Below are 70,592 nucleotides of genomic sequence, written 5' to 3'. Positions count from 1 at the left end.
ACAGTGAGAGCATGACCTAAGCGGAATTTGCTCAAAAGGCTAGCCACCCAGGTGCCCCTCAGTTCTGCTTTGATGCATGCATATATTCCTGAAAACCACTAAGATATACAGAATCTAAAATAAAATCAGAGAGCTTATTGGGACATTCAAAAATGTCATCGGTGTAAAAAAGAACATAGAAGCCTAGTAAATATAGCAACACTTGTACACATTTTAAATATTTAAGAAATACCACAAATACTGTAATAAATACGACACTGTACTTTAAAAAGCTGAAGTTTGCATGTGGAAGTCAGGTCAGAAGGATTACGGCTTTTGAGTTATTGTGAAGTGGTGGGTGTGATATGGGCAAAATGGGTGAAGGCACCTTAGTGGCTCAGGAGGTTAAGGGCCTGACTTCCACTCGGGTCATGATCTCACGGTTCGTGAGTTCAAGCCCCATATTGGGCTCTGCACTGACGGTGCTGAGCCTTCTTGGGATTCTCTCTCTCCTCACCTCTCTCTATGCCCCTCCCCTGCTCTCTCTCTCTCAAAAATAAAGTTAAAAAAAAAAAAAGATGGGTGGGGTGCCTGGCTGGCTCAGTCGGTTGAGCTTCGAACCTCTGCTCAGGTCATGATCTCACGGTTTGTGGATTTGAGCCCCGAGTCGGGCTCCATGTTGATATCTTAGAGCCTGGAGCCTGCTTGGGCATCTGTCTCCCTCTCTCTCTGCCCCTCTCCTGCTTGCACTCTCCCTCTCTCTCTCTTTCTCTCTCTCTCTCAAAAATAAATATTTTAAAAAAGTTAACAAAAAAATAAAAATAAAATGGGTGAAGAGAAATCAAAGGAACAAACTTCCAGTTACAAAATAAGTCATGGGGAACTAATGTACAGCATGGTGACTACAGTTAATAATATTATATTGTACATTTGGAAGTTGCTACGAAAGCAGATCTCATGAGTTCTCATCACAGAAAAAATAATTCATAACTATGTATGGTGAGGGATGGTAGCTACACTCATTGTGATTATTTTGCAATATGTACAAATATAAAATCATTTTACTGTACACCCAAAAGCAATATAATGTTGGGTAACAATTACACCTCATTTTAAAAAACACGTAAATAAAATCAGGCAGAAAGTTGGAGCACTGGACGTGGATGTACGAGGCTCTACTCCACAGTGAACTGAGGTGCCTGCTAGACGTTTGCATTGTGTCTTGGTGTCCATTTCTGCATTCCTACGTGGCTTGCTCCAACAGAGGGCAGTTTTCTGCATTCATCCTGTCTTTCTTGCAGGTGAAAAACACCTGTAAACAGACATAAAATTTGCCTTATGCTCAAAAATTTCCCAATTTCTCAATCATGTTGGAATAAAGATTGAAACAATGCCGACTGGCTCACAATGCAAAGATCTCCTGGCCTCATCCCCATAGCTGTTGAGAACTGAGTGTCCTTGCCCTCATTCATGAACCCAGAAACTTATAGATGGACGCTGAGGCTATTTCTTTCATTTATTTGTTCATTTGTGCTCACTCGGCAGAGTTTTCTTTCTCTTTCTATTTAAAAAAAATTTTTTTTAACATTTATTTATTTTTGAGACAGAGAGAGACAGAGAATGAACAGGGGAGGGGCAGAGAGAGAGGGAGACACAGAATCTGAAACAGGCTCCAGGCTCTGAGCTGTCAGCACAGAGCCCGACGCGGGGCTCGAACTCACGGACTGTGAGATCATGACCTGAGCTGAAGTCGGACGCCCAACCAACCAAGCCACCCAGGCGCCCCTCTCTTTCTATTTTAATGGATTTTGTTTTTTCATTGAAATGTGTCTGACATACGACATTGTGCAAGTTAATGTGTGCGACATGTTAATTTGATACATTTGTATATTGTAATATGATTGCCACTGTAGTGGTAATGGGCACCTCTATCGTGTTGCACCATTATTCTTTCATTTTAGTCATTAGAATAATTAAGTTAGAATCTCTTAGCAAGTTTGATGATTACAAGAGGCTATTTCTAATCTAGTTCATCAGTTAATTGCATGCTGATGCACGCACACACACATACACACAAAGCATAAAATGTTAATACCCACTTAAAGTGAGAAATAAGTTTTAGGATAAGTGATGAAAAGCACTCTGCATAGTGTTGGCAAGGCATTTATTGCTACTGTTTTTGCTTTCATTCTTCTGACTTCAATTAAGATCCATCCCTAGGGGCGCCTGGGTGGCGCAGTCGGTTAAGCGTCCGACTTCAGCTCAGGTCACGATCTCGCGGTCCGTGAGTTCGAGCCCCGCGTCTGGCTCTGGGCTGATGGCTCAGAGCCTGGAGCCTGTTTCCGATTCTGTGTCTCCCTCTCTCTCTGCCCCTCCCCCGTTCATGCTCTGTCTCTCTCTGTCCCAAAAATAAATAAACGTTGAAAAAAAAAAATTAAAAAAAAAAAGATCCATCCCTAGATATTGATGCAGTAGGTGTTGGCACATTGGAATTGGGGATTATCTTCCTCACTCAGACTGCAGATGGGATCCTAGGAAATTCATCCCTCCTTGGTCTTTATACCTTCTCTTTGCTCACTGGACACAAATTGAGACCTACAGACCTGATTTTCAACCAACTGGTCCTAGCCAACTCCATCATCCTTTTCTCCAAAGGGATCCCTCAAACAATGGCGGCTTTTGGATCCCAAAATTTCCTGGATGCTGCTGCATGTAAACTTGTCTTTTATTATTACAGAGTGAGCACAGGGGTTTCCTCCAGCACTATATGTCTCCTCAATGACTTCCAAGCTATTAAGCTGAACCCTAGTATGTGTAGGTGGATGGAGCTCAAGATTAGATCCCCAAAGTTCCTTGGCTTCTGCTGTTTCCTCTGCTGGACCCTACATCTCTGGATAAATTCATTTATTCCTCTAACAGTAAATGGTCCATCCAATAACAAAAACCTTAGCGTGACAAGAAATGGATAAAGTTCCTGGAATGGGGTAGGGAGATTTAACGTATTATTTGCAGTCATATATATATATTTTTAATTTTTTTTAATGTTTATTTATTTTTGAGACAGAGAGAGACACAGCATGAACGGGGGAGGGTCAGAGAGAGAGGGAGACACAGAATCGGAATCAGGCTCCAGGCTCCCAGCCATCAGCCGAGAGCCTGACGCGGGGCTCGAACTCGCAGACTGCGAGATCGCGACCTGAGCTGAAGTCGGACGCCCAACCGACTGAGCCACCCAGGCGCCCCGCAGTCATATATTTTTATATGGGTTTGAGCTTCATGGTCTGGGTCAGTGGCTCCATGGTCTTTGTCCTGCTCAAGCACAAGCAGCAAGTCCAACACATTCACAGCAACAGCCTTTCCCCCAGATCTTCCCACGAGGCCAGAGCCACACACACCATCTTGGTCCTGGTGAGTTTCTTGGTTACCTTTTATTCAATCTATGCTATTTTAACTGTTTGGATGACTCTGGTTGCAAATCCAGGCCAGTGGATGGTGAACAGCACTGGGTTTGTTTCTTCGTGTTTTGCAGCGTTCAGCCCCTTTGTGCTCATGGTCAGTGACACTCAAGTCTCTCAATTCTGCTTTGTCTATAGGGCAAGGTGAATTGTTGTCCCAATCTGGCTTCAGTGCTATGAGATTTCTAATGGGATTTAATCATTTATTTGCACATTCGTTAACCTTGGGGTGCCTGGGTGGCTCAGTCGGTTAAACATGCAACTTTGGCTCAAGTCATGATCTCACGGTCCGTGAGTTCGAGCCCCGCATTGGGCTCTGTGCTGACGCTCTGAGCCTGGAGCCTGTTTCAGATTCTGTGTCTCCCTCTCTCTCTGCCCCTCCCCTGCTTGAGCTCTGTCTCTCACTCTCTCTCTCTCAAAAAAAAAAAAACACATTAAAAAATATATAAACATTTGTTAGCATTTTATTAACTATTGTGTGATAGACAATGTCATGGCAAACAAGGCCAGTAATAGCCCGTGGTCTTATAATAGAGGTAAAAATGAACATCACATACTTAAGTATACAAATATTACTCTCTCTGTTTTAGGATCTTCAGAGAAGTGCAGAGAATTTTGAAATAGTGTAAATGAAGGACATTTCTAAGTTTAAGGAATTTGGGGAAATCTCTCACCTTGGGTCTTATGAAAATACTTGGAAGTATTTAAACATTCTTTAAAGTATTCTTTAAACATATTTTGGAAACATAATTGGGTCCAGTCCAGTTCTTTCTTACAGAAAGAAAATCACCTGAAAAGATCCCGTGGAGCCTCAAAGGACTGGGAGAAATCCTGTGTGTTTAGATTGTCAAGTGGTGAGGAGAGAAGCAGACTATGAAGTAAGAAAGGATGGTGACGGAGGGTTCAGAGTGAGCATGTAGGACAGGCCAAGGAAGCCAAACATTTGTTTTTTAAAAAATGCCAGGTCAGGGGCGCCTGGGTGGCTCAGTCGGTTAAGCGTCCGACTTCAGCTCAGGTCATGATACCGGCGGTCCGTGAGTTCAAGCCCCGCGTCGGGCTCTGTGCTGACAGCTCGGAGCCTGGAGCCTGTTTCCAATTCTGTGTCTCCCCCTCTCTCAGCCCCTCGCCCGTTCATGCTCTGTCTCTCTCTGTCCCAAAAATAAATAAACGTTGAAAAAAAAATTAAAAAAAAAAAATAAATAAATGCTAAAAAAATTTTTAAAAATAAAAAAAATAAAAAATAAATAAATAAATAAACATAAAAAATGACAGGTCAGTTAAGATGTTCAAACATGGTAAAAATGTCAGTTCTCCTTATTTGAAATTATTAATACATTATTTAATTTTAAATTTAATAGTTCTTTAAATAGTATTACAGTTTAAATTGCATCAAAAAGAATAAAATACCTAAGAATAAATTTAACCGAGGACGTGAAAGACCTGTGCACTGAAATCTATAAGACGACGATGAAAAGAAATTGATGGAAGAAATTGCCATATATCTATTGATATACTTACTGTCTCTTACTTAAAATCATTTTATGGTGGCGTCTGGATGGCTTGGTGGGTTAAGTGTCTAACTTTGCCTCAGGTCATGATCTCACAGTTCTCATGGGTTCGAGCCCTGCATCGGGCTCTGTGCTGATGGAACAGAGCCTGCTTGGGATTCTCTCTGTTCCCGTTTCTCTCTGTCCCTTCCACTCTCTCTCTCTCCCTCTCAAATAAACCTTTATAAATAAATAAATAAATAAATAAATAAATAAATAAATAAAATCATTTTATTTTCCCTGTGATTCCCAGTTCTTCCCTTTCTCCTTTCTCTTAGTGTTTTGCTTTTTTGTTCTAGTTCTATCATCTATTTTTATTACACTAGTGATTTCATAAATTTAATTTTGTAAGTGATAAATTAAAATGATATTTCTATGACTATTTTGAATTGACTCATATATATACACAGTGAAAGTGAATATTCATACTGACACACTACTCTGCTTCCCCCGCCCCCTCCCCTGAATCCAGGGAAGGAACGCTGTCTACAACGGATGGAGACTCTTCCCAGAAGATTATAATTTAACTACAAATATTGTGCAAGGTCTCTCTTAACTCCCCGCTGCTTGACCTCCTGCTGATCAAAATTTTTCTCTGAATTCCCCTTGTGGAATTGACTAATCAGTATCCATGGATCACATAGTCTCTGCCAGTGGGGCCAAATACTCCCAGCTCCAGCAGCTTCTACTGAGGAAGTAACTGTGGCCCTGAGTCTTTCTTCTTTTTCCCAACCCTCTCCTCACACATCACATCAAAGCTGTGATGGTCAGTCAGTGCTCAGCCAATAGGGGAAGGGATAAGGGAAGAATCAAGGAAATCAAGGACCACATGAAAGGAATGGAGTCAATTGTGGGAATTTAGGGGGTCAGAGGTGGTCATAGGATTAAGTGTTGACTTCTCTTTTATCAGTGGCTATCCTTGGCCAACAACAGCCAAGTATATCACCCTGGGCTTGGGAATTATGTTGTGGGTTTGGGACTTTTGTGCAGGCTGGACGCCAGAACTGGGTCCTTAAGAAAAGAAAGGGGCAGATGGAGGGGGGCGACTGGGTGGCTCAGTCGGTTAAGTGTCCGACTCCAGCTCAGGTCATGATCTCACAGTTTGTGGGTTCGAGCCCTGCATCAGACTCTGCACTGACAGCTCAGAGCCTGGAGGCTGCTTCAGATTCTGTGTTTCCCTCTGTCTCTCTCTCTCTCTCTCTCTCTCTCTCTCTCTGCCCCTCCCCTGCTTATGCTCTCTCTCTCTCTCTCTCTTTCAAAAATAAATAAATAAACATTTTTAAAAAAGAAGAAGAAAGGAAAGGGGCAGATGGAGAACGTGTGAGGTAGAAAGACGTATATTCAGGATATCTGACATTCTCTCCACTGACCTTCAGAAGTCAGGCTGGTTTTGAACTCTTTCATATGGTGTCACTTCACAATTGATGACTGTAATTGGGTGTCTAGTCAACAATGAAACTATGTATCCCTGGCAATGCAATGCAGACCACTTTTGTAGCCCTGAAGTTCCTTTCCAAGCCTCAGAAATTCAGCTCTCTCCCATTTGGCATATTTCTTTCTATCTTTTTTTTTTTTTTTTTTTTTTTTAGTGTTAATTTTTTAGAGAGAGAGACGGAGACAAGAGTGCGAGTGGGGAAGAAGCAGAGAGAGACAACACAGAGCCCGATGCAGGGCTGGAACTCACAAATCACGAGATCATGACCTGAGCCAAAGTCAGGCGCTTAACAGGCTGAGCCACCCCGGCGCCCCTCATTCAGCATGTTTCTGATGCTAGGAACTCAAGTACCCGACAGGAAATGGAATCACTGTCTATAGAGGAAGTTGGCCTGATGATAGAAGTTCATCCTTGTCTGTGACTTCACTTTATAAAAGAATCTCCCTGTCTCCAGGAGACCTGTCTAGGGTGGTACCTTGCTGCTTCAAGAAGTAAGACTTCCTTCCTTCCTTTACCTGGGTTAGAGGTTTCATCCTCCACCCTGTGCTTTCTTTTGGACTTGCAATAAGCCTTCTGGGAAATACAGGCTGCAAGCTGACAATCTATAGAGCGCTTTCCTATTTGTAACCACCTTCAGAGTCTTCTATTACTGCGTTAACAGCAATAAGGACTTTCAGAAACTTCAGGTACTGTTTTAAAAACTCTATGTGTTTTCACTCATTTAATCCTCATTCTTACTTTGTAATCCTCACAGAGCCGAGGTACTCAAACCATGTCATTTCAAAATGACTTAGGCAACTTGCTGTCAACACAAATGCTTAGATCCTTTCTTCACTCAATGGCCTAGGGGCTTCTGCGTTCTTTCCTACTTCTTCAGTGATTCTGATGTGTCCCTAAAGTTTGAGAACACCTGCCCTAGAAGGAAATGCCAAAATTAAAGAACTATCTAGGGTGGGACACAACCATTTGAGATCTGGCAATCCTGCCTAGAATAAAAATATTAAAAAAAATTTTTTTTAATGTTTATTTATTTTTGAGAGAGAGAGACAGAGCGTGAGCAGGACAGGAGCAAAGAGAGAGAGCGAGCGAGAGACACAGAATCTGCAGCAGACTCCAGGCTCCAAGTAGTCAGCACAGAGCCCAATGTGGGGCTCAAACTCACCAGCCATGAGATCATGACCTGAGCCAAAGTCAGACGCTTAACTGACCGAGCCACCCAGGTGCCCCTGCCCAGAAAAAACATATTAATGGGAGGATGTAAGCTGCCATTCAGCACAAATCTGTCCATTCAGCTACCTGAATGGAATGAAAACCATGACCTAATGACTTGTTAAACTCAAAACACCCAGACATCAAATCTGGAAGGATTAACTGTTTTCAGTTTGGCTATTGTGGGATAATGAAGCAATCCAAATAAAAATAAGAGTGAAGGAGCGCTTGGGTGGCTTAGTGGGTTGAGGGTCTAACTTCGGCTCAGGTCATGATCTCTCAATTTGAGTTCAAGCCCTGCATTGGGCATGCTGCTGTCAGCACAGAACTGGCTTCGGATCCTCTGTCCCCAGTCTCTGTCTGCCCCTCCCCCACTCGTTCTCTCCATCTCTCTCTCTTTCTCTTTCAAAAATAAATAAAGATTAAAAAAAAAATAAGAGTGAGGGACACCTAGGTGGCTCAGTCTGTTAAATGTCCAACTTCAGCTCAGGTAATGATCTCGAGGTTCATGGGTTTGAGCCCCACATAGGGCTCTGTGCTAGCATTGTGGAACCTGCTTGGGATTCTCTCTCTCTCCTTTTCTCTCTCTCTCTCTGCCCCTCCCCCAGTTGTGTGCTCGCTTTCTCTCTCAAAATAAATAAACTTAAAATAAGAGTGAAATAATTGCCATTTCAGCATTAATATTACCATAAAAGAATTGAAGTCTCCTTGAATGAACTAACTGCCTATGTTGTAAATAATTTGAGAGATAAGCTGATTTACATGATAGAATTATTTGAAGGTTTAAGAAAATAGTAAATTTTTAATAAATAAAAATGAATAACAATAACTATTGTTTATATAAATAATAAATTGTTACTCTGATGCAAAGGATTTTTTTTAATGTTTATTTTTGAGAGAGAGGGCTCATGCAAGTGGGGGAGAGGCAGAGAGAGGAAGACAGAGGATCCAAAATGGGCCGTGCACTGACAGCAGAGAGGCCAATGTGGGGCTCAAACTCATGAACCATGAGCTTATGACCTGATCCAAACTCAGACACTTAACTGACTGAGCCACCCAGGCACCCGCAAAGGAGTTTTAATTGGATAAAATATGCTCTAAATCACTAATTTTCGGGGTGCCTGGGTGGCTCAGTCAGTTAAGCATCTGACTCTTGGTTTCAGCTCAGGTCATGGTCTTGAGGTTCATGGGTTTGAGCTCCACCTCGGGCTCTGTGGTGGCAGTGCAGAGCCTGCTTGGGATTCTCTCTCCCCCTCTCTCTCTCTGCCCCTCCCCTGCTCTCTTCCTTTCTCACAATAAATACATAAACTTAAAATAAATTTAATAAAATGACTCATTTTGATTATGTGTACATAATAAAAAAACCATCTTTCAGTATAATTCAAGAAAATACTACTAACTTTCACAATTTATGTTCTATCTATTTAGATTTTACAAATCATTTGTTTCTTCTTACAAATCATTTGTTTGTTTCTTCCCTAATCCTTTCGCTGTTACCAAAAAGTTTGTTTTACTAAGGATTTGAGATCCATCCCAGACATAAAGTCACACAGCAGAGAACACCATGTCCCATGCTCATCAGGTATTGACTAGGGAAGGACACCCTTTCTCCCCCACCCCACAAAGAGATTCACCGTCACATTCTAACCCTCAGGACACATCTAAGCAATTCTTCTTGCTCTCCTTTGCTCATCTTATTATGGAAAAGAAACATTAACATCCTGGATATGTTTCACATGTTTAATATTTTAGGTTTTGACCAAATGCGTCCTGCCTGAGGTTGGGTTTTGTAGAAGCAGAAACTGGCACAGGGTTCAACGACATGAGATTTATTGAGGAGAAATTATCAGGAAAAATGGAAGGGCAGAGAATGAGGCAAGGAAAGGAGCCACACAAGGATGTGGCTTCATCTGAAATCTGCCAGCCTGATCCTGCGTGGAGTGTAAATGTTACACTCAAAGTAGGTGGTCCTACTTTGAAACATAGGTGCAGACCTTTTGTTACTCCAGGTCAAGCAGTCTTTAAATACTCTCCAGCTTTCAACTGCTTCTGTGTTTACTTTTTCTTAAACATTGGAATTACCTGTAACTGCATAAATCCATGTATGACACATTTTACTTTGTGTTATTTCTGAAAATTAACTTCTTCTTCTGTGGGGGAGTCTGGATTGTAGAGCTATGGACATTCTACACTTGATCTTAGCCAAAAGGCCGAGAAGTGATGAGCTATGGACATTCTAGAAGTCAGTCTACCAGTGAATTTAAAAATGCTGACTTTTTTTTTTTTTTTACAAAATAATTAGAGTTCTATGTTGAAATGTCCACAGTCTGCCTCACTTGGAGGTTTAATAGATTCTAATAAAACAAAATATGTTCAAAAGTTAGATCCTCATGTTTCCAAGCTCTTTCATCTGCCTACCACCACCCCTTCCCATCTTAGTTAGTGACAAATCCATCCTTCCAGCTGGGACACAACCCCTGAGTCATCCTTGATTAAGCATGACACATATAAGCTGACTGGTGGAGGAGAAGCCACATCCTAATCTGAGGACATTAACCACAATCATGTGCAGCTCCTCAGTAATATAGATGCCATATAATGAAACCACAAAGCGCCTTCTCAAAGTGAGTTTTTATTGAACAAGTGTTAATGCATAGCATGAGGTAATTAGTAACATAGTGCATAATCTTGCTAGTAGATGAAAACTGACAGGGAGGAATTTACTTTTCACAAACGGTTTTCAGAGGTAATGTCAATCTCCCTGGCAGATTCTATCACTGCAATTACAGCAAACAGACTGAGATCAAACATTTATCTTGGGGTTCAGATGGCTTTTTTTTTTTTTTTTTTTTTTTTTGAGAGAGAGAGAGAGGAGAGAGAGCGCGCGAGCTCAAAGGCATGTGCAGAAGAGTGGCCGGGTGGGGACAGAGGAGAGGGAGAGAAAGAATCCCAAACTGGCTCCAGCTCAGCAAGGAGTCCAATGTGGGGCTCGATCGGATGACGGTGAGATCATGATCTGAGCCCAAATCAGGAGTCGGAAGCTCAACTGACCGAGCCACCCAGGTGTCCCCAGATGGCCACTCTCTACACACTCTCTGGCCATGACCACTATAGTCACCGTCCCGGCAGAAAATGAAATTTGGCAAATATCTCTTCATTTCAAATAGATCTCAGGTTTCACGGTAGGAAAGAAATGGCATATGTCTTGGAATGTGGATTAAGAAACACCCCAGTGATGAGACAGTGCTGTGGCTGGATCGGATATGGATACAATCCGTGAGTTTACCGGCAGGGAAAACACTGTTGTCCGAGGGAAAAGGAGACAGCGCCCTGGTCACGTGACTTAAGGCTAATTGAGCGGCAGACTCCCTTTCTGAGTAATACCACGGTCTGGTGTGTCCCTTCAGGAGCCCAGCCTTTGGGCACACATGAAACCACGGGCGCGAGCATTTCTCCTGATCGCAGAAGCCACGCTGCAGAAACCGCGCGGGGGCGGGTTCAGAAGGGAAGAAACCGCGCCCCTCCCCCAGCGTCTGGTGACATCATTTCCCAGAGGCCTTCACGCAGGCTCCGCTGGTCCTTTGAGATTTCCAGAAGGGCGCCCCTGGAGGCAGCAGGCGGAGCTGCGGGAACCATATTACCCGGCAGGCTCAGCGCCAAGAGGCGGTAGCGCTGGGCCAATGGCAGCGCGGGGCGGGGATTCCACGTCACGCGAGACCCAAGGCGCCGTCCTCGTGGGCGTCGTCCTGGGTGCTTCTGCGTCTGTTCACCGGGTCGCTGCTCCGCGAGTCTCGGCGGGCTTGAGACCGCGGGACCTGGGAGGCGTGAGGAGAGGCGTCATGTCCCCTTTGCACCGAGGCAGGGCTGAGGGTGCGTGGGATGGGTCACAGGAGCCCTTGGGACCCCCCGCAGCCTCCCCACTACTGCGGCCCACTGTCCGCGAACACGGTCCCGCGGCGGCTGCACAGGCGCAGATGGGCCCGGCACAGGTGAGTGGGTGACCCCCCCCTTCAGGCCCTGTGGACCCCCAACCACGCAGTCGTGGCACCTCCACATCCAAGGTGGTGGTGTCCTGGGTCTCGTCGCTTCCCCTAACTACGCCATTGTGTTTGGGGGCCACCCTGGTGTCCCGAAGCCAGGCCAGGTTCCTGTGGAAGGGTCCCCCACTCCGTCAGCTAATCAGTGAGGTGTGGAAGGGTGTCCCGGGCACACCCACCATGAGGTGCAGATGCGGGGAGGTGAGGCCGAGCAGGGCAGAATCTGTCCGGTGGGAACAGACAGCACTAGGTTGGGAATCGGGTCTGGAGTAACAGGCTGAGGAATCGGCCTCTTTTGAGGCCATGGTGGGGACCACGGAGGATTTGGAGTCCAGTTTTAATAGGCTTCTTCTAGCTCTGGAGGGGAGAGTAGGCTCGGGGTGAGTGGAGGCTCCCTGCAACCCCCCACATAGTACCCGGAACTGCCTTCCCCAGTCACCCTCAGCCATCCTCCCAGCCAGAGCGTGTGTCGTGGTGTGCAGAACGAGCTCCAAAGCATACCGCCTGGGTTCATCTCCAGGTTCTGCCCCTGCCCCGCCGTGGGATAGTCTGCTTCCCTGGCCATGAAATGGGGTTCATTGCAGGTCTTCCCTCTGAGGTCCTGGAGGCAGATGTGGGAGGCACTGAATGTGGCACAGCCCGCCTAGGGAATGCCCAGGAAGTGCCGGTTGTGGCCATTCATTTCTGTGATCTCTGGGATCCAAGGAGGCCTTTGCCCTGACCTTGTCCTCATGGCAGGGCAAGTGAGAGAGAAATGATGCTTCTCAGAATTCCCCCATCCCTGCACCGTCTGAGTGAACTGTGCTTCAGGCAAGAGCTCATGCAGCAGTGTAGAGACTTTAGGGGCCATATGGCCATGCCTTTCCCAGGGCCATGACCTCGAGGAGTCTGGTCAGTGCTCTTGGCTTCCATCTCTGGGGATCCATGGGAATATCAACATTTCCTCCTCATGGCTTGAGGGGATCAGAGGGCATGTGTGTGATGTGTGTACCCCAGTCCAACACTGCCCAGGTAGCATCACCCTGGACACTGTTTTCAGGGAGCAGAGTCCCTTGTCCTCTGATGGTCTTCGGGGCTCACCCCAGCGGAATCCTGCCCCAGGGTTTCCCCTGTCTCAGCTGAGAACTGGGGAAGAGAGAGCCTAGGGGAAGACTCACAGTGGGAGCAGTATTTTTGGAATTTTGCTTCCCTGCTGGCATGAAAAGGGCCTTTGGGCAGGTTGGGCACCCAGGAAGGTCACTGGGTTCATCTTTATAGTTGCCGTCTGTTTGTTACAAGCAATGCTGGCTTGCCACTTACAGTGGTAAGTTTATTTTTCTGTTGAAGATACTTACTTTATTTAAAAAAAATTTTTTTTTGAGAGAAAGAGAGTACACAGGGGAGGGGGGAGAGAGAGAGAGAGAGAGAGAGAGAGAGAGAGAGAGAGAATCCTAAGCAGACTCCACCCCCAGGCCAGAGCCAACACTCCCATCTCACAACTGTGAGATCATGACCTGAGCCGAAATCAAGAGTCAGATGCTTAACCGACTGAACCACCCAGGCGTCCCTGAAGACATTTACTCTTATGTGAAAAGTATGTGCGTTAAAGATTCAGTGTTGGCAGTGTGCGGGAGCATGATGTGCATTTATTTATTTATCTTTAAAATTTTTAATGCTTATTTATCCTTGAGAGGGACAGAGTGCGAGCAGGGGAGGGACAGAGAGCAAGGGAGACACAGAATCCAAAGCAGGCTCCAGGCTCTGAGCTGTCAGCACAGAGCCCGATGCGGGGCTCAAACTCACAAACTGTGAGATTGTGATCTAAGCCGAAGTCAGACACTCAACTGACTGAGCCGCCCAGGCACCCTGTGTGATGTGCGTTTAGATGTGTCACACGACACACTCCAGGTTTCTCTCGGGCACATGACTCTATTCACTCCGATCATAGTCCCAGTCACCATTAGGAGTTGTCGTATTCATTTGTGGTTTGCGTGGCCTCCTCCCTTCGTTCCAGCCATTCCAGTGGCCTGTCTTCAGAGAGGCCATCCCTAGCTTTCCTTCTGAAACTCTAGCCTTTTCACCTGTTTCTTGGCCTCAGAACCTGTAGGGCCATTTGCATCGTCTCGCTCAGTTATTTAGTTTCTAGTTTGGGATCTTTCTCCAGTCTCTGTCCTGAGCCAGAGACTCTAGTGTTGGCTTTATGAATGTTTTCTCTCAACTTCTCAATCTGATAAAGTGGGAGAGTTGTTGTTGTACTGGTGGAAGAAACGGAAGCTCGGAGGAATGAAGTGGCTTCCGCAAGGTAGACAGGCAAGTGGTGATTCAAGTTGAATTCAAGCTTGGGAGTGTGCTCCAGACCTGGGGACATTTAATCCCTTTGCCGTAGCACGTGAAGCCCTCGGCTAGGGGCGGGCATGCGGGGAGGACCGGGGAGGACCAGCTGCTGCTACCTCTGTTCTCAGGGTTGGAATTGTCTTCATGAGTATTTCCTCGGTCCTCTGACGTCCCAGACCACTTACCTTCTGCCCCCAAGGTGCTCACGGGAACGCCGTTGTCTGTGTCATTCTCCATGGCATCTGCCATTGAAGATTTCTCTGTCAGCCATGTCTGCCCCCCACTTACACCCAGCTCAGAGCTCAGCCCTCCAGAGCCCTCAGTTCGGGGCTGGGTCTCCGTGCACCTTCACCGGTAACTAAGTTACAAGCTTTGATTCCTCCCACCGGCCCCGGTGCACTTAACGCTACTGTGTGTGACTTTCCAGGCACCAGTGACTTTCAAGGACGTGGTTGTGACCTTCACCCAGGAGGAGTGGGAATTACTGGACCTGCCACAGAGGACACTGTACTGGAGGGTGATGAGGGAGACCTGTGGGCTCCTGCTCTCGCTGGGTAAGGCTTCTCCTCACCTCCACGCGGGGGCCTGCAGCCTCCTGGGTTCCTTCCTCTCTCCTGAGGCCCGGCTGGTGGAGAAGGGCTCCGAGTGGCTCGCCGTCCTCCCCACAGGCCCCGCCGTGTGCTGGGCCCACCTCCTCCTGCCCACTCTCCTTTTGTCTCCACCAGGAATCACTAGGCAGGAAACCTAGTTCCCCCTGGCAGATGGAAGTGAGGTGCCCGGCAGAACCTGGGATTGGGGTGCCCCGAGAATGGGTTCAGGACGTGGGAGGAAGCACGGTTGTTCCACGGCCCCGGGGCTCTCGTCCTGGCTTCTCTCTGTGGGTCTGCACACACCACTGTCTTTTCACAGCAGCTTTTGGTGGGAGCGGGCACCTCATTCTTTTTCTGTGAGCTCCTTGGATTTCTCATCTCCATTCTTGTCTGTGTGTTCGTGTCCTGCCTTCTCTGCATAGGTGTTTGTGTTTGTGTAGCGGGAAGCAACCCCTGGAGCCCACGCTCCCCTCACCCTCTCAGCCCAGTGCCCCGCACGGGCTCCACCTGGGGCGCCTGCTAGAGATTCCCGCCAGAGGTTGCTGACTGGCCCGGCCGTCTGAGTCAGGTGACCCCACAGCATGTTAGCATGGTCGTGGGCTGATTCTCCAAGAAGTGGGGAGAGTGAGGCAGGGCCCCAGTGGATGTTTGCCCTCAGTGTCGCCCGCCCATTTAGAAACAACACAAACTCAATGAAAAGGCTGCTTCGGCCTAGACCATCCTTTGCTGGTGTGGGCCATACTGTGCTGGGGTGGCAGATGGTTTTAGACGACACAGATGCACACCCTGAGAAAGCCATTTCCCTCTTGATTCTCATCAGGAAGGTGTCTCAGTTCGTGCTGAGTTATTAATGCTGAGTCGTTCATGCCTGTCACGACTGTCGCCAGTGTCCATTTTCAGCAGAGGCAACAGTCTCCAGCTCGTAGCCCCGAGCAGGCTGCTGAGCTCGCTGGGACCTGTCATCGTTATTTTGATTTCTTTATTGTGTTTTGATTGTAACCTTTCATCCGTGGCAAGGAAGATTTTCCATTTTCTGGAGTAATGTGAGATCCCCTTTGAAGACATTGATTTACAAGAAATGAAAAGTGGTTTGCTTTCGAGAGAAGCCATTAGTAATGAGTTGTCATGGCCAATGTCCCCTGAGCACTGACACGTGTCTGGCCTTTTCTGGGCACTTGCCCTGCTCCATTCATTGAATTCTCACAACATCCCTGGGAGGTGAGATGTTTCCCCAGAACTGCCTGACTTTGAACCCAGTTTTCTCCCCGCTGGGGACCTCTTGCCCAAAGGCAATCATCAGATTTTGGAGCCGACAATTTATTGTGATTAGTTTAATACACTTACGTGTTATTCGGTGATCTTGTCATATTCCTAATATTATTTCAGCGCACAGGTGTGGGTGTGCAACACGTGTGAAGTACACAGTATGAAGTATCCAGCCCAGTGCATGTTTTACTCATTTACCTACTGGTGTGACTTCCACTGGGTCAACCTTTGCAGTGTTCCCAGCCCCCAGCAGGCTCCCCTGCCCCACCGTGTAAGGAAAAGACCACCATTGCAGGGAGCTTGTTAGGAAGCCAAAATGTTAAAACTTAAGCTTAATGTAAAAGATGGCCCTTAATGGTCAGATGCCACCCTGTTCCCCCTGTGGTAAAGGCCCTTTCCTTTGTGAAATGACACCGAGAGGAGATGCTGGTTGATGTCGGTGTAAATGTCCTCATTCACCCAGGTCACTGTGTGAGCTTCCTTACATTCCTGCAACGTGCCAGTCTGGGAATCACCGGGTCAGCACCTCCCACCATCCCTGGCTCCCCACAGTCAAAACCTCCCACTCACATCCCCCCTCCCACTTGAACAGCCCACTTTCTCCCAGCTGCTGGCCCCACGTAAGGGCCAGGAGCCATTTTGTCCCCAGTGCAGTGCTCAGCAGGCTGGGCTTTGGACCTAGGTGGCCTGGGGTCAAATCCCAGGTTGGCTTCCTGTGGACTGTGGCAAGTTACTGAGGCTGACCCCCTGTTCTTCCTTTTCCTCCCCCTGCAGTCATCTCTCCTGACTAAGCGACCGGCTTAAGTCACCTGTCTTTCTCAGATGGCCAATGATGAGGGTACCATTTGCAGATTGACGGAGACTAGGACTTTCGTCACTCCCTGGACACCAGAATCACCCAGGGAGCTTGGAAAACTCCTGACGCCCAGGCCTCACCCCAGAGTTCTGGTTTGAACTGACCTGTGGTGAGAACCAGGCCTCCCCTGTAGAGATATAGGTAGGGTGAGACCCACAGACTCAGAGCCATTAGAACACAGCTGCTCAGAAATTCCATGGAAGCTTCTTGTTGGGCCCTCCCTGGGGGCATCAGTTTTAGTGAACAGCCCTGCCATTTGAGTTGAAAAGGCCAGAAAACAACTCCTCAGCACCTGTTTCCATCAGACTCCTCATGCAGCCATCCTCAGGTCCTGCCCCTTTTACACTGCCCTTATCTCCTGAGTCTGTCCCCACCACCCCCTCCCTGAGCTCCAGCCTTGACACCCTGGTCCGCCTGTCTTGTCCTCTGTCATCTGCACGCTGCTAACGCACCTGTGGTCTCCCCGTCTGCTTGTGCCTCTGCCCAGCTGTCCTCTGCACCAGCTCTCCCAGCCGCCCACCCGATTCTAAGCCTTCACCACACCCTCAGCCACCGAGGCTCAGTCCACGGCCAGACTCGTGTCAGAAATAAAGACTTGACTTCTTCTTGCTTCTCGACCCTTTCAGACTCCTCTGCATCTGATTGCTGCCTCCAGCCTCTGTTCTCACCGCCCCCCCACCAGGAAGAGGTCTCACCCCCAGCTATGACCAGCTCCTGCGCCAGGGACTGGGTCACACCCTCTCCTGCCTTCTTGGGAGCTCCTTCTTTAGGTCTAGAGTTGACTGATTGGTGTGACTATGTGTACAACCAACTTTTTATTTTTTATTTTTTTTAACATTTATTTATTTTTGGGACAGAGAGAGACAGAGCACGAACGGGGGAGGGGCAGAGAGAGAGGGAGACACAGACTCGGAAACAGGCTCCAGGCTCCGAGCCATCAGCCCAGAGCCCGACGCGGGGCTCGAACTCCCGGGCCGCGAGATCGTGACCTGGCTGAAGTCGGACGCCCAACCGACTGCGCCACCCGGGCGCCCCTACAACCAACTTTTTAGAGGAGATGTTGCATTCTAGGGAGAAATGTCTACACTGAACTTCCATATATCCCATTCTCCCTCCCTCCTTCCTTCCTTCCTCCCTCCCTCCCCCCCTTCCTTTCTTTCTCTGAAGTATAATTTATACATATTGATGTGCATGAATCTTGAGGATTTAACTTGATGAGTTTTTGCGCATGAATAAACCCAAGTAACCATTCAGGTGAAGTTACAGACCTTAGGAGGTGCCTTGTAAGCCCTACTAGTCCTACTAGTCCATGTCACCCCCTACAAAGGTCACCGCCGATACCTGAACACCATCGGTGAGTTTCACTTCTTGAACGGTATGTTTTCTGCCTCTCTTGTGTTTATCATCAGTGTGTCTGTGAGGTTCATTCGTGTGGATGCAAATGTTTGGAGATTGACATTTGCATACTATGTAATATCCCGTTGTACTTATATAGTGCAGTCTATCCATTCTCCTGTTGATGGACATCTGGGCTGTTTCTTTTGGGGTGGGGATGTTATGAACATCACTGCTGTGAGAGGTTCTGTTAGGCATATACCCAGGACTGGACTGGATTGGACGTGGGATAGGTGTATATTCAGCTCTAAGAGAAATTAGGAAACAGTTTTCAGCATGATTGATCATCCCACACACCACCAGCCCCGTTTGTGAGTTCCCGTTGCTCCACATTCTCGTCAGTGCTTGGTGTCCTCTCATTACTCTTTGTGATGGGATGCACTTTAGAGGGGACTCCCAGGACCATAGCGCCGAAATCGATGCGCTTCTCTCTGATCCCCATTCCTCCAGCACAGAGATCACCATTTTCCGGAATTCACACTTACTATTCATTGTTCTGTGGGAAGTTATGTCATTACAAGATCCGTTTCCTTATGGATGTAGGGGTATTCAGATTTTCTCTTTACTCTTATCTCAGTTTTGGTATGTTGTGTCTTCCAGTAGTTCTGTGTCATCTGAATGTTTGAGCCAGTACTTTTAAAATCATTTTATCATACCTGTGTGTGTGTGTGTGTGTGTGTGTGTGTGTGTATACATACCTGGAAAATATATTGTGTAGGCCTTTTGTTAAACTTTATCAGAAGGGTATTCTAGGGCACCTGGATGGTTCGTCGGTTAAGCATCCAACCCTTGATTTTGTGGTCAGGTTATGATCTCACGATTCTGAGATTGAGCCTGACTTGAACTGGGCATTCAGCCTGCTTAAGACTCTCTCCCTCTCTCTCTGCCCCTCCCTCGCTTGTGTGCTTGTGTGCGCTCTCTCTCTTTCTCTCTCTCTCTCTCTCAAAAGAAAATGAAAGGGTACTCTGTAGTCATCTGGGACTGGCTTTTTTATTCAGTATTATGTTATTGTCTATAACATATTTATATATGTTACATATCATATATTTATATGTTATATATTACATGTCATATATAGCTGTAGTTCACTTGTGTTCTTTCCCTGGGAAATAACCTCTTGCATGAATATTCCACAAAGTAGTTGTTCTTTTAGACATTTACTTTTTCCCAGCTCTTCCCTCTTGCACACGATGCTGCCATGAAAATGTTTATGCGTGTGTCCTTGTGCACATGTGTGTGAGTTTCTCATGATAACGTTCCTGGGAGTGGAATTTTGGGTGACTAGGGATTTGGCATGTTAAGGTGGCACCCAATTGTTTCCTGAAGTGGTTATAGTAATTTTGACTTTGGCCAGCAATATCTGAGAGATTCCATGGACCTACATCCTCTCCAGTATTTGCTATTACCAGCCTCCTTAGTTTTTGTCAGTCAAATGAGTATAAAAAATATCTCAGTGTAGTTTTGTTTTGCAGCCCTTCATTACTAAGAAAGTGGAATGACACTCCCCATTTGTTTAGTGGCCATGCGTATCTTTTATTAATGTCAGTTCATGATTTTTTTTCCGATTTTTCTGTGAAGATGGTTGCTCTTCCCTTTTTGATTTGTCAGATTTTTTTTTTGTATATTCCTGATACTAATCTTTGACCCATACTGTGGGCTGCAGTTGTATTCTGTTAGAGTTTAGCTTTTTTTTTTTTTTAATTTTTTTTTTCCAACGTTTATTTATTTTTTTGGGGACAGAGAGAGACAGAGCATGAACGGGGGAGGGGCAGAGAGAGAGGGAGACACAGAATCGGAAACAGGCTCCAGGCTCTGAGCCGTCAGCCCAGAGCCTGACGTGGGGCTCGAACTCACGGACCGTGAGATCGTGACCTGGCTGAAGTCGGACGCTTAACCGACTGCGCCACCCAGGCGCCCCAGAGTTTAGCTTTTAAAAAATATTCTTTAAAGTATCTTTTGATTAATATAAATTCATATTTTGTTTACTGCGGTCAATTTCTTTTTTTTTTTTTTTTTTTATGATTACTGCTTTTCATGTCTCGCTAGGAAATATCCCTATACCAAGGTCAAAAACATACTCGTTTTCTTTTGCTTGCTAATCTGGAATTAATGATGTGTGTGATGTGCGGTAGAAATGGAATAACTTTTTTCTGCATGTGGGAAACCAGTTTTCTAGCCCCCCTTGTTGTCTGTCACTGTTACCAGTGACCTGCTGTGTCATCTCTGTGGTGTGTGAAAGCTGTGTCTGTTCATGAGGCTATTACTTCCTGTTGCCAGTTTTTCTTAGGCCTGTAATTTCATCATAACCCCAGGACTGGGAGGGCAAGCCCCATCGCCTTATTTTTGTTTCAGTGATATTCTTGGCCCTTAACTCTTCCTAGGAAATTCTAGAATTACCTTGTTGAGTTTTATGGCAAATCATGTTATCTGGAATTGTAATGAACTTAAAGATAGATTTGAGGAGAATTTACAACTTTGTTATTAATTTCTCCATGTGTATAGATCTCTTTAATATCTTGAAATGTTTCAGATTTCTCTACTAGCTTTCTTCCATTGTTTAGTCCCCGCACTGTTCCTCACACACAGAAGATTTAATGTGTTCCTCACCCTGAGCCCTGTGGGCACTGTCCGGGGAGTGGCGATGGCTGCCCTTACTCTCAGCCCTCCAGACTCTGGAATCGGCACCCTGTTTGTGGCACCGTCCGCATCTCTGCCATCCTCGTGCCCTGCAGCTCCCTAGGCATCAGGACTCTCTCTCGACTTGGCACCTTTTGCACTCTGCCTCCTTTTGGGCGCAGTGCCCTCTTACTTTCTATATGTGCTGGCTCCTGCTTCTTCACGACTCAGATCTCAAGACACCTCCCAAATTCTCTCTCTCTCATTTGGACTGTGTTAGATGTCCCCTTCCTTCCCTGTGTTCCTGGTAACCACGTGTGACATCCTTTCTTAGAACAAACACAGCCTGTGGTGTCTTCGTTTCTCTCCCCTCTGGACAGAGAGAAAGGGATTCCACTCTGGACCCTGCCCCAAATTCTCCTCAAGGTTGTCCCTCTAAGGGTGTCCAGAATCCAGGGACCAGCAAAAAACAAAAACCACACAACAACAACAACAACAAACCTGAGCTTCAGAGATGTGAACAGTTATCAGTGGCACTGTTTTCCCGCTGGCTTGGCGATCGTGTTTCTTTATGTTGGCATTGCTAATGGGCCTCTTTTGTGTGTTGGATTCTCTTCAGGTGATGAAGCAAAAACCAGGACCACGGAGCCTTCTGCTTCTCAGTCAGCCGTGTTTGAGGGGTGCTTATCCCACAGGTTACCGACTCAGGAAGACTCCGGTGTTTCCATGCTGGGAGAGGCCAGGGAACAAGAAGAACCATCCAAAAAACAGGGAGGGCCCGTGAAGACAGGGATAGTCCCGTTCAAGGAGACTCTCCCTGGAGAGACGAACCCCGAGTGTGGTCATTGGGGAACAGGTGAAAATCTGTGTACAAAGGACTTACAGGAGCAAGTCTCTGCAGGAGATGCTCTCCATGAGTACGAATCACGTGGATCAAGGAAAGACCCCTCGATTCATGGAGGGAAGAACTCGTACAAGTGCAAGGAATGCGGAAAAGGGTTTAAGAAGAATCGCTTCCTTCTCCAGCATCAGTGGATTCACACTAAAGTAAAACACTATACATGCAAAAAGTGCGGGAAGGCCTTTCTCAGGAAGGCAGAGCTCACTGGACACTACGGCGTTCACATGGAGAAGAAGCTCTATGAGTGCATCAGGTGTGAGAAGGCCTTCAGCCGCAGGTCACACCTCACAGAGCACCAGCGGGTTCACACTGGGGAGAAGCCCTTTGTGTGCATGGAGTGCAGGAAGACCTTCAGCCGCAGGTCACACCTCACAGAGCACCGGCGGATTCACAGCGGAGAGAAGCCGTATATGTGCAGCGAATGCGGAAAGGCCTTTGCCCGCCACTCTGATTTTATTCGGCATAACAGAACCCACACTGGAGAAAAGCCCTTTGAGTGCAAAGAGTGTGGGAAGGCCTTTTGTAACAGCTTTTCTGTAACTCGACACATGAGGTGTCATTCTCAGGAGAAGCTCTATGAGTGCGGCGAGTGCGGAAAGACCTACGGCTACCGCTCGACCCTCGCTACTCATCAAAAGATCCACAGTGGAGTAAAATCCTATAAGTGTAAGAGATGTGGGAAGGCCTTTTACCGGAAGACGGGCCTCAGTCAACATCAGAGAACTCACACTGAGTTCCGAAAGAGACCTTTTTAAAGTGACGACTGTGGCAGATCGTTTGACCGGGAGAGCGTTACTTGGCTTGGCATCTGAGAGTTTGTACCCGAGGCTTCCCTGTGTACGTGTCCTCCTTCGTGTGCACGGCTCCTGCTGGGGCTACGGCATTACCTTTACCTGTGGCTGAGCCCTGGCACTTCAGAGACTGGAGGCCAGGCTCCCAAACACGACTTGGTTCTTAGGAGAGGGACCTTCTTCCCACACCTGAGAGTGCTTTGCTGTCACGTGGCCTGCAAAGAGGCCTGGGCCTGTTTGTCCCAAAGCACAAGTGATGTGCTTTGCAGTGGACAGAGGGCCCTCTCCCCTCATTGTCCACATCTCCCCCTGGAACTTTATGTGTTCACAGGGGCCTGCTGTGGAATGGGCAGGAGTCACCAGAACCCTATCCTTCACGCCCATTATCCTGCACGGTGCCTGGTGTCGTGGAGATACATGGGTGACTGAGACGTGGGCCTTGCTGTCTAGAAGGGAGACACGCGTGATAACACAGAGGTGTAGAGGTGTAGTTTGGCCACTCTGATGCTGTGGCAGCAGTGTGCCTGTGGTCCCCATGTGGCAATGAAGATCAAGGTCAAAACTTTGGCAAGGAGGGCAGATGTCCTTTGGGAAGAGTGGTCCAGTGGTGAAGGTTTTGGACCCTCGGGATACTGGAATTCGAGCACTTCCGAGCTGTGCCCATCGCCATCTGGGTGACCTTGGTTATGTCATCTCCCCACACGCCTCTTGTTACAAAAGTGGGGAGATCCATGTTAAACTGTAAAGCATGGGCAGAGGAGCAGACAGTATGCAAAGGTGAGATCACACATACCCATGAGGAATGGAGGAGCCCCAGCCATGTTCGAAGATGAGGAAGAATGTTCTGGTAAAGGGAACAGCATGTGCCAAGACCCTGAGGCAGGGGAGAGTTGGCCTTGTTAGTGGAAGCAGCTGAAGGCCAGTGTGTCCGGAGGAAATGAGTGGTGGACAGTGAGATGGAAGAACAGGGGCGGATGCGGTGTTGGCAGGCTGAGGAAGGGATTCACCACAGCAGTGGCATGTTCTTGCTTCTGAGTTCCCCCTTGGCTGCTGTGTAGAGAGCGAATTGAAGAAGGGAGAATTGATGTGGGAGAGAGACGAGGCCACCATGTAACCCAGGAGTTCGTTGGCGTTGCCTGACCCAGGATGGTGGCATTGGAATTGGTGGGGAGAGGATGACTTAGGATGTGTTAGGAGGCAGAGCGCACAGGACATGTGCATAATTGGGATGATGAACGAGCCCCGAGGAATGACTTTCCCTCCTCGATCCTCAAGAGGAAGCCCTCTGCATCCATGGAATGTGACGTGGGGCCTGTCCTCGTGTTCTGGTCTTCAGTCAGCACCTAGTGTGTTGAGTGAGCAGGTGAAGCTGAAGACCCCGTTTCTCAGACAGAAAACTGGCAGGACTCCTTGTCCCCATGATGGTCACATGGGCGGTGAATTTACCATGACCTTTTTTCTCTGATGGAGAGGGGCCCTAGGTACGTAGATTTGCACAGGAAGCCGTGCAGGGCAGTGATGACGCCTGCTTCTCCATGGGCACCATTCTCAGCTGTGGTTCTTACCAGTGGCCAGGACTCAGGGCCATTCAGGAATATGGGGGGTTCTCAGTTTCCTCCTCTGTAAATGGTGATCTAATAAGCCTCAGCCTCGGTATCTGTGCAACAAGAGTGTTGACTGATGCACTTCACCAGGTGGTTGTTCAGATTAAAGGATAGTGTTGTGAAGTACCTGGTGTCAGCTTTGAGGGTGTTCTTAAATGTTCACGGTTGTTAAAATTGTTTTCACTGAAGTGTTACCCCTTTGTGCCACCCTATTCTTTTCTCATCAGGAGATGTGCTGATGGGATTTGCTGGTAAAAATATACTTCAGGTCCCGAGAACATCTCAGCTGATTTTAGGCCTTAAGAAACTTGTTCATAGATTCTGGTGAACCTCGACATGAGGTCTTGATTCCCCACCAACCAAATCCAGGACATTGTTCGCCCCCTGGTTTCTTTTCTTGGTGGAGATGGGGTGGCTGAGGATGCCACAGAATGTTAGTTTTGCTTTAATGGAAATTCAAAACTTGCACTTGAGATTTATGGGTGAAAATTAAGTACCTTGTGAAGGGAGGTTTGAACCATCTAAAAGTACTGACTAATGGGGCACCCGGCCAGCTCAGTTGGAAGAGCATGCAAATATTGATCCTGGGGTCCTGAGTTCAAGCCCCACATTGGGTGTAGAGATCACTTAAATAAATAAAGTTTTAAAAAAAATTTTAAAAAGACTACTAATTTAATTTATTTCATGGTTCATGTAATATTTGATATATTTGGGATTAATATATCCTCTTATTTTATGGCTTTGTCTCCCTTGTTCTTTTTCTGATCCTTTAAAAAAACAACTATTACTCACAATCCAGATTTTTTTTAAAATTCTAGTTTAAAAAGCATATTGTTTGTTATTGTTTAAGCTAAAATTTACAAACACAACAGTAGATGACAGAATTATAAATACTTTTCTGTCTTCCCAGGCAATATAAGGGACTTAGAAGATGAGCTAGCATGTTCTATCTCCGTATATGTGTTGAGATTATGCATGTTAACTCTATCAGTCTAAGTCCACAAGGAAATGTTATTCTTGTTTAAGGCAAGTAATGAGGGGCGCCTGGGTGGCGCAGTCGGTTAAGCGTCCGACTTCAGCCAGGTCACGATCTCGCGGTCCGGGAGTTCGAGCCCCGCGTCAGGCTCTGGGCTGATGGCTCAGAGCCTGGAGCCTGCTTCCGATTCTGTGTGTGTCTCTCTCTCTCTCTGCCCCTCCCCCGTTCATGCTCTGTCTCTCTCTGTCCCAAAAAATAAATAAACGTTGAAAAAAAATTTTTTTTTTAAATAAAAAAAAAAAAAAGGCAAGTAACGAGCCACATGAGTATGCGTTCCCCTCTTGGGTCCTCATTCCTTCTGTAATTGCAAGTGTTTCATCAGAGATTACTTTCCAATGTTCTTAAACACAACCTTTAGGATTTCATTTTATGTGTGTTAATCTTCCATTAAATTCTTCATTTTTGGCTTGAAATACTATTATTTTGTATTCTTTCTTGACAGTTTTACCATATATAGAAATCTAGGTTGGCATGGGGTTTTTTCTTCAGCACATCCTTGAAGAAGTCCTTCCACTTTGTTCTAGAATCATAATTATATTGGGAGTGATTGGCAACAAGTATACTTTGTGTATGGTCTTTTAAAAAAAAGGTTCGTTTTTGGGGCGCCTGGGTGGCTCAGTCGGTTAAGTGTCCAACTTCAGCTCAGGTCACGATCTCGCGGTCCGTGGGTTCGAGCCCCGCGTCGCGTCGGGCTCTGGGCTGACCGCTCGGAGCCTGGAGCCTGTTTCGAATTCTGTGTCTCCCTCTCTCTCTGCCCCTCCCCCATTCATGCTCTGTCTCTGTCTCAAAAATAAATAAACGTTACAAAAAAAAAAAATTTTTTTTAAATGTTTTTGAGAGACAGAGAGAGAGCGGGGGAGGGGCAGAGAGGGAGACAGAGAACCCAAAGTAGGCTTAGCACTGTCAGCGTAGACCCTGACCTGGGGCTCAAACTCATGAACCATGAGACCATGACCTGACCAGAAGTGGAACACTTAAGCGACTGAACCATCCAGGTACCCCTACTTTGTGTATGGTTTTAAGAATAGAAATATTAGGGGCCTTGGAATATAGGCAGAGATTATACCTTTGTTGTGTTTTCTCTTTTGTGCTCCTCCACAGGGATAGTTTCTCCAGCCTCAGTGATTTCAGTTTGCACACCGGCCCCCCCAACCAGTATTTAGCGCTCTTTTGAGAGCTGAGGTTCAGGCATGGACTGAGGGTGCATTGGGGCCCTGGTAGGTGCATTTTTAATATAGGCCTGTGTGATACTAATGCTGCTGGTTTGGGAGCCACTGGATTAGAGCACCACTTAATGTTAGTACACAGTGATGCTGCAAGCAAGTTATCTTTTTATCACCTAATTTAAAACTTGTTCATTTATTTTATATAGTATTGTTAACCGTAGTCACCATGCTGCATATTTCATCCCCAGGACTTATTGTATGGTTTTTTAATTATATTTTTTTCCTGGAAGGCGGCTGAGGAGGCTTGCTTAAGGCCACATAAGTAGAAGTCTCTTGTCACAGCTATCCCAGGATGGGGCTTCGCCCAAGGTGGCCACAGAAATCTGGGCCTGGTCCCTGTATTTGGAGCCATAGAGCGTTATTTCCCAGTATCCCTTGTGGGGCTGTTTGCCAACTTCCTGGAGAATGGGAACCGCCCATCCTAAGCTGGTGATGTGCAGGATGGAAATTATTACCCAGAAGGCTATGCCTTGTGTGTGGGCAGTAAGGACCCCTCCAATAACAACACAGGAGAATGGCATTTCCTGCAGAAGTGGGGGTGACACTTATGATGATGTCGGAGAGGCTGTGGCTGGTCTTCCCACGAAGGCTGGAGGAGGGAGGAAGGAAGGGGAGGAGAATGGGACCCATCTCTGTGTCTTTGGGTGAGCCGTGACCCTCACCTGGCCGCGCCTCTCCTGGACCTGCACCGGTCCTCCTTCCTCCAGGTGCCTGGAGGCGACACCCTGGGCCTTGTGTGTCCTCCTGTTTCTGGGACCCAATAAGATGAAGTACGGTTTCCAGGAACAAGAACTGGCAAGAACAGAGGTTCGGATGTGGTACTAAACTAGGTATGTTTCGTGACATCAGATCCATGCTGTGCCTGCAGCAACAGGAGAGCAGACAGACAGGAATCAGCAGTGGAATGGCCCGTGAGGAGCTGGATCTCTATTCTGAGGGTGATGGGAGCCATGGAAGGAGGTCCTCTGACTCAAGTCTTTACAGGCTCCTCACGTCTGCACACAGGAAAAGCAACTGTGCGGGTGTGGGTTGTTTCCCTAATGTTAATCCAGCCTAGTTTTCTTCTGACAAAACCCAGTGACTCATATGTACCTTTTTTCGTCTTACTTTTTCCTGGATGGGATTTGCCATATATTTTATTACTGATTTCATTCACCTGTGTTAATTAGGTCTCTACTTCTGTAATTGTTTTGTTTCTTGTCCTCATGAAGTTTTGATGTAAGTGGTGTGTTGGCTTTTTTTTTTTTTTTTTTTTTTTGGTACCTTCTCAAAATCACTTCGTTTTTTAAATATCTTAGTATTGCACACTAGTGAATAGGATAGTGTGACACATGGAAAGCACAGTTCCTGATGTGGAGAAAGTTTTATTTGGGTGACAGCCAACCTTAAGCAAAGCAAACAATTAGATAATTGCACAGATACAAATCATGTATCATAAACCTTAAGCAAGTACGCTATGACTTAGTAAGAACATTTGAAGGTCATAGTCATGTTTTTGTCTGATTACTCCTAATTCTTCATATTTTGCTATTTTAAATGGCATATTTTATTTTAAATACATTTTTAAAGCTTTTGTTTCTGTTATACAGAATTTTCTGTATTGAAATGAGTTAACATTATATACGTATAAGTAAGCTTGCTGATTTTGCTTAACTATAGTTGCTTTTATTTTTTCTTTTTCAGAGTAGACAATCATTACCAATGAGTAATTACAACCTTATTCTTTAGTGGGATATAATTGACACAAGTTAATTTCAGGTGTGCAACATGATTTTATATTTGTATATACTGAAAAATGTTCAACACAGGAAGTCTAATAAACACCCTTCACCATTCAGTTACAAAACATTTTTTTCTTGTGATGAAGACTTTTAAGATATACTCTTAGCACCTTTCAAATATGTAATACAGTGTTAACTGTGGTCACCATGCAGTACCTTACATCCTCATGATTTATTTTATAATTGGAAGATTGTACCTTTTGACTCTCTTTATCCATTTGCCTACCCTCTCAACCCCCCCACCTCTAGCAAGCACCAATTTATGTATTTATGAGTTCATTTTTTTTAATTCCACATATAAGTGAGATCATACATACAGATTTGTCCTTATGATTTATTTCACTTAGCATTATACACTCAGGGTCTATCCATGTTGTTGCAAATGGCAAGCTTTCCTTCTTTTTTACAGCTGAATAGTATTCCATTGTGTATACATACCACATCTTTATCCATTCATCCATCAATGGACACAGTTTGTTTCCACATCTTCATTATTGTAAATGCTTCCATGAACATAGGGTTGCATGTATCTTTTCAAATCGGTGTTTTCATTTTCTTCAGATAAATAGAAGTGGAATTGCTGGATTATATGGTGAATCCATTTTTAATTTTTGAGGAACTTCTATACTGTTTTCCATAGTGGTTGTACCAATTTATATTCCTACCAGCAGTGCATAAGGATTGCCTTTTCTCCATATTCTCACCAACACTTATTATGTCTTGTCTTTTTTTATAACAGCCATTCTGTCAGGTGAGAAGGAATAGCTCATTGTGGTTTTGATTTGCATTTCCTTGCCCCTGATGATGAGTGATGTTGAGCGTGTATGTCTTCTTTGGGAAAATGTCTATTCACATCTGCCCTTTTTTTAACTGGATTGTTTGGTTTCTTTTTCATTGTTGACTCGTAGGGGTCCTTTATGTATTTTCCATACTAAAAAATATGATTTGCAAATATCTTCTCCCATTTAGTAGATTGCCTTTTCACTTGAGTTGATGCTTTCCTTTGCTGTGCAGAAGCGTTTTTGTTTTATGCAGTTGCACCTGTTTATTTTTGCCTTTGTTCTCTTGCTTTTGGAGTCTGATCCAAATAATCATCATCAAGACTGATGTCAAGGAGCTTGCCACCTATGTTTTCTTCTAGATTTATGGTTTCAGGTATTACAGCCAAGTCTTTAATCCATTTTGAGTTATTTTTTATGTATCATGTAAGGTAGTGATCCAGTTTTACTCTTTTGCATGTGGCTGTTCAGTTTTCCCAACACTATTGAAGATATTTTTTTCAATCTCTTTGGCTCCTTTGTTGTGAATTAATTGACCATATGTATGTGGGTTTATTACTGGCCTCTGTTCTCTTCCATTGATCTATGTGTCTGTTTTTATGGCCCCTGATACTGTTTTGATTACTTATAGCTTTGTAATAGTTTGGTATCAGGGAGCTTTGTTCTTCTTTCTCAAGATTGCTTTGGCTATTTGGGATGTTTTGTGGCTCCGTACACATTTTAGGACTGTTCTAATTCTGCGGAAAATGCCATTGAAATGTTGATAGGGATTGCATTGAATCTGTAGATTGCTTTGGGTAATATGGACAGTTTAACAGCATTATTTCTTCCAATCCATGAGCACAGAATATCTTTCCATTTATTTATGTCTTCTTTCATCTTTCATCAAAGTCCTATATAGTAATCAGTGTATATAGGTCTTTTGCTGCCTTGGTTAAGTTTATTCCTAGGTATTTTATTATTTTTGATGCAATTATAAATGGGATTGCTTTTTAAATTTCCTTCTATTTTGTTATTAGTGTATAAAAACATGACTTTTTTGTATATTGATTTTGTACTTTGCTGAACTTTAACAAATTTGAATTTGTTTATTCTAACAGTTTTTTTTTTTTTATGGAGTTTTCAGGATTTAAAATGTTTGAGAGAGAGAGAGAGCCCACATGTGAGCAGGGGAGGGGCAGAAAGGGAGGGGGGACAGAGGATCTGAAGGAGGTTCTGTGCTAATAGCAGAAAGCCCACTGCAGGGCCCAAATTAATGAACCGTGAGCTCATGACCCAAGCCAAAGTCAGACACTTAACCAACTGAGCCACTCAGGAGCCTCTCAGGGTTTTTTTTTTTTATATATATAAAATCATGTTGTCAGCAAATAGTGACAGTTTTATTTCTTCCTTTGTAAGTTAGATGCTTTTTACTTCTTTTTCCTGTCTGATTGCTCTGGCTGGGATTTACAATGCTATGTTGAATAAAAGTGGTGAGAGTGGGTGTTCTTTTTCCTGACATTAAAGGAAAAGCTTTCAGCTTTCACTGTTAAGTATGATAGCAGGGGGCTTGTCATATATGGCCTTATTCTCTTCAAATAATTTTTCTGCCCCCTTTTCTCCTTTCTCCTCCTCCTCCCATGCAAATGTTAATACATTTGATGGAGTCACTGAGTTCCCTAAGTTTATTCTCATTTTGCATATTTCTTTTTTTTTTCTCTTTTGTCCATCTTGATTACTTTCCATACTCTTCTAGGTGGTCAGTTCCTTCTTCTGCTTCTTCCAGCCTGCTGTTCATTGCATTAAGCATGTTTCAAATCTCATTTATTGCACTCTTCATTTCTGAAAAATTTTTTTAATCTATGTATTAAGGGTTTCACTGATGTCTTCCACTCTTTTCTCGAGCCCAGTGAGTATCCTTATGATCATTGCTTTACATACTCCATCAGACATGTTACTTATATCTGTTTCATTTAGATCTCTGTCTGTGGCCTCATCCTGTTCCATTTGGTACCTCTTCTCATTTTAGGTCTCTGTGCCTATTTCTGTTTGTTAGGAAAGTCGACTAGGTCTCCTGCTCTTGAGGGCCTTATAAGGAAGAGGTCTTGAAGTGCCCTGCTGCATAGTGTCCCCTTTTCCCCCAGGGCCTGGTACTTCCGAGTGTTCCTCATGTGTGCTGTATGTGTTCTGCTGTTTTCTCTTGGATGCTTTATCCTTCCAGCTAGTCGTCTGCAGATTATTTGCCTGTTGTGGGTAATGTTTTATCCTTGGCCTGAATGTAGCACATTTTAACTAGATGTGCTCTCGTCTGCCTGTGAAATAAGACCTGTCGCCACTGTCACTGGAACGGAGGCCCTGCAAAATTCCCAGGTTGGGAGATGCAGTATTGGCAGCGATGTGGGCCAGTCTTCTGAGGGAGGGGGCCCACTCCACTAGGATTAAGGCAATCGTGACTAGGAAAGGTAGTTCTACCAGACCATGGAGGGTGCTGAGCTTGGTGTAAACAAGTTAGGCAGCAAGTGAGCAAGTGTCTGTGCTATGCTGGTTCCCGCAGGTGTCCCTGTGTTTATGTCGAGGGGTGGGGGAGGGAAATGGCATCTACCAGTTCCTTTGTTCCTGCAGGGATCTCTCCATGAATTCTGCCTCTTTGGGACACACTACAAGATAAGCAAATAACCTCCCCACTCTGTGCCCCAGGCATTCTTCGGATCACTGTCCACAGGCTGTTTGCTCTGCCTTCTCTCCAAAAGCAGCCCCAAGGCCTCGTGTCTCTATGTGATCCTGCTGACTTTTAAATTTTTTTTTTCAACGTTTATTTATTTTTGGGACAGAGAGAGACAGAGCATGAATGGGCGAGGGGCAGAGAGAGAGGGAGACACAGAATCGGAAACAGGCTCCAGGTTCTGAGCCATCAGCCCAGAGCCCGACGCGGGGCTCGAACTCACGGACCGCGAGATCGTGACCTGGCTGAAGTCGGATGCTTAACCGACTGCGCCACCCAGGCGCCCCTCCTGCTGACTTTTAGAACTCCAGGCTTTAAGCCCTACTGGATGCAAGTACTCATGAAATTTGGCCCCTCTTGCTTTCCAAGCTAATTGCTATGGGGATTCATTTTCCCCATGCTTTCCCATGTGCTAGTCTGTCTCTTGCCCTTCTCTGTGACCATGGCTCTCTCCCCGCAAATGTCAGCCACGATCCATTTCTCTCCCAGACCACATCTCCACACTTCCTACCTTCTTTGATGTGGCCTCTTCTCTCCCTTCAGTTGTGGAGTTTGTTCTGCCTGCCAGTCTTTAAGTTGATTTCTGGAGTGTTTAGGATGATTTGATAATTTAGTTGTATTCGTGGGACAAGGCAAACCTAGAGTCCTCCTACTCTCCCACATCATCCTCTCCCCAACCCCCAAAATATTTTTGTTAAGGTTTTGCTGCATCTGTGTTAATGTGGGTATTGGCTCTGTAATTTGTCTTAGTATCATTCTCCATATGTAGTATCATGTTATTATTGGGTTCACTTAATTAGTTGGGAAATGTATGAACCTTGTTTTGGAAGACTTGTGCACAATTGGTATTGTTTCAGCTTTACATATGCTGTAAAAGTTCTAAAATGTTCCAGGGCTGACCCTAAGCTGACAGCTACATAGAAAACAGGGACAGCAGTCCTACAACCACAAGGAACTTAAATTGTCCAACAACTCAAAAGAGTAGGAAACAATCTGTTTTAGAGCCTCCAGAAAAGAACACATCCCCTGCCAACACCTTGATTTTAGCCCATTGAGACCTGTCCTGTGTAGGTCCTGGGTAGGACTTACAACCCACAGTGCTATAATAAATGTGTGTGGTTTAAGCCATAGGTCTGTGGTGATGTGTTAGGACAGCAATGGAAAGCTAATACATCAACATCATTCTGTGAGCATTTCTTGGCTAATTGAAGAATATTTCCTAGGCTCATGTACCTTTCCTGCCCCCAACCTGAACATAGCCTCTTTTCCGAGTGTGGGTTCTTTTTATTGAAAAATTACATTTACAAGACAATAATTGGCCACTAAATATGCTGATGTCTACTGCAGTGCCACTGCTTTCTAGGCCGAGAAGAGATAGGGGTTATGTACACAGGTACATCTACATACATTGAATTCTTCATCTACATTTAAACCTACAAAAATTTCACAAGATTGGATAAAGACTGATAAGACTCCAGTATACTCAGAAAGACTTTTATTTACAGACAAGATATAGTACCATAAAAGAAAAAGAAGAGAATACCAAACGTGCAGTCACTAACAAATAAATTGAACTTCATGAAAATTAATAAATTCTGCCCTAGGGAAGAGACTGTTAAGAAATGAAAATCAAAGGCACAGACTGTGAGAGAACACTGGTAAAGATACACCAAATAAGGAACTTCTATCTATGTAGAATATATCAAATCACAAAATAGTAAGAAACCAACCAATTTTTCTAAAAGTAGGCAAAAAACCACAGACAATTCCCTAAGGAAGATACATGGGTGGCAGATAAACACAGAGAATAATGCTCAACACTGACTCACTATGGAGATGCAAGGTAAAACCACACACCTACTAGAGTGGCTGAAATGAATAAAGGGCCTGTGTCTTACATACAAAGGTCAGCAATAATGTGAAGAAACTGGAAATCGAATATACTCTAGGAGGAAATATGAAATGTCACAGCTATCTAGGACACAACTTGGCAAGTTCTTACAAAGTTAAATAGATCAACTTCCTGCATGACAGTGTGAGGAACTTTGTGGGCCTGCTTATTAAAATTGGGGAAAATTATAAAAACACAACTTAAAGTCTCTGGCAATGGTCCTAAGGGTATACTGCAAACAAGGAAACATTTCCTCAAGAACACCTAATATTCAGTAAGAACAGCAAGAGCCAGTCACATCTGAACCAAGACCATTACCTCTCCCCATTCCAGTGACAGAGGTAGAAACTCTGTTCCAAATGGATACATACAGGAACACGGGACTCCCTCTTCCTGGAGCTCCGAGGCAGAGGCCGACCTTCTCAGGAGGCAGTATGTCAGCATAGCTGGATGAGTGATGGTCCACTGCGGCTCCCTCACAAAGGCTACGTGCAGAGCTCCTCTGTCTGAAGTTAGGATGTCCGTGAGACCACACGTGCACTGCACTCCTAAAGCTTCTCTCCAGTGTGAACGTTCTGATGCCCGACAAGGTTAAGTCTGTGGCTGAAGCCAAAAGACTCTTCACATTGACTGTATTCATCAGCCTATCTGGACTGAAGCTTCCACTGCTGAATCAGAGCAGACCTTTGGTAAAAGGCTTTTCCACATTAGTTGCATTCAAGACCTTTCTCCACTGTGAACTTTCTGGTGTTGAATGAGGTTGAAACGCTGGCTAAAGGATTTCCCACAATTACTGCACTCATAAGGCATTTCTCCAGTGTGAATCCTCCGGTGTTTAACAAGGCTGGAGCTGTGGCGAAAAAACTTCCCACATTCCCTGCACTCATAAGGTCTCACTCCAGTGTGAACCCTCTGGTGTTTAACGAGGCTGGAATTCTCACTGAAGAATCTCCCACATTCGTTGCACTTAAAAGGCTTTTCTCCAGTGTGAACTTTTCGATGTTGCATGAGGCTAGAGCTTTGGCTAAAAAATTTCCCACATTCGCTGCACTCGTAAGGCCTTTCTCCAGTGTGAACCCTCCAGTGATTAATAAGGCTTGACTTGTGGCTATAGAATTTCCCACATTCACTGCACTTATAAGGTCTTTCTCCAGTGTGAACTCTCTGGTGTTTCATGAGGCTTGAGTTAAAGCTAAAGAATTTCCCACATTGGCTGCACTCATAAGGCCTCACTCCAGTGTGGATCCTGTGATGCTGAACCAGCGTGGAATTATGCCTGAAAGCTTTTCCACATTCACTGCATGTAAAAGGCTTTTCTCCAGTGTGGACTCTCTGGTGTTGAATGAGGTCGGCATTGCGGCTAAAGGATTTTCCACACTCCCTACACCCGTAAGGCCTTTCTCCAGTGTGAACTATTTGGTGTATAAAAAGGTTTGATTTATGGCTAAATAACTTCCCGCATTCACTGCACTCATAAGGCTTTTCTCCAGTATGTAGTCTCTGGTGCTGAACAAGTAAGTATTTCTGACCAAAGGCTTTCCCACATTCACTGCATTCGTAATGCCTTTTTCCAGGCTGGAAGGCCTCCCCACCTTCGGTGCTCCTATGTGGCTTCCCTCCACTGTGGGTCACCTGATGGTTAAGAAAACCAGCACTAACTGGGAAGTCCTTCCCACCCTCCCCGCCCTCTTCTCTCCTTAAAGATCTCTCTCCACAGTGCAGCTTCTGCTGTTGAAGTTTTGCTCTGAACACTCCTTCTACATAAACACTCTGCCCAGAAGGCGCTTCCTCGACCTCTGCTCTACGCCGCAAACCTGAAAGCAAAGAGATGCTGGTGAAGTGTGTGTGCACTTCCGTGCAGGGGAGGGGGGAGCATGCTTACAGATGTGTCCGACCCACCCAGGAATCAGTCCACAGTACTGCCGGCAGAATCGGGCCTGGGGTTCGGGGCCAGGGAGGGCCTGCTGTGCAGTGCCAGGCCTGGTGGGCTCACACACTGGCGAGGGGCCTCATGAGCAGCAAGGACACAAGGACGGGGTGTAGGCTGGGTCTCCAACACATTCCTCTGCAAATGGCCTTCAGCAAGGCCGCTGAGGGCACAGGAACACCATGCAGAAGGGTGTGTCCAGGCCCAGAAGAAATCAAATGCAACTGAACAGCTGGTGTTCAAGGACCATTAAGGATACGTGCATGCCTCATGACACACTCAGTGAATGCCTGTACTGTAACCTTGAAAACTCCATATTCTCCCACTGCCTCTACATCCCCACAAACAGGCTGCGAGCTTTGTGACCACGTGCACTAGTGTGACTAGGTGGGGCCCTGCCACAAGTCCCCCTTCCTGCCCGCCCATGACTGGGACCTGGTGCCATTCAAACGCACCAATGAAATTCCCTCACTCCTTTTCTTGTGCACCCCCCCTGCCTCCCAGTTCAAGCACTTGCCCACAGGTCGCCTCTACGTCCCAGCCTGGCTGAGCTCCCTCCCTGTGCTCTCCCTCCCAGCGGAGTATAAATTTTGTTTATTCCCGCGCCTGCCCCACAAGCGAATACAAAATGGTTGGCGTCACAAACAGGATGGTCTGGTCACAGGGCGAAGATTTAGGAAATGTCTGGGACTGCTCGGTTTATTAACCCGCTGTCCCAGACGGGCTCCACCACCTGGGGAGGCAGTGCAGTGCTCCTATGTGCTGGTTTGAGCTGTTGTGTCGCCTCTCAGGCACTGCCAAGGCTTTCCACACTAAATTGTGGAGTTCATTCTCCTAAAATACCCCGAGACTTCACTTCTTGCCAGGCCTGACTCAACAGGGTGGTGGGGATGGGGGCTGGGCGAGTGTCCAGTGCTCCCTGATTAAGGGGCAGACTGGTATAGTTGGCTAAACATCTATGAAGTCTCCACAGGGATTGAGGGTGAGGGTGGAAGGGCAGGCTCCCCGCAGCCAGCAAAGACACTGAATGTCAGGCGTGGGCCATTAGCTGCTTGTCAACAGAGGAGGGCTGGGTGACCTTCGGGAGATGCCTCCCGTGTGCTTGCGGCACCAGCACGGGGAGGTTCCTCACGTTCCCATTCAAGTCCGTGTTCCTCCTCAGACCCAACCACCGATCTGCACCCCTTCAATGGGAGTCTACCATGGCCCCCCGTGAGGGTCAGTACTGCGGGCACCCCATTCTCCACCGTGTTGTGTTGCTGCTGTTGCTATTTGTCTCCCAAACCCATGGGTATCAATGGGTCCCGTCCCTGGAGGTAAGTAGCTCAAAATATTAGGCCCAGGATCTCGGCAGGAACATTCAATTCTAGCACCTCCCAATAATCAGAGGAGGTGAGCCAATGATTCAAGAAAGGTAAAACAACTTTGAAACATTTCTGGGTTCTGATTAGTGCTGCTGCCTGCCAACTGCGATCTCTGCTCCCAAGGGATAGGACCAACCCCCCCCCCCCCCCAAAGGTCATCTGGCCACCACAGCTCTCCTCAATGGATTCCAACCCAGCTGAGGTCACCCACAGAGATGGGGCCACAGGAAGGAAGCATCCAAGGTCTTTCAGACCCAGCAGGTCAAGAACACAGGAGATCACAGGGAACTAGAAGCTAAAATTCATAACTTCACAAGATTGGAAATCCAAACTATTAAAGATTCTGTGCAAAGAGATGGAGCGGGGAAGGAGCTCAGTGGTTACCGAGAGTATTTACTACGGGCACGCAGCTCTTGTTCACAGAGCCCCAGAGATGAGGCAGCTGCTGGCATCACTTCAAAGAGCTGAAGATGCATCATCTACTTCAGGATCCTCTGGCTCACCAAGGCCAATCTCACATGGTATTTGGGGCTGAAGGCACCCAAGGAGGACATAGGGTATCCCCAATGTCAGCGCAGGGCTGACAGAGGCTAGAACTTTTTGAGGTTATATCAAAGCCTCAGGTGAGGAATCTGAAACCTCTCCCACCCCTCAGGATTCAGAAGCCCTGCCTCCGTGGACTTGGGTTTCCACGGCCTGGAGATGGCTGACAGAAAACCATCCCACTACCAGGGATGCCCTCGTGCTCCTCCGCAAAAATCAGAAAGGTTCAGTGGACCTATCAGTGCTTTGAACATTCAGACAAGAACAATCCAGAGGAGCCTCTTTGTCACGGAGTCTAGGAGTTGTTCTTGAAGGCACCCTTCCCAATTCACAGCAGAGCTGCTTAATTTTATCGGCATGTCCACGCCAAGCAGGATGGAATGGATTTCCCGACAGGCCATAAGGGCTCCACCCGCCATGACTCACCTCACAAAGTCTGACTTTTCACACTCCGCCTCCTAGGATGCAGACACCCGCCCTCCACTATTCAGCCTGCTCTGTCCTTCCCAATTTGCTGATGCTGCTTCTGGGCGATGTGGCTTTCTCATTTACTGACAGCTGAGACACCCTATGAACTATTAGTCAAGCCATCCCCAAATTATAACAACTAAAGGAGATTAAAAGAGCCTCACCCATTATTACCCAGAGGTCTGTAGGCTTAGGGAACCACTCCTCTGGAACCACCCAAGGATGCTTCCAGCTCCGAAAATGGCAGCCGCCAAGGCCTCTCCAGTGAGGATTCAGCGGGGCCTCAGGCCCGGTCACACTCCCCAAGGGCAATCACCCATATATAACTCTGGTAGTTCACTGGAACTCTAAAAATAAACATTTCCTAACTTTACAGACTACAGGAGCCCAAGCTACCATCATTCCAAGCAACCCAACTCAGATTTAAAGGAGGTGCCCCTTTTAAACTACAGGGTAATGCCAGTAAAACAATTCATGGCAACAAAAGTGCACTTGCTGCCAATACTGCAACAATCCTCATTAAACGGCTGCCTGTCACAGTGGCCCCTAATGCTTTGAGTCTTCCTGCTGTAGACAGAGATACCACTGCAGGCCGTGTACAAAGCTGGACAAGCCATAGTCCCTGGCCCTGCCAGTAAGAATCACCAAGTGAGAGCCGGGGGCGCCCCTGCTGGTGAAGGCAGTAAATACACCACAGTATCACCTGAAACAAGGGGGCCTTCAGAGGGCTGTTCGAGATCTACTAAAGGAAGGGGCCATTCTTCTAATTTCCTCTTTCAGTAACCCTGTTTGGCCAGTCATCAAGGCTTCTACCAACAGTGCCACTTAACTATCGCTTAAGTTCCCCCCATCGAGGCTCTAATACCTAACACAACTGAACTAAAGGGTGCCCAGGGACTATTTTGCTGTGGTAGATCTGGGCAGTGTATTTTATTCAGTACCTACTACCAGTCATAGCCCGTGTGCCTTTGCCTTTCAAGGAACCCAACACACGTTTACTGAGTTGTCCACCAGTGACTTAGCCCGGCCACCGGCCACCATCTCTCAGGACCCAGAAAGGGTCCCCCCAAAGCACCTTGTCTGCTTACACCACCTGCCTTTGTCCCCAACTATACTCCCCGGGAGTGGCTGCACATTACAATGACGTCACTCTCACAGGCCTTCCACTTGTGCCCAGGAACCAGCCACACTTGACCAATGCCCCCGTTAGGGCTCTTGCCTCCTCAAGGGCACATTAGCCTTCAAGTAACAGCGCCTCTGGATTCCACTACAACCCAAACTCATGGGTACACCACTTTCTGTACTTTCCGCTGCTGACCCCAGGAGTCTGTACGCCAGTGTGCGGTGCTCACACTGGGGATCCCCACAGCTCTTCATCCACCGGGTACCCACCCCCTTTGCTATCGACCCCAGGCAAAACAGGCAACATTTATTCCCATCTGAGTAGGCCTGGCCATACCACGGGAGACACCAGAGCTGGCCCCAGTTCAGCAGCCTTTGTCAAGTGGGATTACGGAATGACTGCCCACCAGCACCTTCTGGCGGCCTCTGAAGGTCACAGACAAAGGCTGTCCTAAACACTGTTCTGTGTGCAACAAGCCCACAAGTCTCTAAGCCCACGTGGCCACGGATAACAGACTGGCTTACAACTGTTTACCAGCCAGGAGAGGAGGTGTTCGTGTTCCTCGGGGTACTTCCTGCTGAATGTAAATCACTAATTCTAGATAGCTATAAGCCGAGCTCTGAAGATTAGGCCAAGAGATAAAAATCTTTCAGGGGCGCCTTAGCCGGTTAAGCGTCAGACTCTTGATCTGGGCTCAGGTCATGATCTCACGGTTTGTGGGCTCGAGCCTTGCTGACAGCAGGGAGCCTGCCTGGGATTCTCTCTCTCCGCTCTCTCTCTGCCCCTCCCTCCGCTTATGCACGCTCTGTCTCTCAAAATAAATGATAAACATTAAAAAAAAAAAAATCTTTCATAATGTAACCAAAACCTTCCAACAGCTTCCCTTAAACCAAGAGGTACCTGATCTGTTCCCTTGGCTTGCCCCCACTAAGTGCAGCGTCTGGCTGAGGCCTGGGTTTCAAGCCCTCACCCTGTGCCTAGGACCCCTCCCCGCGGTCTACATCAGAGCTTGCCTTGGGTGGCTAGACCAAGCTACGCCAGGCACCTCTAACATCCCCACTCCCAGGAGGCAAGTGTGAGCCGTCCCACCTCGTCCTGCCAATGGGGTTGAGCCACCACAGGCTCAATTGTACTGTACCCTTTTAAACTTCTGTATTTTCCTGCTGCCTCAACATCCCCACAAACAGGCTGTGAGCACTCCACCCAGGTGACCAGTCTACCCAAGTGATGTCCTGTCACAAGTCCCCCTTCTTGACCTCTCTTGTGACCTAGTGACATTCGAATGTTCCAAATGACATGTGCTCACACCTATTCTTGCGTCCGCCCCCTGACCCACAGGTCCTCACTCACTCTCTGCTTCCCGCTGCTTGGCTGAGCCCACTCCCCGAGTGCTCCCTCCCACGCGAACCCCTCCCCACACACCCCCAGTGTGTCGTGACTATCTCTGGACCTGCTTATGACCCCCCCCCCCACATACCCCGAGCGTGTCATGACGGTCTCTGGACCGCTTGTGACCCCCCTACACACCCACACACCCCCAGCGTGTCGCGTGTCGTGACTGTCTCTCTGGACCTGCTGCACATAATAAACTTTGCTTTTTCCTGAGCTGCTCTTGACTCTCCTCTTGTGGCCCTGCCCAACAGACCATCTCATAAAACACAAAACAAGGCCACTGTTGGGGAAGACTGCAGAGGGAGCAGTGGGGAAGATCAGGTGAGATCCGGAGGACGGGCAGAGAGAAGGGGATGGTCCTCAGTCAGAGATCAGAGTAGACGTGGTAAAAGCACAACTGAGAAAGAAAAGCTGGAACTCAGCTGTGGCCTGGGCCTCGGCACCCAACCACCAGGGTCCCGTGCAAGGACTCCTGGTATGACCTGAGCCCGTCCCTGAGTTCACATCTGCCCAGCCCCTCCCTCCAAGTACCTCTTGGCATGGCTGCAGTCATGACTCCACGGGGAGGCAAGGAGGGCTGTCTCCACCACTCCAACTGGGTAATTTCATGAGTCCTGGAAGACGCGAGTCCTAAGGGAGAGATAAGACAGGTAGGTCAAAGCGACCCACCTCATGACAGACCACAGGAAAGAAAACTAAATATTACAGAAGACTCTTAGAAGACACTCCTGCAGGAACAGCCCAGTCAAGCAGTGGCTCTGTCGGTGCCTCAACTGCTGTTACAGGCACATCCCACGCGTCAGCCAGAGAACAGGGCAGAGCCCGGGGCACAGAGCGGCCGCGGACCTTCACGGCATCCCTGGGCCAGGGAGAGGCGACAGGGTGTGACCCATTAGGCTGGCTGCAAGACTCCTGATCCCCAAACTTCCCTGCATCGGCGAGCATTCCGGCAGCTCAAGAACAGAAGGGGTAGTGCACGGAGCCCAGGCCGTCAGAGCACCTACTCAAGAACACAGGGAAGAAGTGCCCACGGTCCGGCTTTGGAAAGGCCAAACCAGCCCGTGAGGGGAAAGGGGAAGAGCAGAGCCCAGCCCAGGACACGGCACTGGGTTGTGAGGACCTTACCCAGAGAGGCCATCAGTGCAAAGTTCTCCAGCATCACATCACGGTACAGGAGTCTCTGGGCTTCATCAAGGAGACCCCACTCTTCCCAGGAGAAGCGGACAGCCACGTCCTCAAAGGTCACACAGCCCTGTCAAGATGGGGCAGCTGAGTTTATGTGTACCCTCCTTTCCCAGGACTCCAGCCATCCCCACAAACGTCCTCACCTCAGAGGAGCCATTGATGCCTGCTTGCTCCTCACTGTCCCGATAAGCACTGTTCAGACCTCAGCAACAACAGGTGGGCAGGAAAATGCCACCTGAGTTCTGGGCCTGGCATGCAGAGCGTCACCCTTCTGCCAGACAATTCACTTGGAGTCCCCCAGACTGTGCTTCCCAAACACAACTAACTTGGGGCCACTGTGCTCCCTTCAGCCCCTGTACAAGGGCCTGGAGCCATCCCACCACGCACGTCACTGTGCCACACCTCCCTTCGTATCTCCGCCCCCCCCCCCAACGCCGTGCATCCCCCTGGCCTCACCAAACGCCACTGTGTGCCTTGGCACATGTAATCAGAACCCCATCCTATCCCGGACTTCCCAAGGCAACCCCCAGGCCTGTTTTCGAGGCCTTCCTGCCTGGCCCTTGTCCTCGCTTCATCCTCAGCCACCAGGAACCACACACAGATGTCAGACGCCCTCGGCTCTCCTCCACTGCCGTGTTGCAAAGGTGTCCCCTCACCCGTCTCAGTTTCCTCTGACACTTCTGTGAGCCGAAGCCCACCCGTCTCTCACACGAGGCTGGCCAATTCTCCCCGAAGACCCCGTGTGATCTTGAGCTAATCTCCTGGTCCCAGCAAAGGTCAGAACAGGAGCCTGGGGAGCCCGGAGCTGGATGAATAAGCAGAGGTGCCATCTCCACTGTCACCTCACTGCCCCGTGTCCACATCCATCTCATGGCCACAGGCCACCAGCCAGACCCTCCACACTCCTACACCCGGTCCCCATGGACACTGTTCTCCCTCAGGAGTCTTTGTGAAGCCTACCACCCCTACCCAGGTGTCCAGCAAGGCTTGGTCCTTGGCCCCACACCCCCCTTCCCTTGTTACCATACGGCATCGCCACCAGGGCCTGAAGATGCTCCTGCCAAATCCGATCCACGGCTCCATTCTGATCCACGCACCGTCCGTACCATGGGCGTCTCCAATCTGAGCGCTTCACCTCAGCTCCAGACTTGCGTGTCTGGGCGCCCCCTCGACACATCCACTTGAGGGTCCCTGAGGCATCTCATTTGACACAGCCCAAACCCGACTCCTGGTATTCCCGCCGAAAATGACTCTTACCACCGAGTCGGCCCTGGTGCTACGTGCCCGCTTCTAGCTGCTAAGACCAAACATCTCGGAGTCACCGCGGACTCTTGTACTTCTTTCTCCCGCCCTCCACGTCACAAAGTCTGCTCAGACCTACTGATAAGCAGACACAGATTCCAATATATCTCCCGCCTCTGCAGCCGCCACCAACACTCACCTGACTATTGTGGCTGCCACCTCCCCACGTCCGCTCCTGGCCACTACTCCAGCTCCAATTTCTATTTCCTGCTGTTTCCACCACACACAACAGAGACCTAAAGTTGTGTGAGCGTTCCTGGCCCAGCCTCACCTCTAGCGTTTTCCAATGTTTCTCACTGTGAATGTAATGCCTTATAAACCTAATGCCACTGGTTGCCAGGAATGGGAACCAATCCGTAAAATTCCCAGTCTGGACTCAGGCCCCCGACCTTAGGTGATCACCGTCCAGGGATCTAGGATGGAGGGGTGGGGAGAGTAGTGGGGAAAGAGTCACAGAATCCCGGAGCCCACGTAGATGGGAACTGAGCAGGGACACCCCTCACGACCCTCTGCACGGTCTGGAAGCAAATCTGCAGCCAACAGGAACCTACAGAAAAGCAAGGCCGGGAGAGGCAGGCAACAGTGTTGGGCCACAAAGGCCGCTCAAGGGCCTCACACCACCCGGGCCTCGGTCCTCAGGGATGCGTCTTACCCGCTGCGTGACTTTGGACAAATACTCAACCACCCTGTGCCTCAGCGTTGGCATCTGTGAAATGGGAATAACAGTGGTGTCCATCCAGTGGGGCAACCGTTTATATCAAACTCATCCCTATGTGTCAAGTACTGAGTAGTGATTCTTACTCTCCTCATAATTAACACTTTTATCAACATTTTTTAGGTTTATTTATTTTGAGAGAGAGGGTACACAGACAGGGGAGGAGCAGAGAGAGAGGAAGGGAGGGAGACACAGAAACAGAGAGACAGAGAGAGGGAGAAAGGGAATCCTAAGCAGGCTCCGCGCTGTCAGTGTGGAGCCCGATTTGCGGCTTGAACTCATGAACCATGAAATCATGATCTGAGCTGAAACCAAGAGTCGGACGCTTGACCAACTGAGCCACCCAGGAACCCCCTTTTGTCAACATTTTCAGTGAAAATGCACTGACAATATTGAAAGTGTATTTTGTACATGCCTTTTAACTAATAGAATGTGATATTCGAGACATTTGATTTCAATCAGATGCTTAGCAGTACATTAAAACCTCAATTATTGGGGTGCCTGGGTGGCTCAGCCAGTTAAATGTCTGACTTCAGCTCAGGTCACAATCTCACAGTTCGTGGGTTCCAGCCCCACGTCGGGCTCTGTGCTGACAGCTCGGAGCCCGGAGCCTGCTTCGGGTTCTGTGTCTCCCTCTCTCTCTGCCCCTCCTCCACTTGCACTCTAGCTCACTCTCAAAAATAAACATATTTAAAAATTAAAAAAAAACAAACCGTCAGTTATTAAGGGCTTACATCAACTTAGCTCATTAAATTTTTAATTGCCGATGTATGTATGCGTATACACACGTGTGTATGTGTACACGTGTATGCACATGCATATATACACATATGTATGTATTTTTATCAATTAATGTTTAAATAAGCACTTACTCACATAAAGTCACAAGTTAATAAACTGGGAGCTCGGGCAGAGGAAATAGAGTAGATACTAGCCCTTGCGGCCCCTGGCTATTTGCTGTGCTCTCCCCTAAGGGCAGTCCTGATGTGGCCTTTCCAGCGACTCAGCCCTCCAGCCCTGAAGGCTGCGGAAACTTAAGCACCAAGAGGGGCTGCTCCACGCACCGGACTGGCCTTTCCTTTCCTCCACAAGGAGCGGACACGGGGGTCCTGCTGAGGCTGGAATGGCAACCATCTCGGTCTCCCTTCCAGTCCTGGGTCCTTACACCCTATAACCCTCCACTGACTCACACATCCACCAGAACCACGTGGGACCACGCGATCCACCACTTTGGAAGCAGCCCCGCCTCCAGGCCCATCTGAAATATGAACTTGGCAATTCTTCTTCCTAAATAGGAGTCCCAGGCCTTGCCCCGGTTCAGGACAATGCCTACCAGCCCTCGGTTTCACACAGACCTCTCCCCAGAACTTGAGGCGGGAGTGAGCAAGCTACCCACGTGACACCCGCACGCCACACGGTAACCTCGGTAATCTCGGATTACCCTGTCCCAAATCCAACTCCTACTCTTCTCCCTGAAGCGTGCTCCTGCACGAACTTCCCCATCTCCATCCTTACCGAGATTTTCAGGAAACATTTAGGGGAAAAAAAGAAAAAAGCAAACAAAAACACTGATGGTCCTTCATTCCCTTCTTTCTCTCACAGCTACTTCTGATGCAGCAGGAAATTCTGTCCAGTTTTAAAACTCCATCTGAGACCTATCGGTGCATCCCCTCCCCTGCCATCGGCCCAGCCCCGGCCACAACCCTCTAGCTGTCCACTGAACGGACTTGCTCCGCCCTCCTCACTAAGACGCCTTTGAAAACTCTGAGCAACAGATGGGGTCCCTCCTATGTGCACAGCGTTCCGTGGCCACCAACGGCTCAGAGCGAAGGTTCAGCCGCTCAGGCTGCCTTTCCACTCGTGACCCGTCCCCTCTCGAGCTGTTCCCTGGGGACAAACCCCAGGCCCTGTCCCTCTGCCTGTGACCCTCCTCTGCCTGTGACCCTCCCATACCGCATCACACTGGCTGACAGAAATGGGGACCCGACCCAGGGTCGTGAGCGTGGGCCGCCCCTTCGGACTTCGGCATGTGCGGGGAGGACCTGGGGACCAGCGCTTACCGGAGCCGGGCCCCTCCGCGCGGCCGCCGCCATCGGACTCTGGGCGGAACGGCGTCCGGAGAGGAGGACCAGCACGGGCCCCGCGCACCCCCGACCCCGATCCAGAATCGGGGTCACCCCCGGACGCAGCTGGCGAGCCTCGGACCGGCCTCCTCTCGCGGCTTCCCGCTCCCGTTGCCCCAGCCCCAGGGCAGCCTCCGGGAGCCTCAGATCAGACCGAGCGGCCCTAGACACCCCGAAACGCCCGCCCCTGCGGCCGCGCCACAAGTCCCGCCCAGCGCGTGCCCCACGCGGGAAAACGCCAGTTTTCATTGGCCGAGCGTGAATGCCGCGGGGCGCAGCGCCTCCTGGGTAATGTAGTTTCCACCGCCCCACCGGGGAGGCAGCGGCCAAGGCCCAGAGACTGGCTGGAGAAATCTGGGTCAAGAACTGTCCCAGACTCTCCAACAGAGGAGTGTAGCTGGGCCTGGATTTCAATTTCCCCGAGCATCTGGTGCCACAGGCGTTCCTCCTCGTGAAGGACTGAAAGCGACTCTCACAGTAAAGCGGTTTCCTCGGAATGAACCAATGGTACATTACCAGACTTCCCTTGCCAAGGGGATGCCCGTTATCAAAGACAGCGATGGTGAAGCAACGCCTGTTGTGTGAGGAGAAATGGCTTAGTTCTGAACGTAGGTGGGGAGGTAGTCGGGGATCCCAGGTGTTCACCTTCCTGCCTCACCCCACACATCTGTGTGTCTCCCCCCCCCCCCCCGTTTGTAATGTTTTTAAAATTTTATTTATTGAGAGAGAGAGCATAAGCAGGGGAGGGGCAGAGGGGGGGCGGGGACAGAGAGCATCCGAAGCGGGCTCTGTGCTGACAAGCTGACAGCATGAGCTTGATGTGGGGCTGGAACTCACCAACCAGGAGACCATGACCTAAGCTGAACCCGGATGCCTAACCTACTGAGCCACCCAGGTGCCCGCCCTTTCCCTTTTTAAGGGCCCAACATTGGTGTTCAAGTGGGACAATAGGTTTCAAACCCATAAGCCAACACTCCTCTCACTCCCAGATTTCTCCCCTTCATCCCTTTCTATTCCGTGTTCCCACTGCCCTTTCATTTCCACAGACAAAGCAAACTCCCTGCGGGTAGGAAGGATGCTGAACTATTACTGACACCAGGCAGCACTGGTAAAAGAAACACCACCAGTTTAGTATGTGGACTCCCGGCACCTCCCTCACCGCTGGTTCCATTTCTTTGGACCCAGTCTTCATTTCCCCAATTCTTCTCCTGTCCCTATCATCTGTGGGCTGAGCAGTGACTAAATCCATCACTGCCTTGGAATCACTCGTGAGAACAAAAGATGATGAAGCATTCTCTCCTTCCTGTGACTTTCTGGAAGTAGGTGTTAAGTGTTAGGTGATTCTGGAAAGGAATTTAGTGTCACTATCGGAGTTGAGAACAGGAAATGATAGAGACTCAAGTGGCATTAGTTATTAAATCAGGCCACAATGTGGCATGTGACTCTAGACTATCATTTAGGGAAATATACATAAGTGGTAAACTATAAAGATATCAATAGCATGATAATCAAAATGTCAGATGAACTCTAGGGAGCCTCAGGGTCATGTAAAGGGAGCAAGGGACAAGGAATGCCTAAGAAACATTATATATTCTGTTTTACATTGGGTGATAGTTTTATAGGTGTGGTCTTTATGAAAGAAAAGACACGGGGCTCCTGGGTGACTCAGTCCATGAAGCATCCAACTCTTGGTCTTGGCTCAGGTCATGATCTCATGGTTTGTGAGATCAAACCCCACGTTGGGTTCTGTGCTAACAGCATGGAGCCTGCTTGGGATTCTCCCTCTTTCTCTGCCCCTCCGTGGCTCTCTCACACACACACTCTCTCTCTGTCTCAAAAATAAATAAATAAACTTAAAAAAGAAAGCATGAAGGGCACCTGGGTGGCTCAGTCTGCTGAGGGTTGACTGTCCAACTCTTGATTTTGGCTCAGGTGATGATCCCAAGGTCATGGGATCGAGCCCCACATCAAGCTCCCACTCAACATGGAGTGTGCTTAAGATTGTCTCCCCCTCGGGGCGCCTGGGTGGCGCAGTCGGTTAAGCGTCCGACTTCAGCCAGGTCACCATCTCGTGGTCCGTGAGTTCGAGCCCCGCGTCGGGCTCTGGGCTGATGGCTCAGAGCCTGGAGCCTGCTTCCGATTCTGTGTCTCCCTCTCTCTCTGCCCCTCGATTCTGTGTCTCCCTCTCTCTCTGCCCCTCGCCCGTTCATGCTCTGTCTCTCTCTGTCCCAAAAATAAATAAACGTTGAAAAAAAAATAAAAAAAAAAAAAACAACTAAGAAGATCCTTCCTAATAAAACGCGGACGTCCATTAACAATGATGCCTCAGGGGCGCCTGGGTGGCGCAGTCGGTTAAGCGTCCGACTTCAGCCAGGTCACGATCTCGTGGTCCGTGAGTTCGAGCCCCGCGTCGGGCTCTGGGCTGATGGCTCAGAGCCTGGAGCCTGCTTCCGATTCTGTGTCTCCCTCTCTCTCTGCCCCTCCCCCGTTCATGCTCTGTCTCTCTCTGTCCCAAAAATAAATAAAAACGTTGAAGAAAAAAAAAATTAAAAAAAAAAAAGATTGTCTCCCCCTCTGCCCCTCTCCCTGCTCCCTAAAAAAAGAAAAGAAAAGAAAAAGCACAATTTGTACATCTCTTATTAACACTCAACTGAATGCATAGCAGTTTTTAAAGTAAAGAAAGAGAAAAGGCTACGTAGATAGTTTAATTTTGTCACAGGAATAAACAAATGGATGATCTCAACAGCCTGAAACAGCCACACAAGGATGTGGAATTTGATCACTGGATCAGTGAGGACAGAACAGGCAATTTAATCATTTAGTTTAGGTAAAATGATTATCTACTGTCTCCAAACATAACTGGGATTAGTTCTAATTAGCTGTGGTAAGACAGACACAAATTATTTTCAGAAAGGAAGAAGCCATCGCTCCAATCCTTAGAAACAAGAGGCATGCCACGCAATGTAGGGCCACATGGGGAAGCACCAGGGTGGATCAGAAGGCAGAGAAGGAGAGGTGAAAGATGGCCCAGAGTCTTTACTGGGGTTCTCATGGGAAGGACAAGCCAAAGTACCTACTTTGCTCAGTAGGTACACTGAGCAAAGCTTGGATTGGATAGTTTGAATAACTTTAGCGGACTCTGGGATATAGTCAGTAGGACTCAGCAGCTGCTACTCCTTCTGGGTGAAATCTACAGTCCCATTCCTGAAAGCTGTCAATGTTTTGTTTACTTTGAAAAGGAGAAAGAGGTCTCCGCTCCCCTCAAGGAGAGCAGTACAGCAGAGAACATAGGCTACATGTCCCGGTGGACCTCGGGTAGGCTGGGCAGGACTTTGGGGTGGGACCGAATCCAAATCTGTTCACCTGATGCGCAGCAAAGCCAATCACTGGGACATAAGATATGCAGGAGGAAAATGGGAACTGTACTCTTGAACTTTTATCTTTTTTTGTTTTTTAAATATTTATTTATTGTTGAGAGAGACAGAGAGAGAGGGAGACACAGAATCCAAGCAGGCTCCAGGTTCTGAGCTGTCAGTGCAGAGCCCAACATGGGTCTCGAGTTCAAAAACCATGAGATCATGACCTGAGCTCAAGTGGGATGCTTAACTGACTGAGCCACCAGGTGCCTCCTCTTGAACTTTTCTCTATAACTCTGCCCACTTCCTTGTCTTCCTCAGAACACTATCCACGTTTCTACCTGAATCTGTGTCTCCTGAATTGCAATTCTAATCGCCAAATAAGACTCTGTTGTTTTTCATTGTCAGTGACTTCTTTCTTGGTCAACAAGTTATATTCCAAATTCTTCCTCTTCTAGCCTGAAAAAATATATGCTCTGATCCTACTTATCATATTTAAGCTAAAAATCACAAATATCTATTTGATACATTAATACATTTGAGTTGTGAAAATTAGTTAATGGGAAACCTCACTAAAAGGAGTCAAGAGTTTTCCACAGGGGGAGCTCTCACTCTCTCTCTCACTTGTAGTCAATTGCAGACCCAAAAGGAAGAGATGGACTTGACCTTACCGGGACTAGACCTTGCATATTGATACTCTACAACTCCAACTAAAGGTAGAGATACTTTTCTCATCCCCTCAGGCAACAGCTCAGCCAATAAAGGTACCACACTATTAATCCCAGTTTACCCCAATGGACTTGTAGTTCATAACAGCCTTCCCAACTTTCCTCTTTTTGCCCCGTGAAATTGTGTCTCTCCTTCGTTCCCCAGACTCACCTACAGTTTTACTGCAGCTTATTTGTCCTGGATTGGAATTCTCTTTTCCCAAATCAACCCATCTTTTGCTGGTAAAATAACTGACAGCTTCTATTTTTAAAGTTAACAGAATTACAAATGCATTTTCTTCCCATTTAGAAATATAAGGGATTTAGAACATTAAGCAAATAGCCTTCTCTCAGTGAGTATCTGGAGGAATGCATGGGAATTCCATCATTTTAACTCCACAGGGGGATATGTTCACATTTTGCATAGATAATGAACATTTGTTTTATTTTTGTTTTATTTTTTTTAACGTTTTATTTTTATTTTTGAGACAGGGAGAGACAGAGCATGAACAGGGGAGGGTCAGAGACAGGGAGACACAGAATCCGAAACAGGCTCCAGGCTCCGAGCCATCAGCACAGAGCCTGACGCGGGGCTCGAACTCATGGACCGCGAGATCATGACCTGAGCCCAAGTCGACCGCTTAACCGACTGAGCCACGCAGGCAGGCGCCCCTGAACATTTGTTTTAATCAAAAGATGCACATCTCTCTCGATCCTCGTTCCTTCTCTCATTGCAGACCTTTCATCTGAGATCAAGCTTTTTTGGACTTGAATATTTTGTTTAGGAATTTATTGCCTGTGGGTTTGTTTTCCATTACATGAATCACTTTGGGCCTCAAATATTCTTACGTCACACTCACTTAAACGACATTTTTTTACGGTGTATCCAAATTTAACATTTATTTATTATTGAGACACAGAGAGACACAGAATGTGAGCAAGGGAGGGGCACAGAGAGGGGGAGACACAGAATCCGAAGCAGGCTCCAGGCTCTGAGCTGTCAGCACAGAGCCCGAAGCAGGGCTCGAACTCACAAACCGTGAGATCATGACCTGAGCTGAAGTCAGACGGAGGCTTAACTGACTGAGCCACCCAGGTGCCCCTATACAAATTTAGTTCTGTGGCTAATTCCTACGCACAGAAGCTGTTCTTCTTGCCCTACTAACTGCCAGTGACATTTGCTAAATCACCTTTCTCTCAGACATTTGTAAGATACCAAAATGGAATTGAATACATCTCTGTATACAGAGTAAGAAATATCTTGTAAAAAAAAAAAAAAAGTATTAGACCTGTGTTCGATACAATCACTGATTATACAGGCAGGAGGAATGATTTCTGAGGCAACCAGAGACACAAATATTGCCCGCGTGCTTCAGCGGCGCCCAATATCCCTCTGCCTGTTGCACATCCTGGCCCTGTCTGGAGTCTTTCCTTCTCTTGTTTCTGACCCAAAATGCTGGGTCTCACAAAACTAACTCTAGAACTGCAGGCTACAAGTGTTAGCTTCCAGCTCTAAAAATATGAGTGACATTAGCATACAAGGTGTCCATCTGAGTTTTGGGTGAGCATTCTATGCCTAAAGAGAATATCTCCAAACATGTGCGGCAGACTACACTGATGGGAAATATGGTAACGGCTCCTTTAAGGGAAAGCGAAGCTCTGACCAGGCCTCAAGATGACGCAATTTCTAGGCGCCACCAGCTCTATGGAGGCCTCTGCTTTGGAGGTGGCGCGGATGCTCCTTTCCCGAGTAACTGCTGCCGAAACTGCAACTACGTTACCCAGGAGCCTCCGTGGTGCCGGGCCAATGAATGCCTGGGAAAGTGGCGTTTCCGTTGGTGCGGGAGACGTCAGGGTGGGACTTCCGTTGCCTCCCAGAGCGGACATTTTGTTTGCTTTTGGATTAACCTACCAGGTTGGTCCATCTCGCAGAGAGGTGACACGAGAGGGGAAACACTGGAGGAGGCGTTGTCTCCCCTGAGCTGAGGCGGGCCTGAGGGTCGCGTCCTCGCACCCGCCGATCGTTAATGACCCTCTCCTCTCCCTGCGCCTTCTCGGGTCCGCAGGTTCGGGTGGAGGCGGCCCCACTGACGGACGAGGCGCAGGTGGGTGCTGCGCTCTCGGGCCCTCCCCCGACTTCCCTTTCTGAACCCGAGCTCGAATGAGGGCTGCTTCAGGTCCCTGCAGGTTAGGCCCCTGTGTCCAGACAGCAGGGGCGGTTGGGTCCCGTTTCTGACAGCCGGTGTGTGGGGTGTTGAAGGACGATGCAGGGAGGGCCCAGCATGTGCGAAGGCTCGGAGGAGCGACAGCCGGAGGCTGCGGGATACCTGGGGCCGTTGGTTTGTGAAAGGGTCAGGGAGTGTGAGGAGTTACACTTGCAGCGACGTTCAGAGGGGCTGTGCCTTCATTCTGAGCGCCCCGGGAGCCATGGAAGGTTCTAACGGGAGGGACGCGATCTGAAGGTTTTCAAAGTATTTCATAGACTGATTATGGAACAAACTTGGGGTGGAGGTCAGGAGATGATGAGGACAGTGAGGCACAGACAGACAGACCTAGTCCGAGTTTACACAGCTGTTAGGTGGCCCTAAAGACTGAGGCACAGAGGGTGGACAGTCAGCCCCAGGTCTTTGTGTTGGGGCAGGAGTAGGAGGGAGCCGTGAGCTTTTGGGGCTCCTTCGTGGTTTCTTGTCTCTCACAGCCTCCTCTTCCCACAGGTTCCCACGAACTCAGAAGTAACTATGGACCCTGTGCAGGTGAGGGAAGGGTGTCTGTGCTCTCGATCCCACCCCATCCACATGGTCTCCAGGATTGTGGTGTTCTACGACACTTTGCTTACACTGCCCCAGCGCATGAGTCTGAGGACCCTGGAGAAATCCTCAGCCCAGAGTTATGGGTCCAGGCCAGGGGTTATACGGGAGGGTTCCTATATCGGGTGACTGTTAGAACATTGTTCCGGGTACCGGAAACCAACAGGGAGGAGAGACTGAGATGAAAGGTTTCAAGAAACTGCAGGTCTCCACCACGTGCGGTAGGAATCAGGAGCAGGTGGGCAGGAGTCCGGTCTGAGATGGCCCGCTGACAGGCTGGGCCTCCGTTCTGAGGGTTGTGTAGCCGTGGGGTAGGAGCAGAGGAGGGAGGTGATCTGATCCGGGTTTTAGCAGGCCCCCTCTGGATGCCAGGTGGGGAACAGACTGTGTGTGGTGAGGGTACAGGGAGCTGTGGCAGCCACGAGGAGACCAGGGAGGAGGGCGCTTCAGCATTCTAGGTGAGTGGTAGTAATGGATGGGCCACAGGGGAGCTGTGTAGATGGGAGAAGTATTGGATCAGATTTTTTTGAAGTGAGGGAGAGAACCCTGAGGCTTTAGGTCTTATCACCTGGAAGGGTAGATGTTCCATCAGCCAAGATGGGCATGTCGGTGATAGACGTAACTCAGATCAGATTTCAGGATTTTATTTGTGGCCTGGTGACGAGTCTTAACGTGTGCCAGAGAACACCGAGTGGAGGTGTCAGGTGAGCTGCTGAAGACAGGACTGGACTTCGGTGGAGGGCGTTAGGATGGAGACATCTAAGGAATAGAAGCCGGTGTGTAGGTGGGCTTGAGAGGAGGAATATGCACAACAGTGTGGTTAGCGAGCCAGGAAGGTCATGGTGGAGGCCAGTGTTTGGGTGGGGGGGCCAGAGTTGTGAGAGACCCTATGAATAATGTGCACATGGAAAGGAGTGTGAACCGCTGGCTCCCGGGCCCTGGTACTGGGGACTTAGAGGACAAAGGTGAGTCCAGCTTTGGTTGTCCGGTAGCATGATGGTAGCAGCCGCAGGAGAACTAGCTGGCGGGAGGTGGGGGAGGGGACTGCCGTTCCACAGACCAGGCCCAGAGCTTCAATGGTGCCTCTCTGACCACCTGCCTGTCGCTGCCCTGGGTGGACACAGTAATCAAAGGGACTTTAGGAGAGAGCAGGCACCTTTGGCACCCAGTCCCCGTTACTTCCTCTGAGTTGAGGAATTAGGTAGGAAGGAGCTTGCGGGGAGATCTGTGGGGGCCTAGATGCGTGTCCTCGGGAGAGAGGCTGCTCATGGACTTGGCTCTCGCCATTGTGGCAGGGGCAGGTGAACTTTGAGGACGTGGCCGTGTACTTCTCCCGGGAGGAGTGGGGGCTCCTTGATGAGGCTCAGAGGCTCCTGTACCGCGATGTGATGCTGGAGAACTTGGCACTTACGGCCTCACTGGGTAAGGCCCCCCACACCACCCCAGTGTTCTGGACTGGGCTCTGCCGCTCCCCTGTTCCCCAAGGGCGTCTAGCTCTTCCTGTATCAGAGATTGTCCTCTCTCTGACTGAGTACCCCTCTCCAGATCCAAGCACCCCTGTGTTCCAGTTTCTACCTGCTTCCTCTAGCTGATGTTTCCAGTAGCCTGCCTGGGCCAGGAACTGCAGGGACCAGTGTGGTCACTACTAGCCGAGCCCATTGAGCTATTCTTAGTAAGACCCTACTTTGAGGTTATTTTTATAATATTTAGTTTTCTTCTCTGAGTGGTGGATTACCCAGACCAGTGCTGGCCATTTACCTGTCTCATCTTCTTCTTAGGATATGAATCTTCCATGTCCCTCGGGGTTGCCTCACTGGAGCTGGGCGGCGAGCCCTGGGTATCTGACTGGGCAGACGTTACTCCAGCCAGGACCAGAGAGGCTCAGGGTGGGTGTGGCCCTGGGGAGTGGGAGCGGGGAAGGATGTGGTGTCAGGGCTGGGTTCTGGTCATTCCCTACCCTCTCTTCCCACATTTGTTTCTTTCTGTCTTTGGTTTCCCACGTACACACTTGTCTTATGCTCTGAACTTTGACCTCTGTCTGTTTGCCACCTCTGTCTCCATATGTCACCTGTTCCTCTGCACTGCTCCCCAACGTTGGCCTATACTTCGTGGTTATGAGATGTGCACATACGCCAAATAGTCCTTAAATATCAGGTGTTCAGTGGTAGCTATTCAGTAGACATACCTTCTACACAGCTCTCACTGTCCCCAGCAGCCAAAGCCTCACTGAAACCCTGAAATGCTCTTCCTGGCTTGTACCCTACATTTGTGTTCTGTCCCAGCCAAGGCCTCTTCCATCCTATGATCTTTAGATATACTAACTGCTGGTTAGCAGCTCTTTATTCGTCTGGAGCTTGGGCCTCTTGTTCTGACAGCAGTCCTATGACCTTGATCTTATTTCTGTTAGACACACATTTGTAATGAGGCTGCCCTTCCCATCAGTGTCCGTTTGCACTTCACCAGCATTTGTCTGCTTTCAGGTTCTTGGCATGGAACGGAGGACGAGAAGACAGCTTTTGAGCAGAACATTTCTGTGGGTGTGTCACAGGTCAGAACTCCCAAGGCAGTCCCTTCTACCCAGAAGGCCCACCCCTGTGAGACTTGTGGCCCACTCTTGAAAGACATTTTGCACTTGGCTGAGCCCCAGGGAACACACCCTGGGCAGAAATCATACACATGTGGGGCATGTGGGAAACAGTTCTGGTTCAGTGCAAACCTTCAGCACCAGAAGCAGCACAGTGGAGGGGAACCCTTCAGAGGGAACGAGGGCAGCACCTTGCTTGTGAACAGCTGCCCTGTCGAACCATTGGAGATGCCTTTTATGACCGGGAAGGGTTATAAGGACTTCCCAACTAGCTCAAGCATTTTCCAGCACCGTGCCCCTCATAGCAGTTGGAAGCCAAACGGTAACGCCAAATGTGTGGAGGCCTTTCACAGTGGACAGAGGCATTACGAGTGCAGCGAATGTGGGAAGGTCTTCAGCCGCAAAGACTCACTTGTCCAGCATCAGAGAGTCCACACTGGAGAAAGGCCTTATGAGTGCAGCGAATGTGGGAAAACCTTCAGCCGCAAACCCATCCTTGCTCAGCACCAGAGAATCCACACTGGAGAAATGCCATATGAGTGTGGCATATGTGGGAAAGTTTTCAATCATAGCTCCAACCTTATTGTACACCAGAGAGTCCACACCGGAGCAAGGCCTTACAAGTGCAGCGAGTGTGGGAAAGCCTACAGCCACAAATCCACACTTGTTCAGCATGAGAGCATACACACTGGAGAAAGGCCTTACGAGTGCAGCGAATGTGGGAAATACTTTGGTCACAAATACAGACTCATTAAACACTGGAGCGTCCATACTGGGGCAAGGCCCTATGAGTGCATTGCCTGCGGGAAGTTCTTTAGCCAGAGCTCTGACCTTATTGCGCACCAGAGAGTTCACAATGGTGAAAAGCCCTATGTGTGCAGCGACTGTGGAAAAGCCTTTAGCCACAAACATGTACTTGTTCAGCATCATAGAATTCACACTGGAGAAAGGCCATATAAGTGCAGTGAGTGCGGGAAGGCCTTCAGGCAAAGAGCTTCCCTCATCCGACATTGGAAAGTTCACACTGGAGAAAGGCCTTAGTATAGTAGGGAGTATACCGTTCCCTTGTGCAACATAGCAACTGACACTAAAGAGAAGCTCTGAGATTAGCCTTCCGTGAGTAGCCATCAGCTGGAAGTTGAACCTCATACGTTTAAACATCCACCCTGGGGAGGTTGAGTCAGAAGCTTTCTGGTGCAGTGTTGTACTTCATAACATGCCCAGGACCTTTGCCAGAATTCTGTGGCCACCAGTGTCTCTGAAGAAAAACCAGCCATGTATGGAAGGGCAGAGTCCCACATTGCACAAGTCACCCCGACGTGCTCTAATAGGCAGATCTCTGCTGCTCCTCCCTTTCCAAGAGGGAATCATCAGTAGGAGAGCCCATTAAAAATCCTCACTCCTTCCTGCCTTTGCCTCCATCAGCTGGTTTAAGCAAGGACATGACTCAGTTTTGGCCATAAGCTTGCAAGCTTTGTTCTGCTGGCTGTTTGCAGAGAGGGTTTCCGTTTTTCATGGACTTTGTTAGTCCCATTTTGCACTTAACGATGGATTTATCCAGTCTCCAAGTCACCTACTTTGGGACTTGCCTGCCTCACACTGTTCTGTTTTTGCAAGCAATACCTTAGTTTTCCAACTACCTTTAGTCTTGGGGACTCTGTTCATTCTGTGGGTTGTACTGAGAACAGGATTGGGCTCTGCCGGCATGAAGGGAGGAACAGGTTTTGTGAGAACTCCAAATGTTGCGTCTCCGTAGTGGTAGCAGAATGGCAAAGAACAGCTCTCGTTTTAGTTTTAGTCTAACTTGCATCACTGCTCAAGGCTGTCTATGAAAGAATACTGATCTTGGTGGGTCTAATATTTTGGCCTGTATTCCAAGATTATTTGTGTGATCAAGGTCACCCCGAGTAGTGGGCAGTTGTTGTGACAGTCTCTGGTGTTCTGGGAGCAGTTTGAATTGATTCCCTTGTTCCAGAGGGATGTTTCATGTTCCCATATTTTCTTGAGGAGAACTTGGCCCCTTGAGACCTGCGAATGGCCCTGAAATCTATTAGTAGGAAGATGTCCCTGTCCCCTAAAAAGACTAGGTAGGAATCCTGATTGGTACGGGGACACTGATTAATAGGGAATTGGGAGCAAACTGTAGGGAATGTGACTCTTGTAAAGGTACATCCGCATGTTTCCATCACTGTGGCTTCGGTACGAAGGCTTACGGAAATTCTCAGGATTCCCGTATTTGTGTCTCTTACGGCTACTGTCACTGTCAGCAACCTACATTTTCTGCAATAAACTGTACTTACTTATAGTATACAATTCGGTTAGTTTTGATAACATGTTTGCACCTGTGAAAGCAAAGTTTTCTGATTTGCCCTCCAATCCCTCTCCTCCTTACCCATTCCTAGGCAACCACCCATCTTTCTGTCAATGCAGATTTTATTTCCTAGGATTTTATATGGAAAAATATACGTCTACAGGTAACACTTTAATATGTGCTCTTGTGTATATGGCTTTATTTAACTCTGCATAATTATTTTTGTCGTTCATTAGTCTTTTTCTAGAAGTAATTTTTTTCTTTTTCAGGAAATGACTTATTCTATAGGTAACACAGACTAATCCTGGTATAAGTAGAAGGGGGCCCCTTGACAGAATACAAGGAGGTAGGGATTTCGGAGTCTCTTGTATGTTGGTTACCACAATCATAGTGGTTTTTTTCTTTACATTTTTAGTCTTTTAATGATTAATTACATTGACTAATTTTCAAAAGCTGAACCCACTTTACATTTCTGCAGTGAGCCCCATTTGGTCACAATGTATTCTTTTTATGTATTGTTGCGTTTATTTGTTGGGTTTCTCTTCGTAAGGATTTTTGCATCTATGCTCATGAGGGATGTTAGTCTCTAATTTTCCCTAATGCCTGGGTTTAGTTGGTATCACCATAATGCTGCCTTTACACATTAAGTTGGTTAAGTATTCCCTGATTTTTAATTTTCTGGAACAGTTTTTGAAGAATTGGTATTGTTTCTTTCTTTTGTAGAATTCACCAGAGAATTAACCGGGCCTGGAGTTTATGGGAAGGTTTACAACTACAAATTTAATTTTCATAGTGGATATAGATCTATAGAAATTACCTTTTTGCCCCTAGAGTGAGCTTTAGTGATTTGTGTCATTCAAGGAATTCAGTTTATTCAAGTAGTCAAACCTTTCAAACTATTCTCATTATTTTAGTACCTGTAGAATCTTAAGTGATGCCACCTGTCTTACTCCTATGTTAACCTTAAAAATAAAACTTCTAGTTATTTTACCAGCAGAAAATGGGTTTATTTAGGAATAGCTCAGAATTGCAATCCAGGACGAGCAAGTTGCAGCAAAACCATGGGCAAGTCTAGAGAACAGAGATGAGAAATGCTTTTTTTTTTATTGAGGAAAGGGAAGTTGGGAAGAGCTTTTATACACTGAAAGACCATTGGAGTAAACTGCAAGTTGTAAGTATAGTGGCTTCTCACTGGCTGAGCTGTTGCCATCTCTCATTGGCTGGGTTGTTGCCGGGGAGGAAGAGATCTTCCGCCTGCTGGGATCACGAAGTCGCGTGGGCTCAAGCTTAGTGGATTTTGCCAATATCAGTTGAGGATCTTGCCCATAAAGAGGGTGGTAGCTGATACAATAGGAACAAAACGATTAGCTCTCCATAGTCTGCTATAGTGCTGTCAGAGACAACGAATAAAAGATGTCACATGGTCTCTTAATTCCCCTGGTTGGCTCTTGTGATTATTGCTGTAAAATTCTAGAATGATTCACCCCTTTTTGGGAGAAAGTCTGGCATGATTCTTCTCTAAGAAATCTCAACCCGATAAGTGAATAGGGGCAGAGTAAGGAGAAAAAGATTGAGTATCTCAAAGGGCCTAGACAAAAGGGAATAGGTTCAGACCCAGGGACCAATTGGAGTTTACTAGAGACGCCTACTGCTTGAGCCGCTCTAGTATTCTGATGCAAGGACTGCTTTGTAACAGTGGGTCCAAACACTGCAAATCTAGCTCATGTCATTGGCAGAGCTTCATTTCCAACCTGGAGAGGGGTTTCTCCAAGCTGATTGAGAGGGACAGTTGGGAAGAGCCCCCGTGGTTTCTCAGACCCCCATCACTGAGAATTAGGAAGATATTGGAAAGGCTGACTGAGGGCTGAATGCATCTGGGGTACTTGAATTTGTAGCAATCTTTATTTTTTTTTTGAAGCACAACTAAGAGTTCATGGCACCTACCCACCCCCGATTATCAGCAGTGCTTAAAAGTGTCCAAATTCCCCTCTCTCCCTCCAGGATCAAAGCTCTCAGACACCAGGGACTGGATCTGGATCAAAGCACTACCTTTGCTTACCTGTACCATGACCCCAAGATCTGACCCTTCTCTCTCTCATGAACTCTGGATATGTTCAGAGCAGCAGAATTGTTTCATCGTGCCCCTGTGTCTTCATGTATATTTACCACACTTAACGATGAGCCCTTCCCCAGGCAATGTAGGACCCAGAGCTCTGTCCACATCCTCCTGTTCTCCAGAACACAGTGCTTGATGGGGAGAAAGGACGGGGGTCTTTTTTTTTAAGATTTTGCCTTTTTAAAAAATATTTTCTAATGTTTTACTTTATTTTTGAGGGAGAGCATGAATGGGGGAGGGGCAGAGAGAGAGGGAGACAGAATCTAAAGCAGGCTCCAGGCTCTGAGCTGTCAGCACAGAGCTAGACTCGGGCCTGAACCCACAAACCACCAGATCATGAGTTGAGCTGAAATCAAGAGTCGGATGCTTAACTGAGCCCCCCCAGGCTCCCCAGGAGGACTTTTGAAGCACCCCAATGATAGCATCTTGAGAATAAGTGTATGGTGGTACCTGGGAAGCCCACACTTAGCTGTGGCCACGCATAGTGGTTTGCCTGTGAGAGTTCCAGGAGCTTTACAACACTTCACAAAAAATTTATGAAATTAAGCAATGAGATTTCTTCTCCATGTTTGTTTTTTGAGTTTATCGGGAACCTTGCTCAGCTATGTGTTTCATTGTGGTGGTTGTAGCTGTGATTTGGCAGCTGGAAAACTGCTGAGGTTGACTTAGAAGCCCCCCGTGGGGGCACCTGGGTGGCGCAGTCGGTTGGGCGTCCGACTTCAGCCAGGTCACGATCTCGCGGTCCGGGAGTTCGAGCCCCGCGTCGGGCTCTGGGCTGATGGCTCGGAGCCTGGAGCCTGTTTCCGATTCTGTGTCTCCCTCTCTCTCTGCCCCTCCCCCGTTCATGCTCTGTCTCTCTCTGTCCCAAAAATAAATAAACGTTGAAAAAAAAAATTTTTTTAAAAAGAAGCCCCCCGTGTACTCAGGAGTAAAGCACCTGAGAAACACCAGGAGGAGGAAAGAATCCGGACTTGCCTGCAGGGCTGGAACTACAGGGTTCTCCCCAAGACTCTGGGGGAAATGCAAATCACCCAAACAATAGCTAAGCGTCCACCAAAACGGCCCCCTCCCCAAACCACTCTAGGTGCACTATCCCTGAAGCCAACTCAGGCACGCCGACCCCTCCAGCAGAGTCTGTGACCACCCCCCGCCCCTCGCTCGACCCCTTCCCCCTGCCAGCTTCGCACTGACTCCTGGGCCTTCTTGGCGGCATTTCCAAGTTAGGTTTTCTGCCACCTGCGCTTGGGCTGATTTGCTCCCATCATGTATCCTTCCGTGTTTACATTCAGGATTCAAACCTGGGTGAGTCTCCACATTGTGCCAAGGTGTGCATCCACCTCCCCGTTCTGACCAGCAGCAAAGCATCATCAAACCTGCGGGGATGGGACCAGGATGGGGGGGACGGGGGACTCTCTCCAAGCCAGGTGGAAATCACCTTGTCACCCTCAGCCCATGGGGATTGTGTGATTGTGCGTGTGTATCTGCATACCAGGCTTTTGGGTGTCCCCGTGCCGTGGCTGTCTCACAAGTCTCCCCAGAGTATTTGTGCATTCGTGTCCTTATATCTGCGAGGGCGCGTTGGCACCGCAGGGGCACAAGCCCCTGGTGCAAGCTCCACAAGCTGGCTGTGTGTCCCTTGTCTATTGCACCTGTTTTCTGCCAGGGCACGGTATAATGCGTGTGTGTGGGCTTGTTGAAGGGCACCAGCACGCCTCGCTGGTCATACAGGGTCCCTGGGATGTATGTAGGGGCTTCCGGGTTCTGTTGGGGGGTGTCCTAATCTCACACGTGTCACACTCCATGTATCTCCAGGAGTGTCACATTGCACAACTGTCCACCTGGCGTAGACCTGAAATACCCGTCTCACAAATACCTACTTTACAAGAAGTACAGAGGAAGGTGTGTAGGAGTAAAAGCAAATTAAGAAGAAACCCTGGGCGCCTGGGTGGCTCAGTAGGTTGAGTGTGGGACTTCCGCTCAGGTCATGGTATCATAGTGCACGGGTTCGAGCCCCTCATCAGGTTCTGTGCTGACAGCTCAGAGTCTGGAGCCTGCTTCCGATGCTGTCTCCCCCTCTCTCTGTGCCTCCCCTGCTTGTGCACCTCTCCCTCCCTCTCTCAAAAGTAACTAAATAAATATTAAAATTTAGAAAAAAAAAAAGAAACCAATTCTCCTTGGTACAAAAAAAGGGAAGAGACTTCCCTAGTCTTCCCTTAGAACATCGTAAGGATTAAAGTGTAGTGTAGGGCTAACACCTAGCTTGAAAAATAACAGCTTTGTTCTGACACTGAGGGTCAAGAGATAACAGCCTTGCTTTACTCTTGTAAATTACGCTTCATACTCTTGTAAATCAGGCTTCACCAACCAAGGAAACAAAAGCTCAAAGAAAAGAGCATCAGCGGCAAGGTCAAGGAGATCCACTGGTTGCAACTTAGCGGCAGAAAGTCTAAAATAAACACCTCACTTGGCAACTGTTTCTAACTTATCTGGGAACTATTTCTAACTCATCTGGGAACTGTTTTTCTGTTCTGTTGATAAAACGATGTGATCGGCCATAAAAACTCTGTACCCCGGCTGTTCGAGGCTGCACTCTCATCAAGAGTGTTGGTCCCGATCTGTCGGCCTTGCCTCTCATTGCAGTAAACTTTGTTGTGACTGTCACTGGTGCCCGTAGCATTCTCTTTCAGGAATCGGGTGGATGCAACATTTGGTGCATTGGCCGGGAAAGTTAAAGTTCTGAAACGGCACTTTCCCCGGATTGCTCTGCCGACCCGTGGGAGGAAGCTCGGGATTGGGAGAGGTAAGGAATTCTTGGGGCGCGCCATTTGAATGACTCAGGAGGGTCTGCCTGATGCGGCTATAGAACCAGAATCAGGGATCCTACCGGGACGCCGGTGGACCCCATTAGGTTTGGTTTTTGTCAAGAAGGATCCTATTTTCAGGTGGCTGCGACGGCCTACTGGCCTTGAGATCTCGAACTTGTGTTTTCTTCGTGTCTTAATTGTCTTCTTCCTGTTGACTGGCTGTGCGTCCTTGTCAGTTTTGCCTACCTTTGTCATCGGTCAGAATCAGACTACCCCCACCCCGCTGAGTCTCATACTAACCCATTTCCAGGACTATAAGAGAGCTGCCTCAGTTTTTGGCCTCCACGTTAAGAAGCCAGTCCTTCAAACTCTCTGCGAGGTGGAATGGACCAGCTTTCAGGTCGAATGGCCTCCACAGGGGACCTTTAACCTTACTTTGATATATAAGGTTCGTGATAGTATCTTTTCTAGGCACGAAGACCAAATCCCATACATTGGGGCACGGAGAACCCTCATCGAAAACCCTCCGGATTGGTTAAAACTTCTTCCCCTTCCCCCTCGCCTCCCTAAAGAACAGGCTTTGCCCCTCAAAGGCCGCCCATCTGGAGCTCAGAATAAGAATCTTGACGAGACTAAGCGGCCGCCCCCTCTATCACCTGCACTGGAGGGGGGTAAAAAAAAAGGAACTTACCACCCACCGCCCTATAGTTCTCGCCCAAAGAATACAGGTCAAGATGCTTCAGATCTGGAGACAAGCCCGAGTCAGGACACTCCCCTGAGCCCGTCTCACACCCGGTCAGGGACTCCCTTCCATCCCCCTCCCGCTGCCCTATCCCTTCTTCCAAGGCCACCCCTGCACCCCTGCAGGGTGATGTCCGACCCTTTATGACTTACATACCCTTCTCCACTAGTGACCTTTATAACTGGAAGCTTCAAAACCCCTCGTTCTCAGAGAAACCCCAAGCATTAATTTCTCTTCTTGAAACTCTATTTGTGACCCATCTGCCAGCCTGGGATGACTGCCAGCAGCTCTTGCAGGTTCTCTTCACCACTGAGGAGCGGGATAAGATCCGTCGCAAGGCCCGGAAATTAGTGATGGGGCCAAACGGGCAACCCACCGAGGATCCCGCTGGATTCAAGGAAGTTTTTCCTTCCTCGCATCCTGAAAATTGGGACCCAAACGCTCCTCACGGTAGGCGATCATTGACCCTATTTCATCAGACTCTACCGGGAGGTCTCCGAGCGGCCGCCCGCCAGCCCACAAACATGTCTAAGGTAACAGAAGTAATTCAGGGGACCGAGGAAAGCCCCTCAGCCTTCTTAGAAAGGCTCACGGAGGTGTACCACACCTTTACCCCTGTAGGCCCTGAGGCACCTAAAAATAGAAGGGCATTAAATCTGGCCTTCGTCTTACAGGCAGCCCCAGACTTATAAATGGACATTCATCCCACTGTACCCAATCCTTATACTCTCCTTAGTTTGCTTCCCCCTTCTCAGGCGTATTATACAGTTCTGGACTTAAAAGATGCCTTCTTTGCCATCCCGCTGGCCCCACAAAGCCAGCCACTATTTGCATTTGAATGGACTGATCCTGAAAAGGGACAGCTCACCTGGAGGCAAATCCCCCAAAGATTTAAAAATTCTCCTCTTTTTAATGACGCCCTGCACCAGGATTTAGAGCCATTTCGAATCTCCAACCCGCAGGTAACCCTATTGGAATATGTTGAGGATATCTTGTTGGCGGCCCCCTCTCATTTAGAATGCCTGAGTGCCACCAGAGAACCCTTGAGTCTTTTGCAAAAACTGGGGTACTGAGTGTCAGCCAGAAAAGCGCAGATCTGTCGGACTGCAGTGACCTATTTAAGTTACAACCTTCAAAAGGGAAGTGCTATCTCGGTGAACAAAGAATTCGGGCTATACTCGATATTCCTCAGCCTAAAACTCGCAAACAAGTTCGCGAGTTCTGGGGGCAGCAGGCTACTGCAGAGTATGGATAACTGGTTTTGCTGAACTGGCAGCCCCTTTGTACGCCACTCTCAAGGGGTCTCCGGAGTCCTTCACGTGGGGGGGGAGACTCAAACTAAAGCCTTCCAAGCCTTACGAGAGGCTCTCATGACCCCACCGGCCTCGGCCCTGCCAGATCCCACCAAGCCATTCCATTTGTTTGTAGCCGAAAAGGGGGGGGGGGGAGCCGAGGGAGTTCTGACTCGGCGCCTGGGACCTTGGCACCGACCGGTGGCCTATTTATCCAAGCGGCTGGACCCAGTAGCTTCCGGGTGGCCCCCACGCGTTCGACAAATTGCCACCACCGCGCTCTTAGTTGAAGACGCAGACAAACTAACCTTGAGGCAGGCACTGTCTGTCACCGGGCCCCACGAAGTGGAGGCTTTACTGCCGGCTCCCCCAGAGCGACGGCTGTCAAATGCTCGGATTACCCAATATCAAGTGTTGCTACTCGACCAGACCCGAATACGTTTTTGTGCCCCCGCAGCCTGAAACCCAGCCACTCTGCTGCCCGTAGGACAAGGTCCCCCTCTGCACTCCTGCCCAGAAACCTTGGCGACGATCTCGTCCCTCCGCTCCGCTCTTACGGACGTTCCCTTACAGGACCCTGATATCAGCACGTTTTCAGGCGGCAGTAGTTTTGTGTTTCAAGGGCAAAGGCACACCGGCGCCGCAGTGAAGACAGACCGCGAGGTTTTGTGGCAACAGACCCTTCCCCCGGGAACTTCAGCCCAGCACGCAGAGCTCATCACTCTAACAAAAGCCCTCCAACTCAGAAGAAACAAGCAGTTCATATTTATACAGACAGCCGCTATGCTTTTGCAACCGCGCATGTATACGGATCCATTTATCAAGAGCGCGGTCTCCTCACGGCGGAAGGCAAGGCCATCAAAACTAAAGCTGAAATTTTAGATCTTCTAGCAGCCATCTGGGAACCTGAGAGGCTGGCGATCATTCACTGCCCGGGACGTCAGAAAGGCGACTCCCTAGAAGCAGTTGGAAACCGCCTGGCTGATGCAGCAGCCCGAGAAGCTGCCCCAACTAAAAGTAAAAGTGCCTTGGAGCTACCGATCTTGACCGAGGGAGCCCAGTTACACTCCTAAAGATTTGGAGTGGGTTTCAAGAAAAGGGGGAAGTATGATGCCGGGACAAAAGTGGTCTCAGGGTCCTGAAGGTAAGATCCTCTTACCCACGGCACTCGGGCGGCGCATGGTGTGTCAGCTCCACCAAGGGACTCATCTGGGAAAAACGAAGATGGCGCAATTAGTGCGGAAGAAGTTCAGGGCGCAAGGGCTGGGAAAAGAGATCGAAGAGGTGGTTGAAAGGTGTGCAAGTTGCGCCCAAGTAAATCAGGGTGCAAGTAGGAAGCTAAAAGAGATAGAGGAACTGAGCCAGGCCGGTTTTGGGAAGTAGATTTTACTGAAATTAAACCAGGGAAATACGGATACAAATACCTGCTTGTTTTTGTAGACACCTTCTCTGGGTGGGTCGAGGCGTTCCCCACTAAATCAGAAACGGCTCAGGCGACAGTTAAGAAATTATTAAATGAAATAATTCCTAGATTCGGGCTGCCTCTGAGCATAGGATAGGACAATGGCCCGGCCTTCACGGCGCAGGTGTCCCAGGGTCTAGCCCGGGCATTGGGAATAGATTGGAAATTACATTGTACGTATAGACCCCAGAGCTCGGGTCAGGTAGAAAGGATGAATCGGACCCTAAAAGAGACCTTAACCGGGGCGCCTGGGTGGCTCAGTCGGTTAAGCGTCCGACTTCAGCTCAGGTCATGATCTCGCGGTCCCTGAGCCCCGCATCGGGCTCTGTGCTGACTGCTCAGAGCCTGGAGCCTGTTTCAGATGCTGTGTCTCCCTCTCTCTCTGACCCTCCCTCATTCATGCTCTGTCTCTCTCTGTCTCAAAAATAAATAAATGTTAAAAAAATTAAAAAAAAAAAGAGACCTTAACCAAATTGTCCCTTGAGACGGGCGAAAATTGGGTTGACGTCCTGCCTTTTGCCCTTTTGCGAGCGCGTTGTACTCCATTTGTCAAGGGATTTCCCCCTTATGAAATTTTATTTGGCAGACCTCCACCTATCCTGCCGAGGCTTAGGAGGCGACGTAATGGAACAGTTGGAACAGGACCGCTTGCTGGCTTCACTCGTGGCCCTGCAACATGTACAAAAGGAAATAATCAGGGCCTTAAAAGAAGCCCTCGCTCATCCTCCTGTTCTTCCCCATCCCTTTCAACCAGGAGATTTAGTCTGGGTCAAGAGGCACGAGCTTAAAACCCTGGAGCCGCTCTGGAAAGGACCACACGCCGTGATCCTGACTACACCCACGGCCGTGAAGGTAGATGGTGTCCGAACCTGGATTCATCACTCTCAGGTTAAAAAAAAAAACTGTGTGAAGGCAGGAACACCCCAGACTGATACGGAACCAGATAATGAACAGCAATGGAAGGTCCGAAGGCACTCAGAGGATCCTTTAAAGGTAAGACTGATGTGGGCATAATAATAATTGTCTGGGTTTGTATAATGATAAGTGTGGGGGACTGTACGGAATTGCATCCCCTATCTTTTTGGCCATACCAATGGGAACTCAGGGACACTGTCACGGGGAAGGTGATAGCATTTAATACCTCTTCCACTGTGCCTTGTTTTTTGTTTGATTTATGCGACTTGGTGAGGGACTCACGGGGGACTTTTAATTACTAATTATAAACAGCCAACGGGCTTCGCTCCTCCGGTCCCCGAAAACCCCTATATGGTTACCTATGGATGTGCACACAGGGATCAAGAACAAAAATTGGCTAACATACCAGGGTTATACAGTTGCCCTGCAAATAGGAAGGTCGAATGTGAAGGAAAAGGCCAGCAATAATCGGTATCAGAATTTATTCTCTTGGTCCCCCTGGCTCACATCACTGCTCACCACCATAGCTGGGCCACTGCTATTGTTACTTCTCGGGTTAACTATCGGCCCATGCATTATCAATTGGTTAGTACAGTATGTCAAGAGGCGAGTTGGTGGGGCGCCTGGGTGGCGCAGTCGGTTAAGCGGCCGACTTCAGCCAGGTCACGATCTCGCGGTCCGTGAGTTCGAGCCCCGCGTCGGGCTCTGGGCTGATGGCTCAGAGCCTGGAGCCTGTTTCCGATTCTGTGTCTCCCTCTCTCTCTCTGCCCCTCCCCCGTTCATGCTCTCTCTCTGTCCCAAAAATAAATAAACGTTGAAAAATTTTAAAAAAAGAGGCGAGTTGGTGAAATAAAAATTATGATGATTAGGTCCAACTACGTCCCCTTAGTTCCTAATGATGAATCAAGGGATTGATTCACTGAGAAGAAAAGGGAGAAATGTAAGGATTAAAGTGTAGTGTAGGGCTAACACCTAGCTTGAAAAATAACAGCTTTGTTCTGACACTGAAGGTCAAGAGATAACAGCCTTGCTTTACTCTTGTAAATTACGCTTCATACTCTTGTAAATCAGGCTTCACCAATCAAGGAAACAAAAGCTCAAAGAAAAGAGCATCAGAGGCAAGGTCAAGGAGATCCACCGGTTGCAACTTAGCGGCAGAAAGTCTAAAATAATCACCTCATCCGGCAACTGTTTCTAACTCGTCTGGGAACTGTTTCTCTGTTCTGTTCCCAGGTGATGATAAAACGGATATGATTGGCCATAAAAACTCTGTACCCCGGCTGTTCGAGGCCGCACTCTTATCAAGAGTGTTGGTCCCGATGTGTCGGCCTTGCCTCTCATTGCAATAAACTTTGTTGTGACTGTCACTGGTGCCCATAGCCTTCTGTTTCAGGAGTCGTGTGGATGCAACAGCATTTCCCTTGGCGAACTTCTAATGGTAAGTCTTCTGAAAAGCTAAGTAAGCTTCTTGCCAGCTTTACCAGTGTGTAAAAACGTGCCCGCGGGATTTTAATTTACGGAGGGAACGGAGTGACAAGAAAGGCTAATGCCTTAACCTCTTACTACTCGCAGACCCCCTGGAAAGGAGGCGCACATCCACGCCATCCAGGGCGCACGAAGCCGGTCACATGCAGGATCCGGAAGCAGAAAGAGAGGAGCTGGGACTAGGCCAAGACGCGGTGGCCGGGAAGGAGGTAGGCGGGAATGCCCCCTACTTGGCAGGAGGCAAAATCTCACATTGTACAGTCTGCGAGTCCGAGGTGGGGAGGGCGAAGCCTGGACGTCGAGGCGGCAGGCAGCGCGCCCTCGATGGCCGCGATCCAGATGCGTCTGGGGACGTTCGCGCCGGTTGTCGGGCGCCGTCTGGTGGCTCCTCTTAGACGTTCCTCCTTCCAGAGCTCCGGCGAAATCGACAAGGGGTGGGATTTGGCGGCGGTACCCGAGGAAGGGTTCCAGGAGGCCGGGGGCGCTGGCGGGATCATCCCGGGGTCGCCGGCGCATCGCCGCGCATCAGTTCGCTGGAGATTGAATGCGCCGTTCTACTAGGGAGTGGCTCCTAGGCCCTCCCGGGGAAGGGGGAACGTCGACCGGCACCTGCTGGTGCCTCTCTGCCTGCGGGAACCCAGTGTGGCGCCGCGGGGGAAAGGGAGAGGGTGCCCCGCGCCTAGAGGCGGCCCGCTCCGGAGGGGCAGGCCGGCCCGGGACGTGCGGGGAGGCCGGGGTAAGGTGCCCGGGGCCCGGCCGCGGCTCCTCGTGGGGTCCGGTGGTCGGAGGCGCCTCCGCCGAAGTTCTCCCAAGTCCCAACCTATAGCCGTGGATGCACCGGCCGCGCCCCGGGGGCCGGGGAGGGCGGACCCCGGCGGCACTTGTGTCTGCGTGGTTTCTTGCGCTCGATTTTTCGGAATCCTGCTCCGGAGGCGAGGAGCGTCACGGAACGTGCAGGGTGGCGGGGATAAGGTGCTCAGGGTCTGGCCGCGGTTCCCCACGGGGCCCGGCGGTCGGAGATGCCTCCACGGAAGATTCTTCCAAGCCCCAGTCTTCTGTCCCGGACGGGCAGCTGCGCGTGCGGACAGACGGGAGGACGTAGCCGGCCCGCGGCGGCCGCCGCGCGTTCGGAGCTCCTCGCAGACACGACCGACCGTTGAGTCGGCCAGGTGGCCCCAGGAGCTCCAGGGTTGCAGCGATGGGATCGTGTTGGGGGGCCAGTAGTTGAACCCAGGAGGCTCCCGTGATCCTTACAGTCCTTACCCGGACCCGTAACTTTTTCACTCAAAGGCTAGTATTTTTTTTTAATTATTTTAATTTTATTTATTTTTGCTGCCAGGAAAGGGCTGGCAAGGTTTCCAACCCCCGTGCTTTGAAGTGGGAGTGCGGATTAGCTCAGAAGGTTGCTTTGTGGACGCTAACGCAATTTCCTTCGCTTGGAACCCTGGGTCTCTGTGGCGGTAACCGCGCATGCGCGAGCCCCGACCTCGAGGCTGCTTCGATCCTCAGGCGCCTAAGGGCGTCCTCTGGCCCGTGTGACCCCCGCCACAGGGACCAGGCAGCGGCCGAGGCCGGAGGTCCAAAGCAGGCCTGGAGGTGTTGTCCGTGCAGGCTCCCCTTGGAGCTCCTTGAGCCGAACTCCGTGGTGAGCCCGCTCTCCCGCGCTGGGCTCGGCTCCAACCAGACGCAAGACGGATGTTCCGGTGCGGGGAGCTGCTCCTCCCACTCCACTAGCTCCTTCCCTGCAGGCGGGTGCGTGGTGCGCAGACAGGGATGCGGAACCTGCCTGGCCTCGCCCTGCTCCACGGCTCCGTTTGGGCCGGGGCCGCTGGCCCAGCGGACACTCCTTCCTTCTCCGCGGCTTCGTAAGCGGTTCTCCCCGCAGTGGAGAGGCTGTCCCTCCGCGCTGTGCGCCCCCGGACCACTCGAGGTCAGCCCCCAAGTGCGGGTTCGCCTTGGCCCCCTGAGCGTCCGTCCACCCCAGTGCGCCCGAGGAGCGGGGAGTCGAGTGGGGGAGGGAGGCGCGCCCGACAGCGATGGTGGGGGTTCGAAGCTGTGATGCATCGCAGCGGTGCGTCCCGGGGCAGCGCAGACTCCCAGGCCGACCAGTGGCTGCTCAAGGAGCCTTGTGCTTCCCTTCATCTCCAAGCCCCTGCCCGCTTGTCCGGGTATCTCTGCAACCCCCGCGGGCCAGGATTGGGGGAACGAGCTTCTGCGATCAAGGCTCTCCCCCTACGTCCCTGCCGCCGCTCATTTCTCGAGCGGAGTAGCCCTTGCGAGGCGTCCCAGCGCCTCCCCTCGGCGTGGAGCCCCCTGGTCTCTCCGTGGGGCCGAGCACCGCTTCCCGCGTCGTGAGCTGTGCGATAGCCTCCGAGGCAGGGGCGGGTCCGACAGCGGTCCGGCGATGGGCGCGGGCACGCGTGCGGGGCTCTTTTCCGAGGCCTAGTGTTATGCCCAGAAT

At 48.7% G+C, this 70,592-nt stretch overlaps 2 protein-coding genes across 6 annotated transcripts; one reads left to right on the top strand and one right to left on the bottom strand.

Annotated features, from left to right (window-relative positions):
* Positions 1–31,802: 31,802 nt before the first annotated feature.
* Positions 31,803–45,712, bottom strand: LOC115502283 (zinc finger protein 773-like). Its single transcript, XM_030297534.1, has 6 exons — positions 45,488–45,712; positions 42,434–43,418; positions 42,067–42,215; positions 41,351–41,477; positions 40,757–40,855; positions 31,803–35,222 (listed from the first exon to the last, which is right to left on the bottom strand). The coding sequence occupies exons 2-6, from the start codon at positions 42,585–42,587 to the stop codon at positions 34,126–34,128; spliced, it is 1,626 nt and encodes a 541-aa protein (XP_030153394.1). The 5' UTR covers positions 42,588–43,418; positions 45,488–45,712; the 3' UTR covers positions 31,803–34,125.
* Positions 45,713–51,405: 5,693 nt separating this feature from the next.
* ZNF772 (zinc finger protein 772) lies at positions 51,406–58,747 on the top strand. 5 transcript variants are annotated; one of them, XM_030297544.1, is made up of 5 exons: positions 51,406–51,528; positions 52,328–52,366; positions 53,722–53,842; positions 54,199–54,306; positions 54,901–58,747. In XM_030297544.1, exons 1-5 carry the CDS (start codon positions 51,421–51,423, stop codon positions 56,043–56,045), a joined length of 1,521 nt encoding a protein of 506 aa, XP_030153404.1. In that variant the 5' UTR covers positions 51,406–51,420; the 3' UTR covers positions 56,046–58,747. The 5 variants fall into 5 exon arrangements, with proteins under 5 accessions (XP_030153404.1, XP_030153403.1, XP_030153407.1 ...); XM_030297543.1 differs by having other exon boundaries at positions 53,716–53,842; XM_030297546.1 differs by having other exon boundaries at positions 51,481–51,718.
* Positions 58,748–70,592: the final 11,845 nt, after the last annotated feature.

Source organism: Lynx canadensis, chromosome E2 (genome assembly GCF_007474595.2).
Source record: "Lynx canadensis isolate LIC74 chromosome E2, mLynCan4.pri.v2, whole genome shotgun sequence".
Classification (NCBI taxonomy): domain Eukaryota; kingdom Metazoa; phylum Chordata; class Mammalia; order Carnivora; family Felidae; genus Lynx; species Lynx canadensis.
This window is presented reverse-complemented; position numbering and strand designations above follow the sequence as displayed.

Excerpts from the sequence above, each read along its gene's own strand:
- LOC115502283 (XM_030297534.1), bottom strand. The coding sequence starts at position 42,587 with ATGTGTCGAGGGGGCGCCCAGACACGCAAGTCTGGAGCTGAGGTGAAG. Across the intron at positions 41,478-42,066 it reads GTCAGAGGAAACTGAGACGG|GGCTGTGTGACCTTTGAGGA; the intron begins GTGAGGGGACAC and ends CCATCTTGACAG. Across the intron at positions 35,223-40,756 it reads GACTGCAGCCATGCCAAGAG|GTTTGCGGCGTAGAGCAGAG; the intron begins GTACTTGGAGGG and ends CTTTGCTTTCAG.
- ZNF772 (XM_030297543.1), top strand. The coding sequence starts at position 51,421 with ATGAATGCCTGGGAAAGTGGCGTTTCCGTTGGTGCGGGAGACGTCAGG. Across the intron at positions 51,529-52,327 it reads CTTTTGGATTAACCTACCAG|GTTCCCACGAACTCAGAAGT; the intron begins GTTGGTCCATCT and ends CTCTTCCCACAG. Across the intron at positions 54,307-54,900 it reads CAGGACCAGAGAGGCTCAGG|GTTCTTGGCATGGAACGGAG; the intron begins GTGGGTGTGGCC and ends GTCTGCTTTCAG.